We start from the raw sequence: 72,089 nt of genomic DNA, 5'->3' as shown, positions 1-72,089 counted from the left end.
TTCAGGGATTCAACTTCTTCCTGGTTTAGTCTTGGAAGAGTGTAAGAATCCAGGAATTTATCCATTTCTTCTAGATTTTCCAGTTTATTTGCATAGAGGTGTTTATAGTATTCTCTGATGGTAGTTTGTATTTCTGTGGGGTCGGTGGTGATATCCCCTTTATCATTTTTAATTGCGTCAATTTGATTCTTCTCTCTTTTCTTCTTTATTAGTCCTGCTAGTGGTCTGTCAATTTTGTTGATCTTTTCAAAAAACCAACTCCTGGATTCATTGATTTTTTGGAGATGTTTTTGTGTCTCTATCTCCTTCAGTTCTGCTCTGATCTTAGTTATTTCTAGCCTTCTGCTAGCTTTCGAATATGTTTGCTCTTGCTTCTCTAGTTCTTTTAATTGCGATGTTAGAGTGTCACTTTTAGATCTTTCCTGCTTTCTCTTGTGGGCATTTAGTGCTATAAATTTCCCTCTACACACTGCTTTAAATGTGTCCCAGAGATTCTGGTATGTTGTATCTTTGTTCTCATTGGTTTCAAAGAACATCTTTATTTCTGCCTTCATTTCGTGATGTACCCAGTAGTCATTCAGGAACAGGTTGTTCAGTTTCCATGTAGTTGAGCGGTTTTGATTGAGTTTCTTAGTCCTGAGTTCTAGTTTGATTGCACTGTGGTCTGAGAGACAGTTTGTTATAATTTCTGTTCTTGTACATTTGCTGAGGAGTGCTTTACTTCCAATTACGTGGTCGATTTTGGAGTAAGTACGATGTGGTGCTGAGAAGAATGTATATTCTGTTGATTTGGGGTGGAGAGTTCTATAGATGTCTATTAGGTCTGCTTGCTGCAGAGATGAGTTCAATTCCTGGATATCCTTGTTAACTTTCTGTCTCGTTGATCTGTCTAATGTTGACAGTGGGGTGTTGAAGTCTCCCATTATTATTGTATGGGAGTCTAAGTCTCTTTGTAAGTCTCTAAGGACTTGCTTTATGAATATGGGTGCTCCTGTATTGGGTGCATATATATTTAGGATAGTTAGTTCTTCCTGTTGAATTGATCACTTTACCATTATGTAATGGCCTTCTTTGTCTCTTTTGATCTTTGATGGTTTAAAGTCTGTTTTATCAGAGACTCGTATTGCAACCCCCGCTTTTTTTTGTTCTCCATTTGCTTGGTAAATCTTCCTCCATCCCTTTATTTTGAGCCTATGTATGTCTCTGCGTGTGAGATGGGTCTCCTGAATACAGCAGACTGATGGGTCTTGACTCTTTATCCAGTTTGCCAGTCTGTGTCTTTTAATTGGAGCATTTAGTCCATTTACATTTAAGGTTAAGATTGTTATGTGTGAACTTGAGCCTGCCATTTTGATATTAACTGGTTATTTTGCTCATTAGTTGATGTAGTTTCTTCCTAGCCTCGATGGTCTTTACATTTTGGCATGTTTTTGCAATGACTGGTACCGGTTGTTCCTTTCCATGTTGAGTGCTTCCTTCAGGGTCTCTTTTAAGGCAGGCCTCGTGGTGACAAAATCTCTAAGCATTTGCTTATCTGTAAAGGATTTTATTTCTCCTTCACTTATGAAACTTAGTTTGGCTGGATATGAAATTCTGGGTTTAAAATTCTTTTCTTTAAGAATGTTGAATATTGGACCCCACTCTCTTCTGGCTTGGAGAGTTTCTGCTGAGAGATCTGCTGTTAGTCTGATGGCCTTCCCTTTGTGGGGAACCCGACCTTTCTCTCTGGCTGCCCTTAAGATTTTTTCCTTCATTTCAACTTTGGTGAATCTGGCAATTATGTGTCTTGGAGTTGCTCTTCTCGAGGAGTATCTTTGTGGCGTTCTCTGTATTTCCTGGATTTGAATGTTGGCCTGCCCTACTAGGTTGGGGAAGTTCTCCTGGATAATATCCTGAAGAGGGTTTTCCAACTTGGTTCCATTTTCCCCGTCACTTTCAGGCACCCCAATCAGACGTAGATTTGGTCTTTTTACATAATCCCATACTTCTTGCAGGCTTTGTTCATTTCTTTTTCTTCTTTTTTCTTTTGGTTTCTCTTCTCGCTTCATTTCATTCATTTGATCCTCAATCGCAGATACTCTTTCTTCCAGTTGGTTGAGTCGGTTACTGAAGCTTTTGCATTTGTCATGTATTTCTCGTGTCATGGTTTTCATCTCTTTCATTTCGTTTATGACCGTCTCTGCATTAATTACTCTAGCCATCAATTCTTCCACTTTTTTTTCAAGATTTTTAGTTTCTTTGCGCTGTGTACGTAATTCCTCCTTTAGCTCTGAGAAATTTGATGGACTGAAGCCTTCTTCTCTCATCTCGTCAAAGTCATTCTCCGTCAAGCTTTGATCCGTTGCTGGAGATGAGCTGCGCTCCTTTTCCGGGGGAGATGCGCTCTTATTTTTTGAATTTCCAGCTTTTCTGCCCTGCTTTTTCCCCATCTTTGTGGTTTTATCTGCCTCTGGTCTTTGATGATGGTGATGTACTGATGGGGTTTTGGTGTAGGTATCCTTCCTGTTTGATAGTTTTCCTTCTAACAGTCAGGACCCTCAGCTGTAGGTCTGTTGGAGATTGCTTGAGGTCCACTCCAGACCCTGTTTGCCTGGGTATCAGCAGCAGAGGCTGCAGAAGATAGAATATTTCTGAACAGCGAGTGTACCTGTCTGATTCTTGCTTTGGAAGCTTCCTCTCAGGGGTGTACTCCACCCTGTGAGGTGTGGGGTGTCAGACTGCCCGTAGTGGGGGATGTCTCCCATTTAGGCTACTCAGGGTTTAGGGACCCACTTGAGCAGGGAGTCTGTCCCTTCTCAGATCTCAACCTCCATGTTGGCAGATCCACTGCTCTCTTCAAAGCTGTCAGACAGAGTCGTTTGCGCCTGCAGAGGTTTCGGCTGCATTTGTTATTGCCCTGTCCCCAGAGGTGGAGTCTACAGAGACAGGCAGGTTTCCTTGAGCTGCTGTGAGCTCCACCCAGTTCGAGCTTCCCAGCAGCTTTGTTTACCTACTTAAGCCTCAGCAATGGCAGGCGCCCCTCCCCCAGCCTCGCTGCTGCCTTGCCGGTAGATCACAGACTGCTGTGCTAGCAATGAGGGAGGCTCCGTGGGTGTGAGACCCTCCCGGCCAGGTGTGGGATGTGATCTCCTGGTGTGCCTGTTTGCTTAAAGCGCAGTATTGGGGTGGGAGTTACCCAATTTTCCAGGTGTTGTGTGTCTCAGTTCCCCTGGCTAGGAAAAGGGATTCCCTTCCCCCTTGCGCTTCCCAGGCGAGGCGATGCCTCGCCCTGCTTCAGCGCTCGCTGGTCGGGCTGCAGCAGCTGACCAGCACCGATCGTCCGGCACTCCCCAGTGAGATGAACCCAGTACCTCAGTTGAAAATGCAGAAATCACTGGTCTTCTGTGTCGCTCGCGCTGGGAGTTGGAGACTGGAGCTCTTCCTATTCGGCCATCTTGCTCCGCCCATTTTTTGACCTTTTATTTTTTCTTACTGGTGTATGATGGTATCCCATTGTAATTTTGATTTGCATTTCTCTAATGATCAGTGATGTTGAGATTGTTTTCATGTGATTGTTGACCAAATAATCCTACTGAATCCTACTGAATTTTTTAGCTTTTATGTTGACAGAACCACTTTATTGATTACCCAAGATTTCTACTTTCCCTATATCCAGTTAGTAACTAAGTCTTCTCGAAATCTCTTGCAAACTCCTCCTTCTCACCTCCTAACATTTACTGACTCACTTAGGTTCTCATTACATTTTTGGACTATCAGACCAGCCTCTTAACCGGTTGCTCTGCCTCGAAGTTTAACCCTGTCAAGTTCTTCCCTTGCAATGTTGCCAGAGCAATCTTTCTAAAGAGCATCTTGAAATATGTCCTTGTAGTGCTCAAAATCCTTCAATGGCTCCCCATTGCATCCAATAAAATATCCAAAGTGTTTATCCTTGCCACTCAGATCCATGCTACCATTCAACTAATGTATTCACTCTTTCCTGAGTGTGTCTTGTACTTTCTCACTTCCAGACCTATATTCAATGCTGTTCCCTCTACAAGACACACCCTCTCTACATTAATCCTTTTGCTTATTGGATTCCATCCATCTTTTAAGGTTCAATTTACATTCTTACTGCTTCCATGAAGCTTTCTCTGATTTTTCAAATAAATATAATTTCTCCCTATCCTGTGCTCCAACAGCACTGCTTCTAAACCTCTCTAATCATGCTTATTACATTCTTCTGCATATCAACTCATTCATGTCCATGATCTTGTGTCTCACTGGACAGTAATTTATTTAAGGACAGAGTTCCTGTTTTACTCACTTCTACTGCTGCTCTGACACACTCAGTAGAGTCTAATATAGGATCCTGCTGCTCTGCACATAATCAGAAAACAAAGAAGTTTAAAATGCATGGAGCTGACTCCAAATAAAGAACACAAACAGTTTTAGTACAAGTCAGTCTACTAGAGCTGTCACAGAACAAATGAATTCTTACTCTCACCACTAAGAAGAGAGAAAAATAAGGCATTTCAAATCTATACAAAAGGCAATGGCCTGTAACTTGAGGATCCTAAAGAGTTAGCTAATGCACTGGGAATTCAAGGGCAAGGAGTTTTATAAATCACAAGAGACCAGAAAAGTGAATAAATAAATGAGAAAAGTGAGTTTCACTTCCATCAAAATGAAGCAAGATGTCTCTTGATAGTTACTCTCTGATAGGTAAAATCCAGAAAAAAAGACAGTCTTTCAGGCCTAACACAAAATTAAATCATAAGCTATGAGAATTGTATATACTAACCAAAAACACATTGTACTAAACAGATTAATCACTTTACCTTGGAACAAATTAGAGTAATTAACAAATGAAGGCCTTCATAAAGTGTCCCTGGATTTAGGTAAAGCAATCAACAGGGCTTTCTGGTTTGACCTTGGGGACACAATTAGTTTCAGGACTGATTGGCTGTGAGGGCCATATGTGTGCTTAGATGAATAAGAAGGGAAACATTCTGATAATGGTTTCAAGCACCACAGGGTCAAATAATGGCCAGGATTTATGGCCCAACTTATGAAAAAAATACAAACTCTCACATGCACAAATCATTTCTCTAAATCCCAATTTGGCCATATTAGTAGAGGATAACAACAAGAAAAGTTATAAAAAGACCACCATTGCCTAAAGCCAGTACTGTGGAGTTGGCTGAGCATATATTCATTGGCCATGCACTATTTTCTATTGTCTCTCTCATTTTGTGCTATCTGTCTCTTCTCTATAGCTCCCCAAGTGCCTTATAGCTTCAAACTGCCCCATAATGACCTAGAATCTTTTCTTATTACCATCCTCCCCAGCAGTCAGGGCCTTGGATTTCTCTCTTCCCCACTCAACTCAAAATTGCCTTGTTTTTCATTCACCACCTTACTCAGCCTACAACTGACTCCATGGATGTGGCAGGACACAAAGAGAGGCTGAGAACTCACAACAGAATGAGTTAGCTACCTCTTCTAAGAATATTAGTATATTAGTGGATAGTTACTAAATCCAAAAGTGTGAACCTCCAATTTTCAGGCATATCAACAAGTGAGGTTAATAGTTTTTTCCTCTTAAAACAAGAGAACCTAAAGTAAACATATAAGTTCTAGTGTTGTCTCTCTTGCTCATTCACACTGTGGCTTTGAAATGATCATGGTCACTTGATTTCTATGCAATGTGGTTTTCCTCTCTAAAAAACTGAACAGTTTATCTAGATTTCTTCCAGTTGTAATAATCTGTACTCAGTAACTCTCAGTACATTCACCACTCTACTTATTCAACCTCTGCATTAGACTGGCCCTAGTTGTCACCAATCACATTGACAGATGGAGAAACCTATATTTTCTATTTCTTGCCACTGCTACCAAATATATTTGCACTCAACTCAATAGAACTAATTCCACCATAGTGGGCACTAAGTAAAATATTACTGATTAAAGTTATATAAGATTTTATGTGCACATAAGTACAAAAGAGTAGCTGTTGAGTAATGAGTTTTTATTCTATAATGGGAAGAATATTGGACTTAAAGTCAAGCAACTGGAGTTCAAATCCTAGGTCTACCACTGATTTGCTCTGTTATCAGTTCTAGGTAAGTTTCTTAACTTCTCAAACATCCATTTCTCTGGTTTGTAAAACAAAATGCCAAATATTCTTAATTTTTACATCTGGGATCTACAGCAAGGGTTAAGTAAGAAAATATATGTGAAGTCTGTGGCATAGGGTATGGAAAATAGTAGGGGCCCAGTTTACAATGCTCTCAGCTGGAAATGGTAATTGCTCAAGCTTTCATCTAAAAAATAAATCTTGATGCAAATTGAATGTGCATAATCAAAATTAACAGGCTCATCTGGAAAGATTGATCCGTGAATGAATATCCATAAGCATATATTCTCCTCGTAAAGTTATGAAAGAGAAAACAGAAAACTTTTAACTATTATGACATCCAAAGAAATGTCACTAGGATATTCATGTGTGTAGATTCTTTCTTCTGCTTAGAGACAAGGAGAATAAAAAGTAAAAAGAGCATTTTATTCTTCTTATATATTGTCTACTTCTCCCCTATATGTCCCAGAGGCAATTACTATTGTTCTTATTTTGTATTTATCAAAATAGAACTGTGGAATGCCTCCTGAAAGGAGTAATGGAAAGCCATGTTGGAAGCATTTGCAGCTAGCTAATAGTTGACTAGTCTCTAAAGTAAAAATTTCTGCTGCTTTTAACAAAGAACTTTTAGAGGTCCTCATTAAGACACAGAAGTTTTGAATCTCTAAACCAGAATTTTGCTTACAAAGATAGGTAGACTGAGGCAGAGGTTATACAATTCCTTTTATTTCTATGCACACTCAAGCATTTTAAAAATGAAACAAGAGAGATGCTTTTAATCATAAATAAATTATGCATAACTTGGGTTTCATGTCAAGTAAGAATTTCATGAAATAAGCAATTTAACTACACATGAGCGAAACACATTGTTATGTATTTCTTTGTCTGTATGGTAACTTTATCGTTTCACTATATTTAGCCTCCAATAGCAAGTTCCCATCAATTCAGCACAGTATTATTATGTGAGAGCCTGGGCTAATGGCTATGGGACCCAGAAATGAATGAAACTTTATCTCTGCCTTTCATGAAACACACCAATTCCTTGTTTGGGAAGTCAATGAGCATGACTCCACATATCCTAGCTTAAATGACTGAGTGATACCATTAGCTAGGAGAAAAAAGGAAGGAGAGAGAACAAATTTGGAGGGGAAAAGATGAGTTTGGTTTTTAATAGATTGTATTGACATACCTATAGGACACCTACCTGGAGAATTCTAGTACATAGATAGATGGCCTGGAGATCAGAAAAAAATTCACAATGGGAGATATCTATTATTGAGTCATATTCATAAAGGACACAGTTGAAGCCAAGGCAGTGAATGTGATCACACAAGAAGAACAGGTAGAATGAAATGAGAAAGGGAGCTGAAACATCACTTACTGAACTTTAGTATCTACTTTTGTTCCCTCCCCAAATTCCTCTAATATAACAGTATGGATTTTTAAAAGTCATAAACCCACAGATGCAAAGAGAGAAAGAAAAGAGACAACCATATAATTTTAGAAGCTGGAAAGCAGGTGGTTTCATGTTAACTAATTTAACAGCTAGAAGAATTGAAAGTGATTGCCTCTGGAAAGCAGGTAATGTTAGGGGAGAGATGCAGGTGTACTACTGATTTTTATAACTCTTTTGTGACAAGCCTAGTAGAAATCTGAATACATGTGGGTTGAGAAGTAAATTCAAGGATAAGAATTAGATACAACAAATATTAACTATGTTTACAAGAAGTTTGGTTATGAAATGAATGAAGCAGATATAGCTTGAAGCATAGGGAGAGGAATAAAGGATTTGGAGTTGGTGTCAAACAGTGGATACCGGAGCACATTTGTAGGCTGTGAGAAAAGGTGAGAAGAATTAAAATGATGTTCAATGATATAGGAGAGGAGAAGAAAAAGAATGAATGACTACAAGAATATTGGATGGGGAAGTAGGAGAGAATTGTCACCTGATGGCATTTTTAAAAGATAAACAGAAATGTAGGTTATCGGCTCAAAATGAGAAGGCCAGAAGTGTGGGCCTGAGAAGAAAAATGAAGGTTTGGAACAGCTGCTGTGAGAAAAAGTAGAAGAAGCCAACTATGGATGAGAAAAGGATTAAGGATAAGAGTTGAGGGCCGAGCTGAGGTTGGAAAGCATGCATTTGTCATGAAGCCAATGAACATGAATATGTAATTTTCCCCAGATGGATCTTCAGCAGCCTGGGAACAAGAACAGGCAAAGTGGACCACTGAACTGAGTCAGGCCTGGGCAGGAATTGCCAAAGCTGTGAGATGGAAGGTGAAGAAATCAAAGGAATGGAAAATGCTTGTGAGAGTGTCCTTGAAATGGGGCCCAGAATAGAGAGGAAGGGAGAAGACATGTTGTGGCTACTAGCCTAAGAGATTAAGACAGAAGGAAATGAAGGCCAGAATAAAAGCAATTTGATTGATCACAAGACCATTCCTTGGTGTTTCAGATACAAGTTCAGGTGACTATTGCCTCTATGACCAAATTTCTGAACTCCTTTAGCTGGATAGCTGTTGATTTTCCAGTAAGTGCACTGTTAATGAGGTTCAAATGATTGCTTTCTACCTTGAGTTATTTCACTGTGGTGATCCATTTTTCCCATTGTTTTTAATGTATTTCTCCCAACTAATCTTGAGGCACGATGAGGGGAAGCATGTATTTAATAATCTCCTTTCGCATGTGGCTCTAAGTCTGGCTCTGCCTCAGAGACCGATTACTGCAGGGAACACAAAGAACATTTGGAAGCTATCAGTTTTCTGAGGATCCCAATGTGTTGCCTGCCCTGCAAAGAAATCCTGGCTAATCCTGTTTTCAGTCCTCCTCTAGAGGGCAGCTGCTTCCTTTATCAGTTTGGAAGCACAGCGCCTTGCCCAGATGGCTGTTCACCATTTGCAGGTTCCCATTTTACAAGTAGGGAAGTGGGAGTTGGCGGGTGATGGGTATTCATTCACCAGAGAATACAGAGGACATAAGACCTATCAATTCCGAATCCATACAGGTCTCCTCTAGCCTTCTGGACAATGTTATCAGGGTTTTAAGAAAAACTTTTACGTAGGTCCACAAAGTTGTGGTGAATTCAGACATGTTTGCATCAATAGTAATTGCCCCTAGCTAATGAAAAGAGCAGAAGTAACTTCTTTAGCTTCCCTTTAGTTAGGGGAAAATGTCCTATACCTCCTGCCTTAAGTTATTCATTATTAAATGTTTTACTTAAGATAAATATTTTTGTGGGGAAAATATTACCAGTGATTTTAAGATTACCAGTTATGATAGATGGCAACAAAATGTTTAATTAATGTACCTTACTTTCTCATGGAAATAAAGTTTATGCTCACAGAAGGTGTAACATAATTAGAGTCAATTATATTTGTCTCCTGCTCCTTACTATTGGAAAACATACATTTGTTGGGGCTCCTTGAATAGATTATCTGTGCTACTGCACATTATTCATCAAATGGGAATTTCACAGATATTGATACTCTATCAATTGCCTTAACACAGCCTTTCTCTGTCTTTATGCCCTAAAGCATAAAAGTTGTGAATGTTTGTTTGGCTATTCCATTACCATTGAAGACCCAGTATTTTTCCTAAATATTACAACTTGACTATTATGCATCCAAAATCCAATGAGAGAGAGACTTGAAAACCAACATCAATTGTTCACAGAGCAAATGTTCAAGAGCTGTGTAAAGTACTGGTTAAACAAGCGAGCTAACATAGTTTTGAATACAACTCTTTCCCATCTTTGTTTGAAATATGAAGACCCAATTTTTGTACCAATATCTCAGTTTTGTTAGCAGAAAAAGCTTTTAGACTAACATTTGTAAGAATAATTCAGTTATCACAGAATATACAGGTCTGCTAGGTATTTTCAGAAATCTGTAACCAAAGGCACAGAAATATGACTGTTAACCTACATAAAAGTGGCACTTTTTCTAGTTTTATAGGTTTAAACCAAATCAAAATAATCTAGTTCTGCTTAAAATGAAAAATAAAATATAGCCTTTGGCTTACCTTGGGACTAAATTATATTTACTGAAAAAGCCCTTCAAATACTTAATTGAATGCTTCTTGGAATGAGAAATTGGGTCTGTATATGCATATGACTTCAGCTAGTTCTTTGCTAATTTTAACTTGTACTTATTTTCTAACCTCACTCTTACGTTGCAAAAATGATTGTGCAAACTATATTCAATGAAGCTCAATCGTGAGGACACTTGTTCTCCTTCAGGTTTGAGATGGAGAAAACAACATTTGCTCTTGCCATACCTCTGGAAAGTTATGCCTCTGTCTTTAAATGAACTCAGCTCACTAAAACTATCCACAGCAACTTTCATTTCACTGTTTTTTCTTTTATTTTATATTTTAATTTTTTGAATCTTATATCCTGTTACTTCCTTCAGGTAAATATTTGTAACCTTGGCATCTCTTTCCAGAGCCTTTGGTTTATGGGCTTTCATTCCACAAAGTACAGCACACCAGGAAGAAAATCTTCTTTCAAAAGTCTGACATATATATTTTTTACCCTAGAGAGACTCATTCTCTGAAATATTCATTAAAATAAAATCCTTTCTTACCATAAACCAGAATATGACAGGGGCTAAGGGTAGGTGGGAGAATCTCACCAGCTGAAATTTTTATAACAGTAAAGAAAGAAAGACAGCAGCCACTTTTAGATAGTTATGTGTATGTTACAATTTTTGTCAGGCCGAGTGTGCAGCTCAAAAGATTAAACGATTCTAGTATGTTACAAGGATTATAAGACTACTATATTTCAAAATATTTGTAGGTTAGATTTGCAGGAGAAAAAGAACAGCTTCATCTAATGGAACAAGGACATTTACTGCAGAAGAAGCCAAGAAATCTGTTTTTTTTAAGCATATTTGCAATAGGAAAACGTACCCAAAAGAGAACCCTTTTTGTAGAAAGGCTGGAAACATTTTCTGGGTCATTTAAAATGTTGTCCAGTCTACCGTGGCCAATTTATGATTAAAAGCAGAAATGAAAACTGAAATAAAACTGCAAAGTGTCCTTTTGGTAGGATTTTCTTTCTCAGAAATATATAATAGATCTGATTTATGTATTATCCAGGTCTGATGTGCTGTTAAGTCACTGAAATTCCCTTTAAAGAGGCAATTTATTATTAAGGACCCAGGCCCTAGATGTAAGGCCACAGTAAACTGGAATGCAAAATAACTGTTAGTCCAGTTGGTAGCAGGCCATTTTAATACCTCAGAAATGGAGAAAACAGTATATCTTAAGAAAATGCAACTCATTGCTTTGGCCCAGTAGGTAATCATGTACATGTGATTTCAAGAACTTTAGAAGAACCAGCCCAACCCAAAATATTTCCCTTGAAGCCTATTTTGTTGATTGAAATTTCTACCATGAGATTTCTACCATAACAGTATCTCTTTGGGTTAGAATGCTGTTAAAATAGGTATACTCTTGAGAGGTAACATGCACATAGCCGTGAATAGATTAATGTGGCTTCATTATCCATTCCTTGGTAGAGAGAAAAGTTCTGACAATGATGAGAGAAGACTAAGGATTTGCATGTAAAATACAACAATGAGTAAAAAAAGAGGCTGAATTTTTGTTGGGCCTCACTTGGAAGGGAAGCTTAAGTGCTAAGTACGTAGGGACTGGATAAACTCCAAATAGAAAGGTGGCACACCGTAAACCATGATGTGGTAGAAAGAATACTGACCTGGAAGTCCAAATACATACTATCAGTTCCTTTTCTAGAAATATCCCATGACCTTGAGCAAATCCTCTCCTTCTCTAGATTCAAATTTCTCCGTCTATCAAAAGTGGACAAGATAGATGGAATAAGTAATCTCTGAAGTCCAATGCAGCACTCTCTAATCCAAAAAGATATGGGCAGAGTACAGCTGAGTGTAAAGTGGCTATTTCACCCTTTTGTTCAGCCCCAGTCTTAACCTCTGGGCTCCAAATAAATACCTGTGAAGATGCTATGAAAACAGTAAGAAGCAAAGTAGATTTCCCCTTAAAGGAACCCATTACAAGGAATAACATTCCTTATCAAAAAATAACTCTTTTTTTCCCCATTGCTCCTCCTACTCTATCATTATTTTGATTGTTAAAACCAACTGGCTGCCTATTAAAAAATTATGTGCCAGTTTTCTCTATCTAACACAATATATTTTTAACTTTTTTAAACCTTATTTTCCACATTTAATTTACCAAAGGCGTGAAGCTTACCAAACCAAGTTTCTTTTTAATTTTCCTAGCTGGCTTTTCAAATATGTGTTGTAATACAAGAAATAAACAAAATAAAACATGAAAGTGATCATTATAAGGGTCAGACACCAAATGAAAAGATGGAAAACATTTAAAGGGTAGTACAATCCTTCCTCTTACCAGTATGAGATTGCTTTCTATGATTAGCCTTCACAAATATTGCACAGCCCATATTTAAATACCATAAATGATGCTGTCACATTCCACTGGAGACCATGCCTTAGTCTAAAGATATTTCACTGTCGAGAACTTTGTAACTGTTACTAAGCCTAAACTCTCATCTTTTACTCCCACGCTTTCTTATTAAACATTAGGTAACAGTGAAAAGGAAGTACCCACCAACACCAGCACCATTTTGTTCACCAATTTACACATATCCAAGCCACAGTTGAACCCACTTTCTTTGGCCTCTTCTTTCAGCTATTTAACCTAAAGTGTTTGCTTTCTTTCTTTTTTTTTTTTTTTTTTTTTTTTTTTTTTTTTTTTTTTTTTTTTTTTTTGAGATAGAGTCTCATTCTGTCACCCAGGCTAGAGTGCAGTGGTGCGATCTTGGCTCACTGCAGCCTCAACTTCCCTGGCTCAAGCAATCCTCCTGCCTCAGCCTCCCAAGTAGCTGAGACTACAGACGCACACCATCATGTCCCGCTGATTTTTATACCTTTTGTAGAGACAGAGTTTTGCCATGTTGTCCAGGCTGGTCTTGGACTCCTGGGCTCAAGCGATCCACCCGCCTCAGCCTCCCAAAATACTGGGATTACAGGTGTGTTCCACTGTGCCTGGCCAACCTAAGCTGTTTTAGACCAACTCGTTCTGTTCAAATTTGCTTGGATCTCTTCTCATTGGACAATAAAGCATTTCTGGGTTCATTCACTGCCATTAGCAAATGACTAGTTTCTTTTGGCAACCGTAGCTTGGTCTCAGCAAAGGCATTTCTTTGGGTCACACCACTATACTCTAGTTGCCCGAGTTGCATAGGAAAAGCACTCCCAATGCTTTCTTTATCAGAAAAGAGACAAACCTAATGTTGTGGTTAAGATACATCTTGAAAAATTCTTCCATGTTTGAAATGTTACTCTCCATGTAACACAAAGTTACCTTTGGCCTATTGGAAATCTTGACTCTAATTTCTTGTTTTGGTGTAGTCACACCTTCCTTACAAAATGGAAATTTGTTTTGGAAATATTATTTGTGTCAAGTACAAAACATTTTTAAATGGCTGCTTCTGGCAAATGTGGGCCTCATGAGAAAATCATGAAGGAATCTGGCTGTGTTTAATCTAGTGACTCTCATGTAATATTATGGAAATAATAAATTTGAAACAAGGGAAATAGAGGAGTTCTGGTGTTTCCCGGGGACTTTAGGAATTGTCATATATATATAAAAGTGTGTGTGTGTGTGTGTGTGTGTATATATATCAGCTATGTTGACATTACTGTGAGATGTATGAAGATAAATAAGCATGATTTCTGCCTTCATACTGCTTAAAAAAGATAAACTATATATCCTGAAAATCATAGTCTGAATATGGTAAATGTCATTAAAAATGTACAAACTAATTGTTAAAGGGATTTGGAGATTACAAATTATTTCCAGCAATAGGAATCTGCAATATCTTATTCAGTAACAAAAATTAAATATTTGTTGACTGAATGAATGAATGAGTGAGTGAGTAAATGATTGTGGGCAAAGAATAGGGCAGCTTCTTGAGTTGAACCTTGAAGAACATAAAGGATTCAAATAAACATAGATAGAAATGGTACTTTCCAAGAAAATAAAAAACACAAGCAAAGATGGGAAAGCCCAAGGAGTAAACTTGGAGTTGGGCCATCCAATTTGGGTTGAGGAGAAGCTTTCTAAAGAGAAGATAGGATCATACTGTGGATAGACTAAAATGAAAAGGTAAACGTGTGTGTTTTCATACCAGCCACTTCCTCTATGGCACATTTAACCCAGTCCTTGTTATTTTCTGGAACTCTTCTACCTGTCTGAATCTTTCTTAAAAATACACAGTATTTAGCTTCCACTCCAAAGCAGGGTTGTCATCAAAAGGAAATTCATGCCTTCATCTTCGACTCCTGATACCTGAAGCATACCCCCACCACCAAGGTGTACCCTGACCTTGATTATGGCCTTGTTATTCTGATAATCTGAAAATGAACAGTCCTGGCCTTAGCAGGCTTTACTTTCATAATTATTCTTAAAACTGGCTACTCTAGCACTCCTTTTCTTCACATATGATATCTTTCTCCACTCACTTCCTGCAAGGTCAAACCGTGAGTTTCTATCTTCATGGAAGTTAAATATAGTCTGGGAAAATAAGGATAGACCTTAGCCCTTCACATTCTGGTCATTTCATGGAAATTAATATTATCTATTCATGAATAAATCAATCAAGGGAAGTCATGCTGAATTACAATTAGAAGTAGCATTTGTTTCACATGCTGTGCACAAATGTACATTCACGGGGACAAATCGTTCTACACGTCCAGGAAATTTTTAAGCCTCTGTGCTTCAATGAAATGAATGTTTATTTCATTTCTGAGCTTCCTATAAGTGAGTTTTCTGGACTTTCAGTTTTCCACTGTGTTCCACAACTCTAAAAAACCTTTCCAATGTAACATAGTATACAGAGCATGTATAATTCTGAACTCTTTGGAAGTCTCATGCTTTGTGACCCTAACTTTTCTAGGTGTCAAAGATGATTGAATGATATAAAATTGCAGGCCCAAACGTTTCCCAACTTAGGTAAAGTTCCTTGTAAGCGGTAAGTGGCATGATTCTGTTTATTATACTTCATAATTCCAAATGTCCAACCCCTCAAAAACAAGATCCATGCCTTATTATATTCTACATCTCCAGTACATAATACATAGTAACTGCACAAAGATAAGTTACTACTGCTGAATGGTGCTGAGGAAAGGAGATAATCATTCTCAAAAATATACCAGTGAAATACATTTGATTATCTCCTTCCATTTAATCCATTCTTAATTCTCCACTGTACATGACTTTGTCCTTCATTTGGGGACATTGTGTAAATTTTAAAAAGGTATTTCTTCCTTAAGTAAAAATAAATAAATCAATATATTATTGCACCACCAGAACAACCATACGTGGCTGCCCTACATGGAGGAGGCAGGCATGGATGAATGCACAAATACATCCATACTCTTGCCAGCTCTCACACACCTTGGATGTGCTAGGATACACATTCTATAGGAAATGTTTGCATTTTGAGCCCCTGTCACTGATGCGCAGATAAGGTGATTGTATCAGGTTTGGAATATTTCTAGGAGTTTAGTTTAGAATGAGACTGTGAAAGTGGTGAGTAAGAGATAAAAGCATCCTCGGGATACATCTGAAGTGCAGTCTGGATAAGGAGCAATGGCATACATATGTGTTTGTCAGTGAATGTGTGCATGTGTGCTCTCCCAAGTGTGTAAAGTAGATGTATGTGCTACTATGAGTTTTCATTGGATGGTGCTCTTCTCTGCTTCCTTAGAACTTGCTTAAGACATGTGAAATCTCCATGCTTCTGTCCCCTTCTCATATGTTAGTATCTATCCATAATATGAAAAGTCTCCCTTTTAGGTAGACCATCCATTGGCACTTGACAACCTGAACACCTATATATAGCAGCCCTATCCTCATCACTGAGATTTTATCTGATCTTTGTGTAATCAACAATATTGAGGAAAATCTGGGCACCTGGTAGTCCTTTTTTGTTTCTGTTGTTACCTTTGGGTAGTGGCGGGTAGGAGTGGGTTTTAGCTCTGCTCAACTTGCCTCTCTAGAACAACTGCAGGCGATATTGCCAACCATGTAATATTTGGTGCTTGACACATTCCAAGGCCATTTTCTTTGGACATTACAAAATATCTGTTCACCAGAGGAAAGTTAAATTTCTTCGCATTATTCACAGATTACTAAGATTATCCCGGAACTTCAGCTGCAGACTAACTCATTTTCCTAAATGCTTTTGTGTAATAATGTTTCTTCTTCTATATAAATGCAATATATTCTAGGTAAGTCAAACATAAACAGAGCCACTAGTATATTTTATAAAGATAGTATTATTCTCTTATGAGAAGTAATTAACGCCTTTTCAGAAGCTAATGAATTAGTTTCTATTTTGCAATTTGGTTGAGTTAATCCATGAGGCTAATTGCATTTTTTCAATGAATCCCATTTCCAGATGATGGTTTCCACATAATGAAGCCTTCTCTTTGGAAGTTCACTTTGTAGACTCACTCAATCTGATGAATATATTATACATTTTCTGGACATCTACAAATATAAATGATTAATACGAGTTACTACAAAAGATGAGAAAATAAAGACACAGTTCATAACTATGAATGAGGTGAGGTGATTGAGGGCATATGAGACACACCTGGATTTTACTTTATGTCATGTGTGTAATGAAAAAACTTTTAGGGTTTTTATTCATTTTACAAATATCAAATTATATTCTAATGTAATTTTTTTCAAACGAAGATTCGCAAAGATTTTGATATTCCTCCCATAACTAAAGAAAAAAAATAAGAATAAAAGAATCTAGAGATGGTATTGAAAGTTGGCAAGCCTTCAATGGCCAAGAAAATATAACTAGGTAGCAAGAAATGGGTCTCTAGGAGGAGAAGAATGGCAAGAACAGGGCTGGAAAATATGAAAGCAAATGGCCTATAGTGGGGCATTTAGGAGGACATTCTTGGCCAGTGGTTGTGTTCTCAAAAGTGGAGTTGCCTTGGAAGGCTAAAACCAGACTAAAGATACTTTGGTCAGTAAAATTAGGTATTAGGTCTCCTGTGACCAAATCTCACATCCTTCCCCATCTTAATTCAACTCAGGGGGAAACCAATTTCGTTCAATAAATTTCTGTAGTGAATTTATCACTTCTCATATCACTCCCTTTTCACCTGTAATAGATTTTCCCCATCCCAGTCAAGCTTTTCCTTCACTTACTGATTTTTCTATTTTTCTTCTTTTTTATATAACATGAAGAAAAAAACCCTCTTGCTTCAAAATATAAAGAGAAGGGCTGGGTGGAACCCAGACCCTGGCAGGGGTAGTGGGTCCCTTAACATGCTTCGACACTATGGGAGTGAGAAGACCAAGAGGAGTGTGGCATATTTGGTGCACTGACTCAGGAGAGTGGCCCATGCAGTTAGATGTTCAACATATAATCACCCTTGGACACGTGGATCCACTATATCAGGATCAGAAAACTGTTAATATTGTACTTAGTGTTGGGATTTTGATGCCTACCTTCAAGACATACAAAGGAATGGATCTTGTGAATTATATCTTTAAAAAAGACAATTTAAAGAAATTATACATTTCAAATCCTGAAATTGAACGAATGAGGTACACAACTGAAGGAAATGGAACTGTCCAAAATTTCATGAGAAAACAGTTGTGGCACGTATTGGTGAATTGATAAATGTTACTTCATTAAGGGATAAAGCTTCTATGTCATGGTATTAATTGGTCAACAAGTTCTGATAGTGAAAGGATTACCCACTTACTGGTGTATGCCCCTCCTCAAGAATGAGATGAAAGTTGACTGAGAAGCAAAAATTAAAAACTTACTGAAGGTGGCATTTCCTTTCTGTTTAGAGAACTTCTTCTGACCATTATTTTAGAGTAACAAATTGTCTTAGTTTTTCTTCATCTGAGAATGTTTTGATTTTTTTTCCTCTGCTTTATTCCTGAAGGATATTTTAGCTGGTTATAGGATTGTGGGTTGACAGTTTTTTTTCTTTAACACCTGAAAATTGTTGTACCACTTCCTTTTGACTTCAATGATTTCTGATGGAAAAAAAAAAAAAAAAAATCCATCATTCAACCTGTTCTCGCCCTGTATGGTAAAGTATTGTTTTTCCTCTGGCTGTTTTCAAGATTTTTTCTTTGTCTTTAGTTTTCACAAGTTGAATCATGATGTGACTTGACACATATTTCTTTGGGTTCCCTTGTTCAAGATTTGCTCAACTTCCGAATATATAGGTGTACGTTTTTCTCCATGTTTGATAACTTTTCAGCCATTTTTTCTTTGAATATTCTTTCAGCCCTACTCTCTCCTCTCCTCTCCTCTCCCTTTGTTACTCCAATGATACTAATGTTGAATATCATTATTATTATTATTTCACAGGTCCCTGTGAGGTTCATTAGGGGTTTTTTTTTTTAAGTCTATTATCTCTTTGTTATTTGGCTTGTGTAATTTCCTCTCTTCTATCTCCAGTTCACTGATTCTTCCCTCTAACTCCTCCATTCTGCTCTTAAGCCCATGTACTGAGATTTTTATTTTGGTTACTATATTTTACATTTTGAAATTTTCCATTTGATTCTTTCTCTTTTTATCAAATGGAAAAAAAGTCCTATTTCTTTGCAGATACTTTCTATGTATTTGTTTCAGGTGTGCTTATAATTGCTTGTTGAAGCATTTTTATCAAAACTGCTTTAAAATATTTGTCAGCTTTACTACCATTGGGCAATATTGAAAGGACTGACTCTCCACTAGGCCTAAGCTGACATCACCCCAGCAGGGAGTCAGACCAGCACCTTGTGTTGCCAGGTGGGAATGGAAGTCCAGGCTCCCCAAGTGTTCTTCTCCACTGACACACCTGAGGGAGAAACTTCTAATCAGCCAATGGGGATAAAAACCTTGGCTCCTTACTTGGCTTTCTATAACACCAAAGATGTTGGAGTACCTCATTACAGGCTCACACACAAGTTAGTCTAGGTGCCCCACTCAGCCTTAGATGAGTGGAACCATAGCTTTTTCTGTATTGTTTGGCTAGAGTAGAGGTATCATTGTCTCAAAGTTTTCTGTCTTATTAAAATGTCCCCTTTGTTGTCCTTTGGCTAGAGAGAGCAGACTTTTGTTGGGGCTTTATTTTGTCTGTTCCCATTGGCATTCCAAGATCATCTGTTTCTTCAAGTCTGGGATATATGAAACCAAAATAAAATGCAGGAAAGTCACCACTATGTAGTTCCTCAAGTCCTGAGGTCCTATCTCATCTACAATCTTCTCTCTTCCTTTTAGTTTTCCTATGTTCTATATATAATGTCCAGAGCATTCAGTTGCAGAAGGCATAGAAAAAAGTATTTTTTTTAATCTTTAAATTTTATTTATTTATTTAAAATTTTTATATTATTATTATGCTTTAAGTTCTGGGAAATATGTGGAGAACATGCAGGTTTGTTACATAAGTATACACGTGCCATGGTGGTTTGCTGCACCCATCAACCTCTCATCTACATTAGGTATTTCTCCTAATGCTATCCCTCCCCTAGCCCCCCACCTCCAACATGCCCTGGTGTGTGATGTTCCCCTCCCTGTGTCCGCGTGTTCTCATTGTTCCACTCCTACTTATGAGTGAGAACATGTGGTGTTTCGTTTCCTGTTCCTGTTTTAGTTTGCTGAGAATAGCGGTTTCCAGCTTCATCCATATCCCTACAAAGGACATGAACTCATCCTTTTTTATGGCTGCATAGTATTCCATGGTGTGTATGTACCACATTTCTTTATCCAGTCTATCATTGATGGACATTCGGGTTAGTTCCAAGTCTTTGCTATTGTGAACAGTGCCACAGTAAATATATGTGTGCATGTGTCGTTATAGCAGAATCATTTATAATCCTTTGGGTATAAACCCAGTAATGGGATTGCTGGGTCAAATGGTATTTCTGGTTCTAGATCCTTGAGGAATCGCCACACTATCTTCCACAATGATTGAACTAATTGACACTCCCACCAACAGTGTAAAAGTGTTCCTACTTCCCCACATCCTCTCCAGCATCTGTTGTTTCCTGACTTTTTAATGATTGCCACTCTAACTGGTATGAGATGATATCTCATTGTGGTTTTGATTTGCATTTCTCTAAGGACCAGTGATGATGAGCTTTTTTTCATGTTTGTTGGCCGCATAAATGCCTTCTTTTGAGAAGTGTCTGTTCTTATCCTTTGCCCACTTTTTGATGGAGTTGTTTATTTTTTTCTTGTAAATTTAATTTCCTTGTAGATTTTGGATATTAGCCCTTTGTCAGATGGATAGATTGGAAAAATTTTCTCCCATTTTGTAGGTTGCCTCTTCACTCTGATGATAGTTCCTTTTGCTGTACAGAAGCTCTTTAGTTTAATTATATCCCATTTGTCAATTTTGGCTTTTGTTGCCATTGCTTTTGGTGTTTTAGTCATGAAGTCTTTGCCCATGCGTATGTCCTGAATGATATTGCCTAGGTTTTCTTTTAGGGTTTTTATGGTTTTAGGCCTTACACTTAAGCCTTTAATCCATCTTGAGTTAATTTTTGTATAATGTGTAAGGAAGGGGTCCAGTTTCAGTTTTCTACATATGGCTAGCCAGTTTTCCCAACACCATTTATTAAATAGGGAATCCTTTCCCCATTGCTTGTTTGTGTCAGGTTTGTCAAAGATCAGATGGTTGTAGATGTGTGGCATTATTTCTGAGGCCTCTGTTCTGTTTCAGTGGTCTATATATCTGTTTTTGGTACCTGTACCATGTTGTTTTGGTTACTGCAGCCTTGTAGTATAATTTGAAGTCAGGCAGCGTGATTCCTCTAGCTTTGTTCTTTTTGTTTAGGATTGTCTTGGCTATACCTGCTCTTTTTTGTTTCTATATAAAATTTAAAGTAGTTTTTTTCTAATTTTGTGAATAAAGTCAATGGTAGCTTGATGGGGATAGCATTGATTCTATAAATTAGTTTGGGCAGTATGGCCATTTCCACGATATTGATTCTTCATAGCCATGAGCATGGAATGATTTTCCATTTGTTTGTGTCCTCTCTTATTTCCTTGAGCAGTGGTTTGTAATTCTCTTTGAAGAGGTCCTTCACATTCCTTGTAAGTTGTATTCCTAAGTATTTTATTCTCTTTGTAGCAATTTTGAACGAGAGTTAACTCATGGTTTGGCTCTCTGTCTATTACTGGTGTATAGGAATGCTTGTGATTTTTGCACATTGATTTTGTATTCTGAGACTTTGCTGAAGTTGCTTAGCATCTTAAGGAGATTTTAGGCTGAGACAATTGGGTTTTCTAAATACACAATTATGTCATCTGCAAACAGAGACAATTTGACTTTCTCTTTTCTTATTTGAATACCCTTTATTTCTTTCTCTTGACTGATTGCCCTGGCCAGAACTTTCAATACTATGTGGAATAGGAGTGGTGAGAGAGGGCATCCTTGCCTTGTGCCAGGTTTCAAAGGGAGTGCCTCCAGCTTTTGCCCATTCAGTATGATATTGGCTATGGGTTTGTCATAAATAGCTCTTTTAATTTTCATATATATTCCATCAATACCTAGTTTATTGAGAATGTGTAGACTGAAGAGGTGGTGAATTTTTACATCCAGCCAAGCTAAGCTTTATAAGGAGAAATAAAATCCTTTACAGACAATCAAATGCTGAGAGATTTTGTCACCATCACACCCACCTTGCACAGCTCCTGAAGGAAGCACTTAATATAGAAAGGAAAAACCAGTACCAGTCACTGCAAAAACATACCAAATTGAAAAGATCATTGACAATATGAAGAAATTGTATCAACTGATGGGAAAAATAACCAGCTAGCCTCATAATGACAGAACCAAATTTGCACATAACAATATTATCCTTAAATGTAAATTGGCTAAATGGCACAATTAAAAGACACAGAGTGGGTAATTGGATAAAAAGTCAAGACCCATTGGTCTGCTGTATTCAGGAGACCCATCTCATGTGCAAAGACACACATAGGGTCAAAATAAAGGGATAGAGAAACATTTACCAAGCAAATGGAAAGAAAAACAAACAGAGATTGCAATGCTACTCTCCAACAGAACAGACTTTAAACCAACAAAGATCAAAAAAGACAAAGAAAGGTATTTTTCACTGTTTTTATTTTGTTTCACTGACATATTTTCGAAATGGAAAATAGTGTTTTTGTGGTGTGGTAATTTTACATATTTCTTAATAATTCTCCACGTGACTTTTTATGTCATGAGTTTCTAAAGTCTGAATTAAGTTTTGACCCATTAGATCACAAATATCATTTAGTTGCTTCAAAAATAATGTAAATAAGGTATTATAAACTACAGATAATCTTAAAATGTGTTTTCTTTTTTTTTGAAATTGACAAACTATATAATTTTTTATTATAAAATTTATAAAGTGAAATATGTACATATTACAAAAGTTGAATATAGACATATCACATTCACTGACCACAATGTAATCAAGTTAGAAACTAATAATGAAGAAAACTCAAACAATATATTATTATTGCTGATTTTTTTTTTATTATTATACTTTAAGTTCTAGGGTACATGTGCATAACGTGCAGGTTTGTTACATATGTATACTTGTGCCATGTTGCTCTGCTGCACCCATCAACTCGTCAGCACCCAACTACTCGTCATTTACATCAGGTATAACTCCCAATGCAATCCCTCCCCCCTCCCCCTCCCCATAATAGGCCCCGGTGTGTGATGTCCCCCTTCCCGAGTCCAAGTGATCTCATTGTTCAGTTCCCACCTATGAGTGAGAACATGCGGTGTTTGGTTTTCTGTTCTTGTGATAGTTTGCTAAGAATGATGGTTTCCAGCTGCATCCATGTCCCTACAAAGGACACAAGCTCATCCTTTTTTATGGCTGCATAGTATTCCATGGTGTATATGTGCCACATTTTCTTAATCCAATCTGTCACTGATGGACATTTGGGTTGATTCCAAGTCTTTGCTATGGTGAATAGTGCCGCAATGAACATACGTGTGCATGTGTCTTTATAGCAGCATGATTTATAATCCTTTGGGTATATACCCAGTAATGGGATGGCTGGGTCATGTGGTACATCTAGTTCTAGATCCTTGAGGAATCGCCATACTGTTTTCCATAATGGTTGAAGTAGTTCACAATCCCACCAACAGTGTAAAAGTGTTCCTATTTCTCCACATCCTCTCCAGCATCTGTTGTTTCCTGACTTTTTAATGATTGGCATTCTAACTGGTGTGAGATGGTATCTCATTGTGGTTTTGATTTGCATTTCTCTGATGGCCAATAATGATGAGCATTTTTTCATGTGTCTGTTGGCTGTTTGAATGTCTTCTTTTGAGAAATGTCTGTTCATATCCTTTGCCCACTTTTTGATGGGGTTGTTTGTTTGTTTCTTGTAAATTTGTTTGAGTTCTTTGTAGGTTCTGGATATGAGCCCTTTGTCAGATGAGTAGATTGCAAAAATTTTCTCCCATTCTGTAGGTTGCCTGTTCACTCTGATGGTAGTTTCTTTTGCTGTGCAGAAGCTTTTTAGTTTAATGAGATCCCATTTATCAATTTATCAATTTTGGCTTTTGCTGCCGTTGCTTTTGGTGTTTTAGACATGAAGTCTTTGCCCATGCCTATGTCCTGAATGGTACTACCTAGGTTTTCCTCTAGGGTTTTTATGGTATTAGGTCTAACATTTAAGTCTCTAATCCATCTTGAATTAATTTTCGTATAAGGAGTAAGGAAAGGATCCAGTTTCAGCTTTCTACTTATGGCTAGCCAATTTTCCCAGCACCATTTATTAAATAGGGAATCCTTTCCCCATTTCTTGTTTCTCTCAGGTTTGTCAAAGATCAGATGGCTGTAGATGTGTGGTATTATTTCTGAGGACTCTGTTCTGTTCCATTGGTCTATATCTCTGTTTTGGTACCAGTATCATGCTGTTTTGGTTACTGTAGCCTTGTAGTGTAGTTTGAAGTCAGGTAGTGTGATGCCTCCAGCTTTGATCTTTTGACTTAGGATTGTCTTGGCAATGCGGGGTCTTTTTTGGTTCCATATGAACTTTAAAGCAGTTCTTTCCAATTCTGTGAAGAAACTCATTGGTAGCTTGATGGGGATGGCATTGAATCTATAAATTACCTTGGGCAGTATGGCCATTTTCACGATATTGATTCTTCCTATCCATGAGCATGCTATGTTCTTCCACTTCTTTGTGTCCTCTTTAATTTCACTGAGCAGTGGTTTGTAGTTCGCCTTGAAGAGGTCCTTTACATCCCTTGTAAGTTGGATTCCTAAGTATTTTATTCTCTTTGAAGCAATTGTTAATGGAAGTTCATTCATAATTTGGCTCTCTGTTTGTCTGTTACTGGTGTATAAGAATGCTTGTGATTTTTGCACATTAATTCTGTATCCTGAGACTTTGCTGAAGTCGCTTATCAGCTTAAGGAGATTTTGGGCTGAGACAATGGGATTTTCTAAATATACAATCATGTCATCTGCAAACAGGGACAATTTGACTTCTTCTTTTCCTAACTGAATACGCTTGATTTCTTTCTCTTGCCTGATTGTCCTAGCCAGAACTTCCAACACTATGTTGAATAGCAGTGGTGAGAGAGGGCATCCCTGTCTTGTGCCAGTTTTCAAAGGGAATTTTTCCAGTATTTGCCCATTCAGTATGATATTGGCTGTGGGTTTGTCATAAATAGCTCTTATTATTTTGAGGTACGTTCCATCAATACCGAATTTATTGAGCGTTTTTAGCATGAAGGGCTGTTGAATTTTGTCAAAAGCCTTTTCTGCATCTATTGAGATAATCATGTGGTTCTTGTCTTTGGTTCTGTTTATATGCTGGATTATGTTTATTGATTTGCGAATGTTGAACCAGCCTTGCATCCCAGGGATGAAGCCCACTTGATCATGGTGGATAAGCTTTTTGATATGCTGCTGAATCCGGTTTGCCAGTATTTTATTGAGGATTTTTTCATCGATGTTCATCAGGGATATTGGTCTAAAATTCTCTTTTTTTGTTGTGTCTCTGCCAGGCTTTGGTATCAGGATCATGTTGGCCTCAAAAAATGAGTTAGGGAGGATTCCCTCTTTTTCTATTGATTGGAATAGTTTCAGAAGGAATGGTACCAGCTCCTCCTTATACCTCTGGTAGAATTCAGCTGAGAATCCATCTGGTCCTGGACTTTTTTTGGTTGGTAGGCTATTAATTATTGCCTCAATTTCAGAGCCTGCTATTGGTCTATTCAGGGATTCAACTTCTTCCTGGTTTAGTCTTGGAAGAGTGTAAGTATCCAGGAAATTATCCATTTCTTCTAGATTTTCTAGTTTATTTGCGTAGAGGTGTTTATAGTATTCTCTGATGATAGTTTGTATTTCTGTGGGGTCAGTGGTGATATCCCCTTTATCATTTTTTATTGCGTCAATTTGATTCTTCTCTTTTTTCTTCTTTATTAGTCTTGCTAACGGTATGTCAATTTTGTTGATATTTTCAAAAAACCAACTCCTGGATTCATTGATTTTTTGGAGGGTTTTTTGTGTCTCTATCTCCTTCAGTTCTGCTCTGATCTTAGTTATTTCTTGCCTTCTGCTAGCTTTCGAATGTGTTTGCTCTTGCTTCTCTAGTTCTTTTAATTGCGATGTTAGAGTGTCAATTTTAGATCTTTCCTGCTTTCTCTTGTGGGCATTTAGTGCTATAAATTTCCCTCTACACACTGCTTTAAATGTGTCCCAGAGGTTCTGGTATGTTGTATCTTTGTTCTCATTGGTTTCAAAGAACATCTTTATTTCTGCCTTCATTTCGTGATGTACCCAGTAGTCATTCAGGAGCAGGTTGTTCAGTTTCCATGTAGTTGAGCGGTTTGGATTGAGTTTCTTAGTCCTGAGTTCTAGTTTGATTGCACTGTGGACTGAGAGACACTTTGTTATAATTTCTGTTCTTGTACATTTGCTGAGGAGTGCTTTACTTCCAATTATGTGGTCAATTTTGGAATAAGTGCGATGTGGTGCTGAGAAGAATGTATATTCTGTTGATTTGGGGTGGAGAGTTCTATAGATATCTATTACGTCTGCTTGCTGCAGAGATGAGTTCAATTCCTGGATATCCTTGTTAACTTTCTGTCTCGTTGATCTGTCTAATGTTGACAGTGGAGTGTTGAAGTCTCCCATTATTATTGTATGGGAGTCTAAGTCTCTTTGTAAGTCTCTAAGGACTTGCTTTATGAATCTGGGTGCTCCTGTATTGGGTGCATATATATTTAGGAAAGTTAGTTTTTCCTGTTGAATTGATCCCTTTACCATTATGTAATGGCCTTCTTTGTCTCTTTTGATCTTTGATGGTTTAAAGTCTATTTTATCAGAGACTAGTATTGCAACCCCTGCTTTTTTTTGTTCTCCATTTGCTTGGTAAATCTTCCTCCATCCCTTTATTTTGAACCTATGTATGTCTCTGCATGTGAGATGGGTCTCCTGAATACAGCAGACTGATGGGTCTTGAAACTTTATCCAGTTTGCCAGTCTATGTCTTTTAATTGGAGCATTTAGTCCATTTACATTTAAGGTTAAGATTGTTATGTGTGAACTTGAGCCTGCCATTATGATATTAACTGGTTATTTTGATTGTTAGTTGATGCAGTTTCTTCCTAGCCTCGATGGTCTTTACATTTTGGCATGTTTTTGCAATGGCTGGTACCGGTTGTTCCTTTCCATCTTGAGTGCTTCCTTCAGGGTCTCTTGTAAGGCAGGCCTAGTGGTGACAAAATCTCTAAGCATTTGCTTATCTGTAAAGGATTTTATTTCTCCTTCACTTATGAAACTTTGTTTGGCTGGATATGAAATTCTGGGTTGAAAATTCTTTTCTTTAAGAATGTTGAATATTGGCCCCCACTCTCTTCTGGCTTGGAGAGTTTCTGCTGAGAGATCTGCTGTTAGTCTGATGGGCTTCCCTTTGTGGGTAACCCGACCTTTCTCTCTGGCTGCCCTTAAGATTTTTTCCTTCATTTCAACTTTGGTGAATCTGGCAATTATGCATCTTGGAGTTGCTCTTCTCGAGGAGTATCTTTGTGGCGTTCTCTGTATTTCCTGGATTTGAATGTTGGCCTGCCCTACTAGGTTGGGGAAGTTCTCCTGGATGATATCCTGAAGAGTGTTTTCCAACTTGGTTCCATTTTCCCCCTCACTTTCAGGCACCCCAATCAGACGTAGATTTGGTTTTTTCACATAATCCCATACTTCTTGCAGGCTTTGTTCATTTCTTTTTCTTCTTTTTTCTTCAGGTTTCTCTTCTCGCTTCATTTCATTCATTTGATCCTCAATCGCTGATACTCTTTCTTCCAGTTGATTGAGTCGGTTACTGAAGCTTGTGCATTTGTCACGTATTTCTCGTGTCATGGTTTTCATCTCTTTCATTTCGTTTATGTCCTTCTCTGCATTAATTACTCTAGCCATCAATTCTTCCACTTTTTTTTCAAGATTTTTAGTTTTTTTGCGCTGGGTACGTAATTCCCCCTTTAGCTCTGAGAGGTTTGATGGACTGAAGCCTTCTTCTCTCATCTCGTCGAAGTCATTCTCCGTCAAGCTTTGATCCGTTGCTGGCGATGAGCTGCGCTCCTTTGCCGGGGGAGATGCACTCTTATTTTTTGAATTTCCAGCTTTTCTGCCCTGCTTTTTCCCCATCTTTGTGGTTTTTTCTGCCTCTGGTCTTTGATGATGGTGATGTACTGATGGGGTTTTGGTGTAGGTGTCCTTCCTGTTTGATAGTTTTCCTTCTATCAGTCAGGACCCTCAGCTGTAGGTCTGTTGGAGATTGCTTGAGGTCCACTCCAGACCCTGTTTGCCTGGGTGTCAGCAGCAGAGGCTGCAGAAGATAGAATATTTCTGAACAGCGAGTGTACCTGTCTGATTCTTGCTTTGGAGGTTTCCTCTCAGGGGTGTACTCCACCCTGTGAGGTGTGGGGGGTCAGACTGCCCCTAGTGGGGGATGTCTCCCAGTTAGGCTACTCAGGGGTCAGGGACCCACTTGAGCAGGCAGTCTGTCCCTTCTCAGATCTCAACCTCCGTGTTGGGAGATCCACTGCTCTCTTCAAAGCTGTCAGACAGAGTCGTTTGCGTCTGCAGAGCTTTCTGCTGCTTTTGTAGTTATCTGTGCCCTGTCCCCAGAGGTGGAGTCTACAGAGAGAGGCAGGTTTCCTTGAGCTGCTGTGAGCTCCACCCAGTTCGAGCTTCCCAGCAGCTTTGTTTACCTACTTAAGCCTCAGCAATGGCGGGCGCCCCTCCCCCAGCCTGGCTGCTGCCTTGCTGTGGGATCGCAGACTGCTGTGCTAGCAATGAGGGAGGCTCCGTGGGCGTGGGACCCTCCCGGCCAGGTGTGGAATATTATCTCCAGGTGTGCCTGTTTGCTTAAAGCGCAGTATTGTGGTGGGAGTTACCCGATTTTCCAGGTGTTGTGTGTCTCAGTTCCCCTGGCTAGGAAAAGGGATTCCCTTTCCCCTTGCGCTTCCCATGTGAGGCGATGCCTCGCCCTGCTTCAGCTCTCGCTTGTCGGGCTGCAGCAGCTGACCAGTACCGATCATCCGGCACACCCTAGTGAGATGAACCCAGTACCTCAGTTGAAAATGCAGAAATCACCGGTCTTCTGTGTCACTCGCGCTGGGAGTTGGAGACTGGAGCTCTTCCTATTCGGCCATCTTGCTCCGCCCTCCCAAAAATGTGTTTTCAAGGGTTATATTTTACACTGACTAAACTAAGCCTACCTTTTTTTTTTTTTTTTTTTTTTTTTTTTTTTGGTATGTGAAGGAGTCTCACTCTTATCACCCAGGCTAGAGTGCAATGGTGCAATCTTGGCTCAGTGTACCCTCCACTTCAAGTGATTCTCCTGCCTCAGCCTCCCAACTAACTGAGACTACATGCACCCACCACCAAGCCTGGCTAAATTTTGTTTTTTTTTTTCTTTTTTAGTAGAGATGGGGTTTCATGTTGGCCAGAGTGGTCTCATACTCCTGACCTCAGGTGTTCTCAACCTCCCAAAGGGATGGTATTACAAGTGTGAGCCACTGTGCCCGGTCTAAGCCTACATTTTCATTACCTCTTTCTGATGCCTTGGTGTAAAATGCATAAGGCAAGCTTGTTAAAAATGTAAAGACTCTGAGTTTCTTTACTATTCTTCATTAATCTTCCTTGTATATTACACATATTTTCATTCAGCTATTGCTAATATTGAGGAAATGTTTTATATCCTTTCTCAATTACAAGCAACACTCTAACTTTCTTTGTCTTTTGTAGTGAACATATGGCTTTGCTTAGGACAAGCTGAATTTTCACATTAAGTATGTCTTGAATGTGTGTGAGACATGTCTGGTATCTGCCAAGGTAACTAATTTTGCTGTCCATATCATTTGTTTTTCCATGTACAGATTTTGCAGCTGCTGGTTTCCAGCTTTTAGTGATGGTTCTGTTTTTGCCAATGAAGACCTTATTTCTTATTTGTTCATTGACACAGAAAAGGGGTCAGAAGTTAGCTGTGTCTCCACATAGATTAAACATTCCTTCAGTTAAAAGTTTGGCAGCACTTCCAAATATCTGTGTTACAAATGACATGGACATGAATCCCTAACCCCTAGATGTACAGCTATAACCCTCAGCAGGTTAACTCTGCCATATAACCCTTTTGGATGTGTTCTGGAAATTCCAGTGTGAAGGAAAGTATACATACACACACACACACACACACACACAGTGATTTTACTAGGGATTTTTACTGTTGTCAGTAGCCTAGTTTTCTGCTGAGTAGCTAATTTCCACAAACCAATGAGTTTGTCTTCAATAAAATAAAAAGTAGCTTTTCCTCATGAAAACACCAGAGACCTCTGACCACAGTAAGACCCACATAATATTCATGAAAACTTTCCCAAGGAATGGGGCTCTGGTAGAGTAGTAAGTTTTTTGTAATCAACCTAAAAACCCACTATGTTGCATTACTACATTTTACTGACAGTCTACACTGTCTACAATACTGCTTTTTCAAAATATATTTCCCTAAAATTAATTGGAAGACTGCTATTGTTTCTGATAAAACAATGATGCAATACATTAATCTATTTCAACTGTCTAGGCCAAATAGTAATCCATAGCAGAAATGGGAGGATAATTATTCTCATGTTTTAAGCAGAAATACTATAAGATGCTGACCCAAGGACTCCCATTGAAAAATAACTGATAAGGCAAGAGGTCACCAATGATGTCCAACTATCCTGGAGATAGTAAATGATAGCAATGATAGATAAGCCAAATGAGCAGAGAAGCATATGAAGAGGAAGAAATTCGGTGGCATAAAGTTATTGGAATTCAAGACAAAGAAAGACATGAAAACAGGTAAGGAGTTTGAAGTTTCTGAAGAGCAAAGGAATAGAAGGCACAGGAATGTGCCTGGGGTTGGGTAGTAAGAGAAAAGGGCAGTACGTAGGAGTATTTACAGTTCCCTCTAAGGGGCTTCCTACCTACAATCTTACTGTTCTTCGTTCTTATTATCTTCCAGTGCCTACATAAACAAGTCAAAATGGAAGGTTGGAACTTAATAGAAATAATTATTATCCCTAATATAAAGCATACTGTTTGCCAGACACTTTTCTAAGCATTTTTAGTAATTTTTTACTGAATCCTTGTAACAACCTTATGAGATTGGTATTATTATTATCTATATGTTGCAGATGAATAAACCAATATAGAGAGGCTGAGTTATTTCTCACACAGTTAAGTAAATGATGTAATCAATATTCTAATTCAAGCAGTCTTAAAGCACCGTTTCTTCTCCATACTCATCTAGCCATGTAAGGAACTCTCCTGCACTTTCTAAAAGAATGTATTGAAAAAGGCCAAACAAAGCCTAACAAGTTGGGAGTAAATATCAGAAATATGGTCAAACAAAAATTAAAAGAGTGGAGCATACACCAGTTAGAAAACAGTCTTTTGTGTACACAGATTAAGCAAATTGTCAGTGCCTACATGGGGAAAAATACCTTCACAAATAGAAATTATATTATTAGCAACTCATTCTCTTGGCTTAAAACCTAGATCTTTGAGAAAATGTAAATCCATCCTAGAAGAGATAACCCAGCAAGACTTTCCCTTTAGTTACATCTCAATGCACAACGACTTATTTGATTCTTTACAACATGTCCATCTTGATAGTAGAACAAGACAATGTGGAGAGCATGAAATCACTGTGGACAAGAAAGAGAAGGCTGGATTGAGCTCCAACTGTGCTGCTTTTACGACTTGGACAAGGGCCCAACCCGGAAAAAGTGAAGAGATAGAAACTGGTGCATTACAGTTCAGCCGTGAACATCAATCTTTGTTAAAGCAGAAAGCTTTGGCAAAGAATAAAATAATATTAAGCTAATGAGGGATGTTGAGAGAGATTCAGACATATGCTAGGCCAATTGACTTTATAGCAGGAGGTACAAAGGCTCACCTATAGATGCCCCAAAACCCAAGAGGAGGGGAAATAAATCCCTAGCTATAAAAAGAGAGGGAAATAATGGCAAGATTTGTAACCAGATTACAAATGTTATATAGGGGAATGTTTTCTACATTATTCAATACTTTATCTTTCTTCTATTAAGATAAAATATAAGCCTATATGTGAAAAAATTTCAAGTTAAATACCCAGTCATTTAATGTTCCCCAAAATAAAAGCAAGCAGTTTTTCCAGAAGGACACCCTAGCCTCAATTTGTAACAACATCCTTAGTTTATCACACGGATAGTTTCCACAGCTGGAAGACATTAGGGTTGTCCAAGTCAACAGTTTTTCATAAGCCAGAAAGAAAAGAATTTTCAGTGTTTGTTAAGACATATGAAAACTGGAGTCTTAATTCTTGCTTAGAATTAAAGGGACTTAAGATGAGAGGAAATGATCAGGAAAAAAATGTTAAAGTGTTATAAAAGGCTAATCACTGTTGGACCATGTTGGAAACAGAACCAAACAGAAAACCACTATAGATTCATAGGTAACATGCAGCAAAAATATGTTGGAAAGGCTAATGAACTTTATATTAGACCTAAAGGTTTGGTTTTGTTTGCCGAGGATATTTGCCATTAGATCTTTCACTTCATTCTGCCTGCTCTTCTGCTCACATGCTTACATTCAACAGTGCCTGAGTAATTACTCTATCCAGGGAAAATCCTCTACTAGATTGTGCCAGTTAGCCAAGTTTTATGTCAGCACTCTTTATTTTCTTCTCGGGGTTCTTTTTGTTCCTTTTCATTCCACTCCATTTGCACTTCCTTCCGCCCTACCAGATCTAAGATTGGTTCCTGTGAAGCTGTACATGTTAAATGCATTTGTTCTTTCAAGAGTAACTCATCAGTATCTTTAAGGAGAGCTCCAGTAACACACACTTGGGAGAGTAAATAATCCAGACCTGGATCTTACCATTGAGAATTTCATAATCAATGGCAATCACATTTCCTTGCATTAGTCTCTAAAATGCTAAACATGAATATGTCTATTTCTGGGGGAAAACTTTAAATAAACCGTAAGTAGGAATGTTCAGTCCATGGACAATTCTGTTTACCAATATTATATTAAGACCTGAGATTAAGAGGTTGATGCAAAAGTAATTGCAGTTTTTGCTATTACTTTTAATGGCAAAAACCACAATTACTATTGTGCCAACCTGATATCATCTTAACTGTCCATGTTTCTTTATTCATTTTTGAAGAAGAAGTCAGAGCTGCTGCTTGTAAACTTTCTCAACAACCCTTCAAATGCAGAGACACTGAAACAGAACTCTTTAAAAATAAAAACCTTTAAATGGATATAATGGAACTGGGTATTGGTATGGCTATCTATACTAATGAATGAGTAAATAGTTGATGGAAACCTGGTATTATTGTATGATTTTAATGTTTCATTTCAGTCACTGTAAAAAAGGAAAACCTGGCTGGGTGCGGTGGCTCAAGCCTGTAATCCCAGCACTTTCGTAGGCCGAGGCGGGTGGATTACCTGAGATCAGGAATTCAGGACCAGCCTGGCTAACAAGGTGAAACCCCATTTCTACTAAAAATACAAAAAATTAGCCAGGTGTGGTGTCACGCGCCTGTAATCCCAGCTACTCGGGAGGCTGAGGCAGGAGAATAGCTCGAACCTGGGGGTGGAGGCTGCAGTGAGCCGAGATCCTGCCATTACACTCTAGCTTGGGCAACAAGAGCGAAACTCCATCTCAAAAAAAAAAAAAAAGGAAAACCTGACAAGTGAAATTTAGATGTTCTATTATTTGCAGACGGCATTACAAATGGAAAGGCAAAAAGGTAAAATTAAACATTTTAATTTTATGGTTTTTCAGTCACTGTTTAAAGGTTTGCTGAGGTATGATTGCTAAAAGAATGTGGAATGTTGAACAATTATATTCCGGGGACTTAAGAACCACTTGAGAGAAGTACAGCTCTGATCAGAGCAAGTTTAGGAATTTTAAACAATTTCCACCCTTCAATAGAAAATGGTAAAATAAAACTCAGCACTCAATTGTTCATGATATCATTCAGCAAAAATTCATTGAGCACCTACTATGTGCCAAGTGTGGAGTTAAATTGAGTTTCATCTCTGATTTCTTTGAGTAATGTTTTGTAATTCTCTTTGTAGAGATCTTTCGCCTCCTTGGTTAGCTGTATTCTTAGATATTTTACTCTTGTTGTGGCTACTGTGAGTGGGACTGCATTCTTCATCTGGGTCTCAGCTTGGATGTTGTTTGTGTAAAGAAATGTTATTAATTTTTGTACATTAATTTTGTATCCTGAGACTTTGCTGAAGTTGTTTATCAGTTCCAGGAACTTTTGAGGGGAGGCTATGGTGTTTTCTAAGTATAGAATAATATCATCTGAAAACAGGGATAGTCTGACTTCCTGTATTCTTATTTTGACACAAACAAATGGAAAAACATTTAATGCTCATAGATAGAAATAATCAATATTGTTAAAATGCCCATACTGTCCAAAGCAATTTACAGATTCAATTCTATTCCTATCAAAGGAGACATTGACATTCTTCACAGAACTATAAAAAACTACTTTAAAATTCATATGGAACCATAAAAGAGCCTGAATTGCCAAGGCGATCTAAACAGAAATAACAAAGGTGCAGGCAGCACATTACCTGACTTCAAACTGTACTATGAGCAAACAGTAACAAAAACAACATGGTACTGGTACAAAAACAGTTATATAGACCAACAAATAGAACAGAATAGAAAGCAAAGAAATAATGCCACACACATACAACAAAATTGACAAAAACAAGCAATGGGGAAAGGTCTCTCTATTCAATAAATGGTTCTGGGATAACTGTCTAGCCATATGCAGATGACTGAAACAGGATTTCTTCCTTACACTATATACAAAATCACCTCAAGGTGGATTAAAGACTTAAATGTCTTTAATGTCTAAAATATATAAAAACCCGAAAGACAACCTAGACAATACCAGTCTGAACATAGAAACTGGCAAAGATTTCATGATGAAGATGCCAAGAGCAATTGTAACAAAAACAAAAATTAACCAATGGGACCTGATTAAACTAAAGAGCTTCTGCATAGCAAAATAAACTATCAACAGAGTGAACAGATACCCTACAGAATAGCATAAAATATTTGCAAACTATGCATCCAGCAGAGATCTAATATTCAGCATCTATAAGGAACTTAAACAAATATATGAGAAACAAATAACTCCATGAAAAAGTTGGCAAAATATCTAAACAAATATTTTTCAAAATAAGTCATACATGTGGCCAAAAGGCATATGAAAAATGCTCAACATCACTAATTATTAGATAAATGCAGATCAAACCCACAATGAGATATCATCTCACACCATTCAGAATGGCTAGTATTAAAAGGTCAAAAAATAACAGATGCTGGCGATATGGTGAAAAAAAAGAAAGCTTATACACTGCTGGTGGGAGTGTAAGTTAGTTCAGCCATTGCAGAAAGCAGTTTGGTGATTTCTCAAAGACTTAAAATAGAATTACCATTTGACCCAGCTATCCCATTATTGGGTATAAGAATCATTCTACCATAAAGACACATGGATATGTTGTTCATTGTGACACTATTCACAATAGCAAAGTCATGGAATCAACCTAAATATCCAACAACAGCAGACTGGATAAAAAAATGTGGTACATATACACAACAGATTATTATACTGCCATAAGAAACAATGAGATCATTTCCTTTGCATCAACATGGATGGAGCTGGAGGCCATTATCCTTAGTGAACTACCACAGGAAAACCAAATACTGCATGTTCTCACTTATAAGTGGGAGCTAAACTTTGCATACATGTGGACACAAAGAAGGAAACAACGGATACTGGGGCCTACTTAAGCGTGGAGTTGGGGAAGAGAGAGAGGATTGAAGACTACCTATCGAGTACTATACTTATTACCTGGGTGACAAAATAATCTGTACACCAAACCCCCATGGCGCATTATTTACCTATATAACAAACTTGCACATCTAAGCCTAACATAAAGATTAAAAATATAAATTGAGTTTCAAGCAAGGAACGAGGCAGGTTCCACATGTGAGTTTTCTGCCACTATTTCACTGTACTTTTGTTGAGAGAGCAGCAAAGCTTCTCTCCTGTCTCAAGATTCAGCTTCTACCCCTCCTGTTGTATTTTCCTCCTTCTTACTTAAATTATAGCGATTCATAAATATTTCACTGTAAAGGGGCTGAATGATTAAGCATGTCAGCTTCATCAGTATCAAAGGCCTTGTAATAATATCCCAAATAGCTCAAATTTGATGAGCATTGTGTAAATGCTTTATGTGTATTTGTTTTGTTTAATCCTACAAAACCCTTATAAGGAAGGCACTGTTATTATCTTCCCATTTGGCAGATGAAGACGTCAAGTCACAAAATGGATAAATAGCAGTAAAAGTAGCTGAGCCAGGACTGAACCTAGACAATATGGCTCCAGAACCTGCATTTGTAATCACTAAGATATACCATGCTTCAAAATAGAAAATTATATCAGCATTAGAAAGTGTAATAAAAATCACCCGCTCTCTTCCCTCTCTTATCTCCAAATCGGGAGGATTCAGCTGAAATGCTACCTCCTATACTCAGTCCCAGCAAGAAGTCATTATTTCCATTTATAGACCTCTCTAAAGGCACTTTTCATTTTCAACCTGGAGTATAGGACTGTATGAAAACAAAGGCCAAGATGTCGTATATCTGCTCTATTTATTTTCTACCTCAGCCACAATTAGCACATTACCTTAAATATTATGGTTGTTCATTAAATTCCTGTTAAGTGAATTTATTGGATAAAATGGGATAACATATAAATTGATGAATGACAGTTATCTCTCTCTAGACCATATGATTTTTTCATCCCTCACAATGTCATGCACAAGTAGAAACTTAGTACTTCTTGAAACTGTTGAAAAATTTCTAAATTCCTATACTCAAATGAGTACTCTCTCAGAAGTGGAAAAGCATACTGACTACTCTATAAAATTTATCTGGAGGCCACCTCCATGCAGAGTCAACACTAAGCAGGGGTAAGAATCATGAAACAATGAAATCTGGAAGTATATTCTTCATGTTAATATTTTCCCTATCTCCCAAATCTGTTAAAACTTCAATAATGAGTCAGTGCCTACTAGAGACAGGACTGACCAGTTGCTCTTCCTTTCAAGAACCTTCAAGATCTGCGGTCTGGGCTTTGGTTGAAAGATGGCGGCCCTCACGACCCTGTTTAAGTACATTGATGAAAATCAGGATCGCTACATTAAGAAACTCGCAAAATGGGTAGCTATCCAGAGTGTGTCCGCGTGGCCCGAGAAGAGAGGTGAAATCAGGAGGATGATGGAGGTTGCTGCCGCAGATGTTAAGCAGTTGGGCGGCTCTGTGGAACTGGTGGATATCGGAAAACAAAAGCTCCCTGATGGCTCGGAGATCCCGCTCCCTCCTATTCTGCTCGGCAAACTGGGCTCCGACCCACAGAAGAAGACGGTGTGCATTTACGGGCACCTGGACGTGCAGCCTGCAGCCCTGGAGGACGGCTGGGACAGCGAGCCCTTCACCCTGGTGGAGCGAGACGGCAAGCTGTACGGGAGAGGTTCAACTGATGATAAGGGCCCGGTGGCCGGCTGGATAAACGCCCTGGAAGCGTATCAGAAAACAGACCAGGAGATTCCTGTCAACGTCCGATTCTGCCTTGAAGGCATGGAGGAGTCAGGCTCCGAGGGCCTAGACGAGCTGATTTTCGCCCAGAAAGACACATTCTTTAAGGATGTGGACTATGTCTGCATTTCTGACAATTACTGGTTGGGAAAGAAGAAACCCTGCATCACCTATGGCCTCAGGGGCATTTGCTACTTTTTCATCGAGGTGGAGTGCAGCAACAAAGACCTCCATTCCGGGGTGTACGGGGGCTCGGTGCACGAGGCCATGACTGATCTCATTTTGCTGATGGGCTCTTTGGTGGACAAGAGGGGGAACATCCTGATCCCCGGCATTAACGAGGCCGTGGCCGCCGTCACGGAAGAGGAGCACAAGCTGTACGACGACATCGACTTTGACATAGAGGAGTTTGCCAAGGACGTGGGGGCGCAGATCCTCCTGCACAACAACAAGAAAGACATCCTCATGCACCGATGGCGGTTCCCGTCTCTCTCCCTCCATGGCATCGAAGGCGCCTTCTCTGGGTCGGGGGCCAAGACCGTGATTCCCAGGAAGGTGGTTGGCAAGTTCTCCATCAGGCTCGTGCCGAACATGACTCCTGAAGTCGTCAGCGAGCAGGTCACAAGCTACCTAACTAAGAAGTTTGCTGAACTGCACAGCCCCAACGAGTTCAAGGTGTACATGGGCCACGGTGGGAAGCCCTGGGTCACCGACTGCAGTCACCCTCATTACGTAGCTGGGAGAAGAGCCATGAAGACAGTTTTTGGTGTTGAGGCAGACTTGACCAGGGAAGGCGGCAGTATTCCCGTGACCTTGACCTTTCAGGAGGCCACGGGCAAGAACATCATGCTACTGCCTATGGGGTCGGCGGATGACGGAGCCCACTCCCAGAATGAAAAGCTAAACAGGCATAACTACATAGAGGGAACCAAGATGCTGGCCGCGTACCTCTATGAGGTCTCCCAGCTGAAGGACTAGGCCCGGCCTCCTGTGTGTCGCCTCCAACGAGAAGGAATCCTGCCCTCACCTCACCCTTTTCCGACTTGCCCAGGGAAGTGGAGGTTCCCTCTTTCCTTTCCCTCTTGTCAGGTCATCTACAACTTCAGAGAACAGACACAAGTGTATCCAGCTGTCCATGGGTAGAGCTACCCGATGGGCTTATGAGTGACCTAGAGTGACAGCTGAGTCACCCTGGGTAAGTTCTCGGAGTGGTCAGGATGGCTTGACCTGCAGAAAATACCCAAGGTCCAAAAGCACAAGGTCTGCAGAAAGTTCTGGTTGTTGACTGGGTACCACAGTTCACACCTATAATCCCAGCACTTTAGGAGGCCAAGGCAGGAGGATCACTTGAGGCCAGGAGTCTGAGACCAGCCTAGGCAACAAAACAAGACTCTGTCTCTACAAAAAGTTTAAGAAATGAACCAGACATGATGGTGTATGCCTGTAGTCCCAGCCACTCAGAAGGCCGAGGCAGGAGGATCGCTCGAGACCAAGAGTTTGAGCTTGCAGTGAGCTATGATTGCACCACTGCACTCAAGTCTGGGCAATGTAGCGAGACCCCGTCTACAAGAAGTTTTTTAAAAAATGAGCCAGGTGTGGTGGTGCACGCCTGTAGTCCCAGCTACTCAGGACACTGATGTAGGAGGGTTGCTTGAGACTGAGAGTTGGAGGCTGCAATGAGCCGTGACTGCCCCACTGCACTCCAGCCTGGGCGACAGAACAAGACCCCATCTCAAAAAAAAAAAAATTCTGGTTGTCATTGAATTGGGATAAACAGAGAGTTTGATGCTTTCTGCCTTCTGTCTCAGGTGATGCATTGCACATTTGGGATATATGGAAAGGAAATGAGGAGAGAAGTCAGGGCCTCCTCTGATCTCTCGCTATCTGCGGGTCCTGTCCTTTTCTCAAGACCTTCACCATTACTGGCGTTTCCCTGTCTTCTCTTTAGTATGATCCCTCAAAACCTCACCTAACTGGAAGGATGATTTTGTCTCAGTTTGTACTCCTAAATAAAAAGTAAACATGACACCTCTAAAAAAAAAAAAAAAAAAAAAAAAAAAAAAACTTCAATAATAACAATAACAATAATGTCAGCAAATATAATTTTAACAGTTACCATGTATTTAATATATTCTCTTTTCCAAACACAATTCATCATCTTATTTAATTCTTATTACAACTCTGTGAGGTATTTTTATTTCTAATTTACAAATAAGGACAATCAGGCTCAGGGGTTTAAATGACTGACTTAATGTCACACAGCTCGTAACTGACAGACCTGGGATTCAAACCAAGATCTCTTTGATTCTAAAGCCTGGGCTCTTTCTACTTCATCTAATATATTTCTAAACAGACTCATGAGGCTTTTTATTCTCTTTTCTAACATACTACCCAAATACAGATTTTGTAGGCACAGCACCAAATTTTATCTTTTTTTTTTTTTTTTTTTTTTTTTTTTTTTTTTTTTTTTTTCCAGATAGCATGGTTGTACGTAAGATCTCAGACACAGGATCAGGCAGATCTGAGTTTGAATACAAGCTCCATCACTAATAAGTTATATATCTTTGGACAAGTGTATTAGTCCGTTTTCACACTGTTATAAAAAATACCTGAAACTAAGTAACTTACACAGAAAAGAGTTTTAATTGGCTCATGGTTCCTCAGGCTGTATAGGAGGCATGGGTGGGGAGGCCTCAGAAAACTTTCAGTCATGGTGAAAGGGGAAGCTAGCATGTCTTGCACAGTCACAGCAGGAGAAAGAGAGAGAAGGGGAAGGTGCTACACACTTTTAAATAACCAGATCTCATGAGAACTCTCTTGAGAACAACAAGGGGGAAATCCACGCATACCCATGATTCAATCACCTCCCACCAGGCCTCTCCTGTAACATTGTGGATTACAATTTGACATGAGATTTGGACTGGAACACAAATCCAAACCATATCAACAAGTTACTTATCCTCTCTGAGTCTCAATTTTCTCATCTGTTAAAGGGGATTAAAACTAGTACCCACTGGGCTATTGTGAGGAAAAATGAGACAATGCATATAAAGACCTCAGAAATAATAATTACTCTGCAAAGGTTACTAATCTTTGCTTTTTCAAAAATACCCTTGCTTGTTTGTCATAATTATACCACATATTGATAATCTGTCAACTTTTTTGATATGGAGGAGATAAAAGAACACTGGTAACTGTTGACTCTTTCAAGCCAAGGATAAAAGTAAACATAATCAACTCTGGTGAATGGGAAAATGGAGACATCACTGCAGCACTCTTCACAATACCAAAACACAGGAGTCGAGCACAGTGGCTCATGCCTGTAATCCCAGCACTTTGAGAGGCTGGGTTGGGAGGATTGCTTGAGCCCAGAAATTTGAGATCAGCCTGGGCAACTAAGTGTGGCCCTGTCTCTCTATTTAAAAAAATAAACAGCAAAAAAGCATGAAATTGACCTAAATGCCCATCAGTGGTAGACTGGGTAAATAAAATGTGGTGCACATACATGGAATACTATGCAGCCATAAAAAAGAATAAAACCATGTGATTTGCAGCAACATGGATGAAGCTGGAAGACATTATCCTAAAGAAACTAACAGAGGGACAGAAAATGAAAGACCACATGTTGTCACTTATAAGTGGGAGTGAAACATTGAGTATATACAGACACAAAGAAGGGATCAACAGACACTGGGGCTTACTTGAGGGTGGAGGGTGAGGATGAAAATACTACCTATCAGTATTATGTTTATTCCCTGGGTGACAAAATTATCTGTGCACCAAACTCCCATAACATGTAATTTATCCATAAAACAAACCTGCACATGTACCCCGATCCTAAAATAAAAGTTAAAAAAAATCATTATGTCAAGAAGATATCTTTATGTGTATGTTCATCACAGCACTATTCACAATAGCCCAGACGTAGAATCAACCTAAATGTCCATCAATAAATGAATGGATAAAGAAAATAGTTGATGCACACAATGGAATACTATTCAGCCATTAAGAAGCATAAAATAATGTTTTATGCAGCAACATGAATGGAACTGGAGGCCATTATCTTACATGAAACTCTGGATTCTTAGAGCGTTAGCATAAGTATCAAATAAGTTGGGTTCTAGTCCTGGCTCTCCAACTTACTAGCTGAGTTATTTTGTTAAATTCTTTAACCTTCCTGTGTCACAGACTTCTTCAACTAAAATACTTTTTTACAATTTAAAATATTATGGTGTAAATAATATGTTACACTTAAATAGAATTTCTAATTTATAAAATGTATTTCCGTTTTCTCTCATTTGTTCCTTATAACATCCCTGGGGGATGCTGGGGAGGTGTTTCTACTGTGTTTGAAAAAATTAGAGGCAGTACCTAAGCTGGAGCGGGGTAGAGGCGGGCCGGCACCCACTTCTGACCTCCGGTGCTGCCGGCCTCAAGATCAGGCATGGCCCAGAACTTGAAGGACTTGCCGGGACGGCTGCCCGCGGGGCCCCGGGGCATGGGCACGGCATTGAAGCTGTTGCTGGGGGCCGGCGCTGTGGCATACGGTGTCCGCGAATCCGTGTTCACTGTGGAAGGCGGGCATAGAGCCATCTTCTTCAATCGGATCTGTAGAGTGCAGCAGGACACTATCCTGGCCGAGGGCCTTCACTTCAGGATCCCCTGGTTGCAGTACCCCATTATCTACGACATTCGGGCCAGACCTCGAAAAATCTCCTCCCCTGCAGGCTCCAAAGACCTACAAATGGTGAATATCTCCCTGAGAGTGCTGTCTCAACCCCAATGCTCAAGAGCTTCCTAGCATGTACCAGTGCCTAGGGCTGGACTACGAGGAACGAGTGCTGCCGTCCATTGTCAACGAGGTGCTCAAGAGTGTGGTGGCCAAGTTCAATGCCTCACAGCTGATCACCCAGCAGGCCCAGGTATCCCTGTTGATCCGCCGGGAGCTGACAGAGAGGGCCAAGGACTTCAGCCTCATCCTGGATGATGTAGCCATCACAGAGCTGAGCTTTAGCCGAGAGCACACAGCTGCTGTAGAAGCCAAACAAGTGGCCCAGCAGGAGGTCCAGCGGGCCCAATTCTTGGTAGAAAAAGCGAAGCAGGAACAGCGGCAGAAGACTGTGCAGGCCGAGGGTGAGGCCGAGGCTGCCAAGATGCTTGGAGAAGCACTGAGCAAGAACCCTGGCTACATCAAACTTCACAAGATCCAAGCAGCCCAGAATATCTCCAAGACGATCGCCACATCATAGAACCGTATTTATCTCATGGCTGACAACCTCATGCTGAACCTACAGGATGAAAGTTTCACCAGAGGAAGTGACAGCCTCATCAAGGGTAAGAAATGAGCCTAGTCACCAAGAACTCCATCCCCAGAGGAAGTGGATCTGCTTCTCCAGTTTTTGAGTAGCTAGCCAGGGGTCCAGCACAGCCCTACCCCGCCCCAGTATCATGCGATGGTCCCCCACATCAGTCCCCTGAACCCTTCTTTGATTAAGAAAGACTGAAGACCAGCCCCTTTTCTGGGGAATTACTTTCCTCCTCCCTGTGTTAACTGGGGTTGTTGGGACGTTGTGTGACTTCTCAGTGATTTCCTACAGTGTTGTTCCCTCCCTCAAGGCTGGAAGGAGATAATCACCAACCCAGGAATTCCCAATAAATTTTTACTACTTAACCTGAAAAAAAAAAAAAAAAAAAAATTAGAAAACTATGGCCCAGAAAAATTAGAGGATTTGCTTAAGGTTGAACGTCCTTTCCACCACACCATGTTGAATTTTAAACTGAGGCTTTATGGTCAGTTTAATAATCTACTTTTTAAAATCCAGACATCCACGCTAACATCCGTGGAAGGAAACCAAATTTAACATGGGATGTTTTCATTTACCATTAGTAAAAATAATTATGAAACTTCATGGACAAATTTGAGCATGCCTTTATGAGTACAAACTTCTGAACCTAGTTGAAACGGCCCACCCAAACCATATAGTCTCAGCCTGTTGTCTCATTGCACAAATAAAGACTTGAATAAAAGGAGGTTAAAAACCTAAATGAAAGCAAAAAATATGAGGTTAATCCTGTTACTTAAGACGTAGCCAAAAATCAATAGTAGGTCTAGCATTAGTGAGTTGTAGTCTAAATCCCACATATTTGGCAAAATCCATCATTTTATTTCCAACCTATGTCAAGGCACTTGGCTACAGGGAGTTCTTTCAGTTTTATAATTGCAGCAACTTTTAATCATAACAAGTTAAAGTATAAAGAGGCTCATTATTCTGCTTATAAGATAATCCTACTTTATTTTACTATATTGAGAACTCAGAGTAAAATATGGTGATAACTATGAGCAAAGGCAAAGAAAAGCACTATCCAAAGTTATCTGTTGTCCATTGAACAGCTAACTCAATTCATTTTCTTCCAAAATCAGCAGCACAACATTTTTACTCTCCTATAACTATTGAAAATCATAGTTTCTATCAAAACTGACCCAATAGAAGGACATGGTGTTTCTCCTATTGTTTAATTTCAGAAGAAGTATTTAGTATGCTGTCAACATTTCCCTTTGAGAGTCAATGCAAATTTGTTCTCCTTTTGCTTCCTCTGAATATTGAAAAGTGAGCTCCAATGCTATAAAATTTTTCCTGAGTTCATGTTGTTGTGACAGGGGTCTGCATTTTCTCAGGAAAGGAAATACATTCCCTAAGGAAAAACAAAAATGAATTTCTCCTTAAAGAAGAAACAAACAAGATCTGGGCATGTCATCAATTGATGACAATGACATCTCTCTGGAAATACCTTGTTAACATTCTGTTAAAATCATAGGCACCTCTCAAGAGTCTTAACAGTTTCTGAATCTTTAGATAGTGTGTATTTTGTGACAACTCTTCCGTCAAAATCAAAAAACAACTGAAATTTATTCTCCAATGCTCTTTCTTCTTCTCTCATTAATATATTTCTCTAACATCTCACATTTAGTTTGCACCTTTTTTGGAAGTGTCAAGAATGGAAAAGAGTTTTTAGAAAAGAAGAGAGATGAAATTCACAGACATACTCAAATCACTCCAGTTCTGGGAATGCCTCAGATAATGAATCTCACACCTTGATATGTGTCAAACATAATACAAAAATGGCTTCAAATAAGGTGTATTTTTGGCTTATTGGCATTGTAGGTTTCATAAATATTGTTGCTTTCATAAGTATAGAAGAAAGTTCAAAGATCTAAATTCTGAGCTAATTTATATTGGTAAGCCTTTGAAGTTCCATAGCAACAGCTATAGATATAGATATGATAAAAGTTGATATTCATTTCACTGACAAACCTAACCCCTCATTCATAAGAAATGAGATCATTTTAAGACGTAACTCAATCCCAAACAAATCTGGCATTCACTTGCAAAGTCCATCATTGACTTTTTGCAATCCCCATTCAAATGTTTTCATTTACGCTGTTTTGTTGTTGGTGGTGGTGGTGTATTGTGTTTGCTTGTATTTTTTGTTTTTTTTTTTCTATGTGATCCTCTTCAGAGTTTTTTTGTTTGTTTGCTTGTTTGTTTGTTTGTTTGTTTTTATGAGATGGAGTTTCACTCTGCCACCCAGGCTGGAGTGCTGTGACTGTATCTCCACTCACTGCAAGCTCCGCCTCCCGTGTTCATGCCATTCTCCTGCCTCAGCCTCCCAAGTAGCTGGAACTTCAGGCACCTGCCACCACACCCAGCTAATTTTTTGTATTAGGGACAGGGTTTCACTGTGTTAGCCAAGATGGTCTCAATCTCCTGACCTCGTGATCCGCCCTCCTCGGCCTCCCAAAGGGCTGGGATTACAGGCGTGAGCCACCGTGCCCGGCCTAGAGTTTTCTTAAAGTGCATAAAGCAGAAAGAAAGATATTTGAGCATAAGAGATTTTTATTATTTTTTATTTTTAAAACTTGTTTGTTTTGGATTCAGGGAGTACATGTGCATGTTTGTTACATGGGTGTTTTGTATGATGCTGAGGTTTGGGCTTCAATTGAACCTGTCACCCAAATGCTACATATAGTAACTAATAAGTAGTTTTTCAACCCTTGTTACCCTCCCTCACTCCCCCCTTTTAGAGTCCTGAGTGTCTCTTGTTCCAATGTTTATGTCTGTATATACCCAATGTTTAGCTCCCACTCATCAATGAGAACATGGGGTATTTGGTTTTATGTTTCTGCTATAATTTGCTTAGGGTAATTTCCTCCAGCTTCCATGTTGCTGCAAAAGACATTATTTCATTCTTTTTATGGTTGCATAGTACTCCATGGTGTATATGTACTGCATTTTCTTTATCCAATCCACCATTGACAGACACCTATGCTGACTCCAATTCTTTGCCATTGTGAATGGCACTGCAATAAACATGAAAATGCAAGTGTCTTTTTGGTAAAATGATTTATTTTCCTTTGGGTATATGCCCAGTAATTGGATAGTTGGGTCAAGTAGTAATTTGACGTTTTGTTCACAAAGGAGATTTTATTACAGATCAAATAAAAAGTTATCTTCATAAAGGATGAAGTGAATATTAATTTATCTTAAGAACTTGAAAATTCAAACTTTTTTAAGTGCTAAATGATCATAAGTTCTCTATTCGACTCTAACCATTTCTTAAATATAAGGCCCTTGAGGCTGAAGTACTCTTGAAGTTGCTAGAATCTAGTAAATTATGCTTACTGTAAATTGTTTATTCATATTTTTGTGAAATATTCAATATAACTTTGCTATAACCACCATAGTCTTCTACTATGTCCTAATTTTAAGTAATGAAATATTTTTGCGGTACTAACAGAGAGATGTGTTTTCATATACAAGTAATTCTCCTCCATAACTACATAGGGATTTTCCTCCGAATTCATTCTTATGAGAGATAACTTACTTTATTTGCCTGAAAAGCTTTGTAATATTTTTATTGCTAAAGAAAGAGCAGCTCTGAATATTGTTTGGTTTTCAAGAATGAAAATGGTCTGGCACGGTGGCTCATGACTGTAATCTCAACACTTTGGGAGGCCAAGGTTGGGGAATTGCTTGAGGCCAAGAGTTCAAGACCAGCCCTGGCAATACAGTGAGGCCCTATCTCTACAAAAGAAAAAATTCAGCCAGTCATGGTGGTGTTACAGTCCCAGCTACTCAGGAGGCCGAGGTAGGAGGATTATTTGAGCCTAGGAATTTGATGATGCAGTGAGTTATGATTGTACCACTACACTCCAGCCTGGCTGACAGAGCAAGACCCTGTCTCATAAATAAATAAATAAATAAATAAATAAATAAATAAATAAATATGAATGAATAAAATAAACCTTAAAAATCATCAAGTCAAACCTTCTCATTGCACTTATGATGGAAGTGAGGCCTAAAGAAGAGAAAATATTTGCACATATGGGAGGCTAAAGCGCTATGAATGTTCAAGAATGTTTTCAAGAATGAACAAATGGATCAATTAATTGATTGACGGATGGATGGATGGATGGATGGATGGATGAGTGATGAATGGGTGCATAAACTGGTGGACCAATAAATAAAATTGGTGGAAGAGTCAGGACCGGTGCCTTATTGTCCTAGCATTCACTTCACTTCACTTATACTATATAATAATACATCTTGAAGCAAATATATATATACATACATATATATATATGTGTGTGTGTTTAAAAATAATAGTATTAGCAAAGTGATCTAGAAGAGAAACTATAAGTTTTCAACCTAGACAGACCTGGGTTTGAATTTCACCTCTGCCACCTGATAGCTTTGTGACCTTGGGAACGTTTGTTAACTCGCTGAGTTCCATTTTTTTAATCTGAAAAATGGGGATAATGAAGCAATAATGAAATTGAATAAGATATCCGTGTAAAACATCTAGCAAGTGCATCCTACACAATAGATGTTCAATAAGTGTTTGTCTCTCTCTTTTTCTGTGACTCTTGCGTTTTAATTTATAGCTTATGGAAATGCCAGTGTTATTTCATCTAAATACCATGGAACTTCTTTACCATAGGTGACTCTAATCCAATGTTTCTCAAAGTGTGGTCCCTCAGAACAACAGCATCAGGAACACCTGAGAACTTTTAGATATGCAAATTCTTAGGTCCCATACTACACATACAGAGTCAGAATCTCTGGATCTGGAGCCCGTACATTTCTTTTTTATTAAATCCTTCAGGTTATTCTGATACACATTGAAAACTACTAATCTATATAACTGATATCTCTAGATCCACTGCTCGGTTTTCTAGAGCTATTTAAATGCATAAAGACAGCATAGGTTAGTTTTTACACTGCTATAAGAATACTACACAAGACTGGGTAATTTATAACGGAAAACGGGACTCACAGTTCCACATGGCAGGGGAAGCCTCAGGAAACTTACAATCATGGCAGAAGAGGAAGCAGGCACTTCTCACATGGCAGCAGGCAAGAGAAAGAGACAGAGAGAGAGGGGGAGAGAGAGAGAGGAAACCACAACTTATAAAACCATCAGATCTCATGAGAGCTCACTCACTATTATAAGAACAACATAGGGGAAAGTGCCCTCGTGATCCATCACCTCCCACCAGGTCTCTCCTTCGACACATGAAGATTATGGGGATTACAATTTGAGATGAGATTTGGGTGGGGACACAGAGCCAAACCATATCAAAGACCTTTGATTGTGTTTTTTCCTAAGGTCTCCTCTAAGTTATGACATCACATGTACATGTCATATTATGTCAACCCATGATCCAGGAAGTGACATTAAGTGACCCTTGAGTTCCAGTGACAGCTTTCTAATTAAGCATAAACTTCACCTTGTCTGTGCATTGTGAGAATGTCCTTGGTTTATAATGATAACTCTAAACTGTCTCAACAGTTTTTTGAGGAAGCCACTATATGTCATTTTTTTTTTTTTTTTTTTTTTTTTTTTTGAGACGGAGTCTCGCTCTGTCGCCTGGGCTGGAGTGCAGTGGCCGGATCCCAGCTCATTGCAAGCTCCGCCTCCCGGGTTTACGCCATTCTCCTGCCTCAGCCTCCCGAATAGCTGGGACTACAGGCGCCCGCCACCTCGCCCGGCTAGTTTTTTGTATTTTTTTTAGTAGAGACGGGGTTTCACCATGTTAGCCAGGATGGTCTCGATCTCCTGACCTCGTGATCCGCCCGCCTCGGCCTCCCAGAGTGCTGGGATTACAGGCTTGAGCCACCGCGCCCGGCCTATATGTCATTTTTAAAAACCAAAACCTTCATGCTTCTTTAAATCTTACTTTAAATTATGAATTATTCTTTATAATAGTAATTCAAGACCAGTGAATACTCATGCTGGTGATTCAGTAAAGAGTGTATTTTTGTTTGGGTTTATAAAGAGAAGAATTAAGCATGGGCAAACAAACTCTAGGCCCTTTGACATGATTAAAGAAAGTTTCGTAAGTTGACCCATACAACTTTACCCAAGAAACTCTGATCTGTGGACACAATGCCTAAGAAGAAACAAACATTTTTTTTGGAGATGAAAGTGCTTTTGCAACTTAAACCTTTAGAGTGATAACAATACCATTATCTCCTTTGCCATTTCTTGACCCAGGAGATGGAGAACCAAAAGGTTCAATGATCACTGCAAGAAAGATAGAAGAGATAGCTACTGAAAGGTTTTGAAGGATCAGGGTAAAGTCCTTAGGCCAATTAAAAGTTAATCACCTGGACTATAGGCTTTAGAGATTCAACTATACTGAAGTTTCAAACAATTTCAACTGTACTCTGAATATTATTATTTCAGCTGGGATAGCAAGCCAAAAGTAGCTTCCACAGACCAAGTCATTTGGGCGGTGAAGCTAAAACAACTTAAGTTCCATGTCAACAGTGAGAAGAAAATTCATTTTGCTTTTTTAATGCTGCTTACATTATGCTTCTATCATATTCCAATCTAATATATTCAAGAGCAAAAGGTAAAATTCTGCAAACTTTTCAAGGATTTTTTTTACCATGCATATAGTAGATGCCTGAGTTTTGAAGGAAGAAAATTGGTAAATTGGCATAGCAGAAGATGGGTAGGGAGAAAAGTGATGAGGAGACACAAACTCCTTCATCTGGTCTCATCACCACCTCCCTCACCCCTCTGTCCCACAAACACATTTGACACTGGGTAGCACTGATACAATTCCTGGTACCTATATTGTAATGAAATTTTAAATTTCTGAATATGTATAAATAAAGACTATAGTCAGTTGAGTCAAGACTGCAGAATACCGTCAAAAGGCAGACTGTGTAGTTAGAAATGTATAATATAGATAATTCATAGACAATTTTAGTACTTAAAAATTTTTTTAAAAAATTGAGCATATCAAGCCCATGATGCCAACAAACATAATGTTGAAAATGGATATCATACATATTTAAGCTTTAAAAGAGAGTGAATTTAAAGAAAAATGGTAAGCAATCAATAATAATAGTGAGGAAGTTACGGCGTATATTAGAAAAGTAGTGAGAAAATAACTAAGATTTAAGCTTAAGGAAAACTCTTACAATCCAGGCCTTAAGCAAGCAGAATACACATACACAATCCCATGACTGAAACAGAAAGAAATTGAATCCCCGAACAGACCAATAATAAGTTCTGAAATTGAGGCAGCAACAAATAACCTACCAACCAAAAAAAAAAAGCCCAGGACCAGAAGGATTCCCAGCTAATTCTACCAGATGTGCAAAGAAGACCTGGTACCATCTCTACAGAAACTATTCCAAAAATTGAAAAGGAGGGACATCTCCTTAATTCACTCTATGAGGCCAGACTCATCCTGATACAAAAACCTGACAGAGACACAACAATAAAAGAAAACTTTCAGCCAATATGCTGGGCGAACATTCATGCAAAATCATCAACGATACACTGGCAAACCAAATCCAGCAGCACATCAAAAAGCTAATCCATCACGATTAAGTAGGACTGATCCCCAGAATGCAAGGTTGTTTCAACAGAAACAAATCAATAAATGTGATTCATGAATTAAACAGAGCTAAACCAAAAAAAAAAAAAAAAAAAAAAAAAAGATTATCTCAACAGATGCAGAAAAGACTTGAAAAAATATTCAACATTCCTTCAGCTTAAAAGTTCTCAATAAATATTGAAGGAATGTACCTCAAAATAATAACAACTGTATATGACAAGCCAACAGGCAACATCATACTGGATAGCTGAATAGCTGAATAGCTGGAAGCATTTCTCTTGAATATAGGCACAAGACAAAAATGCCCTCTCTTACCACTCCTATTCAACATAGTATTGGAAGTTCTGGCCAGGAAAATCAGACAAAACAAATAAAGGACATTCAAATAGCAAGACAGAAAGTCAAACTATCCTTGTTTGCAAATGACATGATCTTATACCTAGAAAACCCGATAGTCTCAGCCCAAAAGCTTCTTAAACTGATAAACAACTTCCGAAAATCTCAGGATACAAAATCACTGTTCAAAAGTCACTAACATTTCTATGTATCAAAAACAGTCAAGCCAAAAGCCAAACCAGGAACCAACTCCTATTCGCAATTGCCACAAAAAGAATAAAATACCTAGAAATAAATACACCTAACCAGGGAGGTGAAAGGTCTCTCAAGGAGAACTACAAACCACTGCTCAAAGGAATCAGAAATGACACAAACAAATTGAAACACATTCAATGCTCACAGATAGAAAGAATCAATATTGTTAAAATGGTCATACTACCCAAAGCAATTTATGGATTCAGTGCTATTCCCATTAAACTACCATTGACATTCTTCACAAAACAAGAAAAAAAAAAAAAACTATTTCAAAATTGATATGGAACCACCAAAGAGTCCGAATAGCCAAGGCAACCCTAAGCAAAAAGAATAAAGGTGGAGGCATCATGCTACCCAACTTCAACCTATACTACAGGGCTACAGTAATCAAAACAGCATGGTACTGGTACAAGAATAGACATATAAACCAATGGGACACAATAGATAACCCAGAAATAAGAGTGCACACCTACAACTATCTGATCTTTAACAAACTGAGAAAAACAATGGGGAAAGGAATTCATTTTCAATAAATGGTGCTGAAATAACTCGCTAGCCATATCCAGAAGATTGAAACTGGACCCCTTCCTTACATCATACACAAAAATTAACTCAAGATGTATTCAAGACTTAAATGTAAAACCAAAAACTATAAAGATCCTGGAAGACAACCTAGACATTACTCTTCAGGATATATGAACAGAAAAAGATTTCATAACAGAGACACCAAAAGCAATTGCAACAAAAGAAAAAATTGACAAATGGAATCTAATTAAACTAAAGAGCTTCTGCACAGCAAAAGACGCTATCGACAGAGTAAACAGACAGCCTACAGAATGGGAGAAAATATTTGCAAATTACGCATCCAACAAAAATTGAATGTCCAGCATCTATAAGGAATTTAAACCAATTTACAAGAAAAAAACACCCCATAATAAAGTAGGCAATTGACATGAACAGACACATTGGAAAAGAAGACATACATGTGGCCAATAATCACATGAAAAAAATCTCAACATCCCTGATCATCAGTGAAAAACAAATTGAAACCACAGTGAGATATCATCTAAGACCAGTGAGAATGGCTACTATTAAAAAGTAAGAAAATAGATGCTGGCAAGATTGTAGAGAAAGGGGAATGCTTATACACTGTTGGTGGGAGTGTAAACTAATTCAGTCATTGTGGAAGACAGTGTGGTGATTTCTTAAAGACCTAAGGACAGAAATACCATTTGACCAGCAATTCCATTACTGGGTATGTAACCAGAGGAATATAAATCATTCTATTATAAAGACACATGCACATGTATGTTCATTACAGCACTATATGCAACAGCAATGATGGAATCAACCTAAATGTCCATCAATGATAGACTGTATAAAGAAAATGTGGTACACATACACTATGAAATACTATGCAGCCATAAAAAGGAATGAGATCATGTCTTTTGCAGGGACATGGATGGAGCCAGAGACCATTATCCGTATCAAACTAACACAGGAACAGAAAACCAAATATCACATGTTCTCACTTATGAGTAGGAGCTAAATGATGAGAACACATGGACACATAAAAGAGAACAACACACACTGGGGCCTTTCTGAGGGTGAAGGTTTGGAAGAGGGAGAGGTTCAGGAAAAATGACAAATGGGTTCAAGAATTAATACCCGGATAATGAAATAATTTGTACAAGCCCCCTTAGCACAAATGTACCTATGTAACAAACCTGCACTTATTCCCTTAACTTAAAATAAAAGTTAAAAAAAGAATAGAGTAACATATATATTTCTAATCTAAACTCATTAAAATTTTATAGTAAATAATTAAATATTGGTTATGTTTAGACTGTAATTAATGAATCAGTTTTTGAGCTGTCAGGGTCCCTACTAATCAAATTGACAAATGATATTAATTTGAAGCAAACACTGTACTTTAATTGAGAGAGAGAGAGAATTTGAATTCGTATCAGTTTCTAAACATACTCCCTTTTAGTAAGTTCAAATGTTTTATTTAATTTGATGAGGGTCTCTTTTTATTGTCCTAGGTTTTAAGTTACGACTAGATGTCTAGTTAATCTGTGCCTCAGACTAAAATATATTTTTTCTCTGCCTTTCTCAGAAAGTCAGAAATATCCAAAGTGACCTTAGACAATGCGGTTGTATTCACTCACACAAATAATTAAGGTTATCTCTAACAATAAAAGCTTGCGGAGCAAAGACTCTAAGCATAAGTCTTCCTCCAGATTTCCTACAGACTACCTTTCCTTGTATATGTGTTCCACTGGAGAGAAAAAAAAAGGTGAAAGAGAAAAGTGTTTTTAATCAGTTTTTTTTAATTTATTTTTTATTATTATTATACTTTAAGTTCTAGGGTACATGTGCATAACGTGCAGGTTTGTTACATATGTATACTTGTGCCATGTTGCTGTGCTGCACCCATCAACTCGTCAGCACCCATCAACTCGTCATTTGCATCAGGTATAATTCCCAATGCAATCCCTCCCCCCTCCACCCTCCCCATGATAGGCCCCAGTGTGTGATGTTCCCCTTCCTGAGACCAAGTGATCTCATTGTTCAGTTCCCATCTATAAGTGAGAATATGCGGTGTTTGGTTTTCTGTTCTTGTGATAGTTTGCTAAGAATGATGGTTTCCAGCTGCATCCATGTCCCTACAAAGGACACAAACTCATCCTTTTTTAAGGCTGCATAGTATTCCATGGTGTATATGTGCCACATTTTCTTAATCCAGTCTGTCACTGATGGACATTTGGGTTGATTCCAAGTCTTTGCTATTGTGAATAGTGCCGCAATAAACATACATGTGCATGTGTCATTATAGCAGCATGATTTATAATCCTTTGGGTATATACCCAGTAATGGGATGGCTGGGTCATATGGTACATCTAGTTCTAGATCCTTGAGGAATCGCCATACTGTTTTCCATAATGGTTGAACTAGTTTACAATCCCACCAACAGTGCAAAAGTGTTCCTATTTCTCCACATCCTCTCCAGCACCTGTTGTTTCCTGATTTTTGAATGATCGCCATTCTAACTGGTGTGAGATGGTATCTCATTGTGGTTTTGATTTGCATTTCTCTGATGGCCAGTGATGATGAGCATTTTTTCATGTGTCTGTTGGCAGTATGAATGTCTTCTTTTGAGAAATGTCTGTTCATATCCTTTGCCCACTTTTTGATGGGGTTGTTTGTTTTTTTTCTTGTACATTTCTTTGAGTTCTTTGTAGGTTCTGGATATTAGCCCTTTGTCAGATGAGTAGATTGCAAAAATTTTCTCCCATTCTGTAGGTTGCCTGTTCACTTTGATGGTAGTTTCTTTTGCTGTGCAGAAGCTCTTTAGTTTAATGAGATCCCATTTGTCAATTTTGGCTTTTGCTGCCGTTGCTTTTGGTGTTTTAGACATGAAGTCTTTGCCCATTCCTACGTCCTGAATGGTACTACCTAGGTTTTCCTCTAGGATTTTTATGGTATTAGGTCTAACATTTAAGTCTCTAATCCATCTTGAATTAATTTTCGTATAAGGAGTAAGGAAAGGATCCAGTTTCAGCTTTCTACTTATGGCTAGCCAATTTTCCCAGCACCATTTATTAAATAGGGAATCCTTTCCCCATTTCTTGTTTCTCTCAGGTTTGTCGAAGATCAGATGGCTGTAGATGTGTGTTATTATTTCTGAGGACTCTGTTCTGTTCCATTGGTCTATATCTCTGTTTTGGTACCAGTACCATGCTGTTTTGGTTACTGTAGCCTTGTAGTATAGTTTGAAGTCAGGTAGCGTGAGGCCTCCAGCTTTGTTCTTTTGACTTAGGATTGTCTTGGAGATGTGGGCTCTTTTTTGGTTCCATATGAACTTTAAAGCAGTTTTTTCCAATTCTGTGAAGAAACTCATTGGTAGCTTGATGGGGATGGCATTGAATCTATAAATAACCTTGGGCAGTATGGCCATTTTCACGATATTGATTCTTCCTATCCATGAGCATGCTATGTTCTTCCATTTGTTTGTGTCCTCTTTGATTTCACTGAGCAGTGTTTTGTAGTTCTCCTTGAAGAGGTCCTTTCCATCCCTTGTAAGTTGGATTCCTAGGTATTTTATTCTCTTTGAAGCAATTGTGAATGGAAGTTCATTCCTGATTTGGCTCTCTGTTTGTCTGTTACTGGTGTATAAGAATGCTTGTGATTTTGGCACATTCATTTTGTATCCTGAGACTTTGCTGAAGTTGCTTATCAGCTTAAGGAGATTTTGGGCTGAGACAATGGGGTTTTCTAAATATACAATCATGTCATCTGCAAACAGGGACAATTTGACTTCTTCTTTTCCTAACTGAATACCCTTGATTTCTTTCTCTTGCCTGATTGCCCTAGCCAGAACTTCCAACACTGTGTTGAATAGGAGTGGTGAGAGAGGGCATCCCTGTCTTGTGCCAGTTTTCAAAGGAAATTTTTCCAGTTTTTGCCCATTCAGTATGATATTGGCTGTGGGTTTGTCATAAATAGTTCTTATTTTGAGGTATGTTCCATCAATACCGAATTTATTGAGCGTTTTTAGCATGAAGGGCTGTTGAATTTTGTCAAAAGCCTTTTCTGCATCAATTGAGATAATCATGTGGTTCTTGTCTTTGGTTCTGTTTATATGCTGGATTATGTTTATTGATTTGCGAATGTTGAACCAGCCTTGCATCCCAGGGATGAAGCCCACTTGATCATGGTGGATAAGCTTTTTGATGTGCTGCTGAATCCGGTTTGCCAGTATTTTATTGAGGATTTTTGCATCGATGTTCATCAGGGATATTGGTCTAAAATTCTCTTTTTCTGTTGTGTCTCTGCCACGCTTTGGTATCAGGATGACGTTGGCTTTATAAAATGAGTTAGGGAGGATTCCCTCTTTTTCTATTGATTGGAATAGTTTCAGAGGGAATGGTACCAGCTCCTCCTTGTACCTCTGGGAGAATTCAGCTCTGAATCCATCTGGTCCTGGACTTTTTTTGGTTAGTAGGCTATTAATTATTGCCTCAATTTCAGAGCCTGCTATTGGTCTATTCAGGGATTCAACTTCTTCCTGGTTTAGTCTTGGAAGAGTGTAAGTGTCCAGGAAATTATCCATTTCTTCTAGATTTTCCAGTTTATTTGCATAGAGGTGTTTATAGTTTTCTCTGATGGTAGTTTGTATTTCTGTGTGGTCGGTGGTGATATCCCCTTTATCAGTTTTAATTGCGTCGATTTGATTCTTCTCTCTTTTCTTCTTTATTAGTCTTGCTAGTGGTCTGTCAATCTTGTTGATCTTTTCAAAAAACCAACTCCTGGATTCATTGATTTTTCGGAGGGTTTTTTGTGTCTCTATCTCCTTCAGTTCTGCTCTGATCTTAGTTATTTCTTGCCTTCTGCTAGCTTTCGAATGTGTTTGCTCTTGCTTCTCTAGTTCTTTTAATTGTGATGTTAGAGTGTCAATTTTAGATCTTTCCTGCTTTCTCTTGTGGGCATTTAGTGCTATAAATTTCCCTCTACACACTACTTTAAATGTGTCCCAGAGATTCTGGTATGTTGTATCTTTGTTCTCATTGGTTTCAAAGAACATCTTTATTTCTGCCTTCATTTCGTGATGTACCCAGTAGTCATTCAGGAGCAGGTTGTTCAGTTTCCATGTAGTTGAGCGGTTTGGATTGAGTTTCTTAGTCCTGAGTTCTAGTTTGATTGCACTGTGGTCTGAGAGACAGTTTGTTATAATTTCTGTTCTTGTACATTTGCTGAGGAGTGCTTTACTTCCAATTACGTGGTCGATTTTGGAGTAAGTACGATGTGGTGCTGAGAAGAATGTATATTCTGTTGATTTGGGGTGGAGAGTTCTATAGATGTCTATTAGTTCTGCTTGCTGCAGAGATGAGTTCAATTCCTTGATATCCTTGTTAACTTTCTGTCTCGTTGATCTGTCTAATGTTGACAGTGGAGTGTTGAAGTCTCCCATTATTATTGTATGGGAGTCTAAGTCTCTTTGTAAGTCTCTAAGGACTTGCTTTATGAATCTGGGTGCTCCTGTATTGGGTGCATATATATTTAGGATAGTTAGCTCTTCCTGTTGAATTGATCCCTTTACCATTATGTAATGGCCTTCTTTGTCTCTTTTGATCTTTGATGGTTTAAAGTCTGTTTTATCAGAGACTAGTATTGCAACCCCCCCTTTTTTTTGTTCTCCATTTGCTTGGTAAATCTTCCTCCATCCCTTTATTTTGAGCCTATGTATATCTCTGCGTGTGAGATGGGGCTCCTGAATACAACAGACTGATGGGTCTTGACTCTTTATCCAGTTTGCCAGTCTGTGTCTTTTAATTGGAGCATTTAGTCCATTTACATTTAAGGTTAAGATTGTTATGTGTGAACTTGATCCTCCCATTATGATATTAACTGGTTATTTTGCTCGTTAGTTGATGCAGTTTCTTCCTAGCCTCGATGGTCTTTACATTTTGGCATGTTTTTGCAATGGCTGGTACCGGTTGTTCCTTTCCATGTTTAGTGCTTCCTTCAGAGTCTCTTGTAAGGCAGGCCTAGTGGTGACAAAATCTCTAAGCATTTGCTTATCTGTAAAGGATTTTATTTCCCCTTCACTTATGAAACTTAGTTTGGCTGGATATGAAATTCTGGGTTGAAAATTCTTTTCTTTAAGAATGTTGAATATTGGCCCCCACTCTCTTCTGGCTTGGAGAGTTTCTGCCCAGAGATCTGCTGTTAGTCTGATGGGCTTCCCTTTGTGGGTAACCCGACCTTTCTCTCTGGCTGCCCTTAAGATTTTTTCCTTCATTTCAACTTTGGTGAATCTGGCAATTTTGTGTCTTGGAGTTGCTCTTCTCGAGGAGTATCTTTGTGGCGTTCTCTGTATTTCCTGGATTTGAATGTTGGCCTGCCCTACTAGGTTGGGAAAGTTCTCCTGGATGATATCCTGTAGAGTGTTTTCCAACTTGGTTCCATTTTCCCCGTCACTTTCAGGCACCCCAATCAGACGTAGATTTGGTCTTTTTACATAATCCCATACTTCTTGCAGGCTTTGTTCATTTCTTTTTCTTCTTTTTTCTTTTGGTTTCTCTTCTCGCTTCATTTCATTCATTTGATCCTCAATCGCTGATTCTCTTTCTTCCAGTTGATCGAGTCGGTTACTGAAGCTTGTGCATTTGTCACGTATTTCTCGTGTCATGGTTTTCATCTCTTTCATTTCGTTTATGACCTTCTCTGCATTAATTACTCTAGCCATCAATTCTTCCACTTTTTTTTTCAAGATTTTTAATTTCTTTGCGCTGTGTACGTAATTCCTCCTTTAGCTCTGAGAAATTTGATGGACTGAAGCCTTCTTCTCTCATCTCGTCAAAGTCATTCTCTGTCCAGCTTTGATCCGTTGCTGGCGATGAGCTGCGCTCCTTTGCCGGGGGAGATGCGCTCTTATTTTTTGAATTTCCAGCTTTTCTGCCCTGCTTTTTTTTTCCCCATCTTTTTGGTTTTATCTGCCTCTGGTCTTTGATGATGGTGATGTACTGATGGGGTTTTGGTGTAGGTGTCCTTCCTGTTTGATAGTTTTCCTTCTACCAGTCAGGACCCTCAGCTGTAGGTCTGTTGGAGATTGCTTGAGGTCCACTCCAGACCCTGTTTGCCTGGGTATCAGCAGCAGAGGCAGCAGAAGATAGAATATTTCTGAACAGCGAGTGTACCTGTCTGATTCTTGCTTTGGAAGCTTCCTCTCAGGGGTGTACTCCACCCTGTGAGGTGTGGGGTGTCAGACTGCCCCTAGTGGGGGATGTCTCCCATTTAGGCTACTCAGGGGTCAGGGACCCACTTGACCAGGGAGTCTGTCCCTTCTCAGATCTCAACCTCCGTGTTGGGAGATCCACTGCTCTCTTCAAAGCTGTCAGACAGAGTCGTTTGCGTCTGCAGAGGTTTCGGCTACGTTTGTTATTGCCCTGTCCCCAGAGGTGGAGTCTACAGAGACAGGCAGGTTTCCTTGAGCTGCTGTGAGCTCCACCCAGTTCGAGCTTCCCAGCAGCTTTGTTTACCTACTTAAGCCTCAGCAATGGCGGGCGCCCCTCCCCCAGCCTCGCTGCTGCCTTGCCGGTAGATCACAGACTGCTGTGCTAGCAATGAGGGAGGCTCCGTGGGTGTGGGACCCTCCCGGCCAGGTGTGGGATATGATCTCCTGGTGTGCCTGTTTGCTTAAAGCGCAGTATTGGGGTGGGAGTTACCCGATTTTCCAGGTGTTGTGCGTCTGAGTTCCCCTGGCTAGGAAAAGGGACTCCCTTCCCCCTTGGGCTTCCCAGGTGAGGCAATGCCTCGCCCTGCTTCAGCTCTCGCTGGTCGGGCTGCAGCAGCTGACCAGCACCGATCATCCGGCACTCCCCAGTGAGATGAACCCAGTACCTCAGTTGAAAATGCAGAAATCACCGGTCTTCTGTGTCGCTCGCGCTGGGAGTTGGAGACTGGAGCTGTTCCTATTCGGCCATCTTGCTCCGCCCCCGTTTCTTGACTCCTAAACCAGTAAATTTCTCATTCTTCCTTCCAGAAAAGCATGGCTTTAGGAACTATAATGTAAACAAGGAAAGCAATATATGCTAGTTCATGCTCTTCAATCACCATTATAAATTATTGTTTCACAGACATTTTGTGGAACGTAGAACAAAACCGTTGAGGCCTACCTGAGCATGTAATTGAATGCTACTGTCATGTCAACCATTTCTTGTCAAGAAAACCAAGCAGCTTTTGTTTTCTTTGGTGCAGAGATAAGAAAAGGAATCTTTGATAGTCTCTTCATGTCATACCAACAACTATCTTACGTGGCAGGTCTCTACATTCATTTTTCACATCTACCTTGGAAACAATGTTCCACGTTCGTGAAGGTCCACTATGAAGACAGGGGTAGCAAAATTGCAACCTGCAAAATTGGATATAATGCAATCAGATATATCTGTACTTGTGACAAGTCTGTATTTGTGATGGCCACCCACCTACCCTGATGCTCAGACAAGATAGAAGTGCTTGAGATGTGAAAATGTAAACAAATGAGAGGACTTTCTCAGGGAGATAAGTTATACCAACTGTAAAATGAATTAGAAACAGCCACCCTGCTCTGGCCTAATCAGCAAAAAGTAAAGTAGAGCCTAAGACCCCTGGTCATCCCCACTCCCCTGGATGGTGGGTCAAAATGAAACATCACCTAATGCAGAAAACAAAACCAAATCTAGTCAAGTCTAGAGAAGCATTGCCAAAAATTGCAATGGAGGGGAGCAGGGGATGGGTAGGAAAACAAATAGATAGATGAATGTTCCAAAAGGCAAACAACAAAGACAAACAAACAAATACAAATAGCAATTTAAAAAAGATAATAGCAAATTTCCCAATTCTAATTGAGATAGAGGAACAGGGGCCACATAGAGAGTTTTATCCTGCCTGCCAAACCCTTTGTAAGCATGTAAATTACCCTGAGAACAAGACACTTACAAGTGATGATTTCTGAAGAGGGAAAAGACTGGCCAAGACAAGACAAGGGCTCTTGTCTACAAGGTGTGCAAGTTGTTTTCAACTCCTAGTTCCTGAGCACTTAGCTAGGGCAACAGCCGCTCACTATTGACTCCATATTGGTATAGGGCAGAAAGCTGGCCTGGGCCCAGGCATTTGACAGAGTCTTTGGTGATTACTCTCAACAGGACTGGTCTTCAATTGTGCAATAAGCAAAATATGATCATCTTTCCTCTCCCCTTCCTTGTTTCCTGTTCAAAGGCCTTTTACCCCTCCTAGTGATTCCTACCTGTTAACCCAGTACTTTCCCACTGAAGTGTCAGTGACTTCATAGAATGTCCCACCCAGGCACCTGTCTTCAAGGACTTGATATAAGAGGCTATATCAATTTCCTAGGGATGCCATAACAAATTACCACAAAATATGTAGCTTCAAAAACAGAAATGTATTCTCTCAACGTTCTGGAAACTGAAAGTGTACAATCAAGGTGTCAGCAGGACCATGTTTCCCCTGAAAACTCTAGGAAAGGAATTTTTTCCCTCTTCTAGCTTCTCATGGCTCTGGAATTTCTTGGCTTGTCAATGCATCACTCTAATCTCTGCCTTCATCTTCACATGGGCATCTTCTCTGTGTGTGTCTCTTTGTCTTCACATGGTCTTCCTATAAGGATACCAGTCTTTGAACGTAGGGCCCATCTTAATCCAGTATGGCCTTACCTTAACTAATTATATCTTCAAAGACCTTATTCCAAGTAAAGTCACATTCTGAGGCTCCAGATGGACATGAATTTCAAGAAGGCACTATTCAACCCCAGACAGAGACAATGTTTAATGCAAAAGAATATATTTCCTTAGTGAAAGAGAGATATTAAATATAAAATGGCAAATTTCAGACAGTGGAACTGAGGCAAAGGTAACAGTTTGGGAGACAGGATAGACATCTGAAGACCCACAAATTCCTTCTAAAGTAGACAAATATACTACCAGAGTTGATTTTATTTTTGAAAAAAATTAGAATCAAACAAGTTTTAGTTATTCTGTAAATGTTAGAATTTTGGAAATATTGAAATTGCATTATTCATTTTCACTCCGCCCTTAATGAACATTGTCTGATTACAGGGTTTTTCAAGGTACAAAATGCAGTGAAAAAGCTATTCTATATTGTAACCTTAGAAATTGTCGTGTTTTGTGCGGTCAGGCTTCAAGATATTTTGCAAACAGATCTCAAGCAGAACTCCACTTGTAAAAAACCAACTCTTTTTTGGGGGAAAAAATAAGCAAAATGAGGGACACTGAATGCATCAGAGAAATAGGTCCTGGATATATTAATAGACTTGGGTTCAAACTCTCCTTTGTGAATTGTGCATTGCATTTTGAGCAAGACACTTAAAAAGCAAACTCTGCTAAGTTATATAAGACATGCTGTTTCAGGACTCTGATTCTAGACATCTTTAATCAACAAGTAGGGATAACACTTTGCCCACAATGACTGTTTTTAGAAGGCAATGGACTGTCATGGAAATACCTGGTCTTTGAAGTCAAGTGGGGCTGTCTCTAAATCTGTATCCATCTTTTGCTAGTTTTATCACTGAGGCTAAGTTCCTTGATTGTCCTAAGACTCAGTTCACTTCCATGTATAATAGAAATAATGATACCTATCTCATGTGTTGTTCTGAGGAGCAAATAAGACATTTGCTTACACTTCTCCAAAGGTATTCAAGAGAGTCGTGACAAGTGTCATTGAGTCAGCTAGACCAGCCAACTTGTTAAAATACATACAATCTCAAGGCCCTACCTCCAGAGATTCTGAATCAGTATGTCTTACCTTCGTCCTGGGAATTTGCTTTAAAGAAAACATCTCAGATTATTCTAATGCCACCCTTTGAGGACTAGCATTTGGAAACCCCTGGACACCATTGCTTTTTAAGTATCTTGCTCAAAATGCAATGTGCAGTTCACATACGGTACAATGCGCAAATCTTCAGTGACTTTTAAGATATGTATATACCTATGTGACTGCCACTCAGAACAATATATAGATTATTTCTGTCACCCACACTGAGAAAAGTTTCTTCTGCTCATTCCCAGTCAGTATTCCCTCATCCCCAGAAGTAACTACTGTTCAGATTTGCAGCACTATTGATTGGATCTTCCTGTTCTTTTTTTTTTTTCCAATGTCAGCTTTTATTTTATTTTATGCATGTGCTGTTTTGTTCCATCAAAGTAATACGTGATGTTGAAGTTTGGAGTATGGATCCCATCACCCAAATAGCGATCATATACCCAACAGGTAGTTTTTCAACCCACACCTCACACCCTTCTTGCCCTTTACCCTCTATTGGTCTACAGTGTGTATTGTTCCCATTTCTATGATCATGTGTGCTCAATGTTTAACTCCTACTTATAAGTGAGAACATGAGATATTTGGTTTTCTGCTACTGCCTTAGTTTACTTAAGATTATGGACTCCAGCTAGCTCCATCCATATTGCCATAAAGGACAGAATTCCATTCGATTTATGGCTGCATAGTATTCCATGGTGTATATGTACAACATTTTCCTTATCCAATCTACCATTGATGGGCACCGGGTTGGTTACATGTCTCTGCTATTGTGAATAGCACAGCAATGAACATACAAGTCCATGTGTCTTTTTAGTATAACGATCTATTTTCCTTTGGGTACACCCAGTAATGAGACTGCTAGGTCAAATGGTAGCTCTGTTTTAAGTATTTAAGAAATTGTCAAACTGTTTTCCACAGTGGCTGGACTAATTTACATTCCCATCAATTGTATATAAGTATTTCCTTTTCTCCACAGTCTCGCTAGCATCTGTTGTTTTTTGACTTTTTAATAATAGCCATTCTGCCAGGTATGAGATGGTATCTCACTGTGGTTTTTATTTACATTTCTCTTATGGTCAGTGATGCTGAGCATTTTTTCATATGTGTGTAGGTCACTTGTATGTCTTCTTTTGAGAAGCTTGTGTCCTTTGCCTGTTTTTAATGGGGTTATTTGTTTTGTGCTGCTTGATTTGCTTAAGTTCCCTGTAGATTCCAGATATGCCTTTGTCAGATGCATAGTTTGTGAATATTTTCTCCAATTCTCTCGGTTCTCTGTTTATTCTGTTGATAATTTACTTGCTTTGAAGAAGCTCTTTAGTTTAATTAGGTTCTGCTTGTCTGTCTTTGTTTTTGTTGCAATTGCTTTTCGTTATTTAGCCAAAAATTATTTTCCAAGGCCAACATCAAGAAGAGTTTTTACTAAATTGTCTTCTGGGATTTTTATAGTTGGAGGCCATACATTTAAATATTTGATCTATTTTGAGTTAATTTTTGTATATGCTGAAATATAAGGTTCTGACTTCAGTCTTCTGCATATTGTTAGCCAGTTATCTCAGCACCGTTTGTTAAATACAGAGTCCTTTCCCCATTGCTTGTTTTGTCAGGCTTTGACTGTTCTTGAACTTCATATAAATGGTAACATTTACTCTTTTGTTTCTGGCTGTTTTCATTTGACATTATCTCTTAAAGGGTCATCTGTGCGATTATGTGTATCAGTAGCAACTACAGTAAGTTTTTACTACACATAGAAACATTAAATGTTCAAGCTAAAAGAGACTGTAAAGATTATATATCAGGGATATTAGAGCTCCGGCTCAAATGTATACAAGGAACCAGGTAGAGAAAGCAAAAGAGTAAAGCAGATAGTTTCAGTGCAACTAGGGAGTGGTAGAACCATAGAAAACTAGAGTTTTTCCCCAGCTAAAGGAAGAAACCGGTATATACTAAGTTCCTGTTGGCTCTTGCCATGTGGGAACGTGGGCATAGTATGGCCAGATTTCCCAAATTGTAAATATGGATTGTTTTGTGGAATCCCCTGATTTTTATTCAACTTTAAGATAAGTACAGACAAATCAAAACATATCTGTAGGCCACATCGAGCCCATGGGTGATCAGTTTGCAATCTCTGACTAATTTAATCTTCCTACTTTTAGATAGGAAATTTGAGAGCAGAGTTGAAAGCAGTTTAGCTTAATAGCTTAGAGCAGAGAATATGAATATGAAGACAGATTTCCTGAGATGAAGTCCCATCACTGCAATTTACCAGCTGTATGACCTCTTGACACATTATTTAGCCTTTCTGAACTTTGTTTTTTTTTCATCCATGAAATGGAAGGGGAAATGCTTACTTTACAGTGTTGTTGAGGAAACTGAATGAATTAATATATGTAAGAGCTTAGAATAGTACCTAGTGCAAAGTAAGTGCTATGGAAGTGTTAGCTTTGTTGTTGATGATGATGATGTTGTTATTCCCATGGATAATGCATGGGGACAGTAATATTATCTGTCATTTCTGAGGACATAATTTCTTCAGGAAAGATTGCCAATATATGCTACTAGGACATTTCTAAATTGTCAGGTTTGATGTAAAAAGAACATTTAAATGGATCATTAATGCAAATTCAACATTAATCAAAATGCGTTCAAGTGATTGTTAGCTCAAAAATGAAAGGCAAAGCTGTCAATAGAAGAAACATGTTCAAATCTGTGTCCCTAATATGTGAAACATATACTTCCTTTTGTGGAAAGTTGGACTTTAGCTCAAACCAAAAAGAATTATTATTAAACCTTAAGACACTGTGTACAAACAGTTTGTCAGAGATACAGGTATTTTACTTGGTAACGTAAGAGCTGCAGGAAATAGAAAAAGCATAATTCTAATACAAATTTTACTGTACAGTGCTTTGGAATTTTTAAAGTCTCTTTCACAAATATGGAAACCCTAGTTTGTTAGAAATAGAACGCACTTAGGAGATCTCCCAACATCCCTCATTTTCTAGGTGAGGAAACACACACAGCGAGATTGCTACATGCCCAGAATCACACTAGGCTTTGGCAGAACAAGAATTTGGCTCCTGTAACTAGTCAGAAAATATTAATATGGGAAACAATTAGATACAACTGTGAACTACAATCAATGTGGCTGCATTTGCAACATTAGCACAGAACAGATAGAGGGGGAGTGGTGGACTAAAAAACTCTCATAAGGTTGCTTGGAAGATGCAGCTTCTGTGGCAGGCCTAGAAAAAAGGATCAAATTTCTAAAGGTCGAAAGCCAGTCAGAGGGCATAGCCATGTAAAAAAGGTAGGGTGAATGTGCCATGTGGGTGGTACAATGTAGAGACTAACAAGACTAGCAGTGTATAGGTAAAAGTGAAGGGAAGCATTGCCAGAAAGGGAAGATAGGGCTGCATTCTAGAGAGTTTTGAATACCAAATAAATAAACCTGCACATGAGGCCACAGCCAGATAGTGAGGCTCCTATTTTCCATAAAAGAAATGTGTACTTTTATTTTTAAAATAATTCAACTGCTGCAGAAAAATGTAAATAAAAACTAAAAGTCTCTTCAATCTCCACTACCCAGAGTCACCATGATTAACAGTTTCTGGTGAAACTTGCCAGAAATGTATCTAAGTAGTTCTTTTAAAATCACAATCTTTATTTTTTATGCTATTATCTACTGCTGTTGCCCTGATGTAGCACAGTGACTCCATTGCATGATACCTGGGTTATACAAATGCTGAAAGCAAAAAGTGCCCATAAGTACTGCCTAGCCTGCTTAAAGAGAACTGGAAAAAAGAAATCACCAAGTTCTCTCTAAAAATTTAGAAAACCAAAATGCCTTTTCAGTTTTTGACAAATAATGCATCAGTGTAATCCTTCCCATTTGCACATGCTGATAGAGTCAACTCTGCTGGCATCCATAAAGAACATACAAATGTCCCAGGAATCTGATGTGACTCCTCACTAATGATATTTTCTGCTTCAGTCTTTCAGCCAAGAAATAATCAGAGACTAAGAAGGGGCCTCTCTTTCTGTCAGGGGTACACACAAAGAATGCAGTTTTAGATAATCCAGCTCTGCTAAAACATCAAATAGCATAGTGACAAGAACAAAATAACTACAGAAATGGAGTGGAAGGAAATGGGGAAGTGGAATTTGGTTATGTAAATATTCTCCTACAGGAAGTGATTGAGATAAAATAGCTAAACCAAGAGGTCCATGCTGGGGTTAGCATGAGACAGCTATGCCTGTTTAATACCTGACTCAAAGGTGAAGGAAAATGTAATCATTCTGAACATGAGGAAAATCACAATCAGGATTACAGTGTTAAGAAAACATACATTGAAAAGCTCTTGGAAACATTAAAACAGAAGATCACATGATAGATCATATTAAAAGTCTACTAGGTATTCCTGGGTGTGAGGGAGTATTAATGGAAGCCAGGATCTTAGTAAATTAATAAAATATTTAGAGCAGTTAGAAATTGCCAGAATCACATATTTCTTGACCATTTACATATAAAATATTTGCTTTTTATTGTCATCTTTCTGCTAAAACTCAACTTTCTCTTTGAGTAGCTCTGTATTACATTTTATGTCTATAAACTTACACATTTCCTTCACATACCCTAGATTTTATCCAAACTGAACTGTTGCTTCTGCCATTTACAAGCTGACGTTCCTAACCTCTGTGCTTTTGTTCTCATGATTTGTTTCATTGGCGATTGTATTAGTCTGTTCTCATGTTGCTAATAAAGACATACCAGAGACTGGATAATTTATAAAGAAAAGAGGTTTAGTTGACTCACAGTTCCACATGGCTGGGGAGGCCTCACAATCACGGCGGAAAGCAAGAAGGAGCAAAGTCACATCTTACGTGGTGGCAGACAAGAGAGAACTTGTGTAGGGGAACTCCCCATTATAAAACCATCAGATCTCGTAAGACTTATTCACTATCATGAGAACAGCACTGGAAAGACCCATCTCCATGATTCAATTATCTCTGACCAGGTCCATCCCACAACATGTGGGAATTATGGGAGCTAAAATTCAAAGTAAGTTTTGGGTGTGGACACAGCCAAACTATATCATTCCACCCCAGCCCCTCTCAAATCTCATGTCCTCACATTTCAAAACCAATCATGCCTTCCCAACAGTCGCCCAAAGTCTTTACTCATTTCAGTAATAACACAAAAGTCCATAGTCCAAAGTCTCATCTGAGACAAGGCAAGTTCCTTCCACCTGTGAGCCCATAAAATCAAAGGCAAGTTAGCTACTTTCTAGATACAGTGGGGGTATAGGCATCGGGTAGATATACCTGTTCCAAATGGGGGAAATTGGCCAAAACAAAGGGACTAGAGGCCCCATACAAGTCTGAAATCCAATAGGGCAGTCATTAAACCATAAAGTTCCAAAATGATCTCCTTCGACTCCATGTTTCACATCCAGGGCACACTGATGCAAGAGGTGGGATCCCACAGCCGTGGGTAGCTCCACCCCTGTAACTTTGCATGGCACAGCTCCCGTCCCGGTTGCTTTCATGGCTTGGTGTTGAGTGTCTGTGACTTTTCCAGGTGCACCATGAAAACTGTTGGTGGATCTACCATTGTGTGGTCTAAGGGATGGTGGACCTCTTCTCCCAACTCCACTAGGCAGTCCCCCAGTGGAGACTGTGTGGGGGTTCCCATCCCTCATTTCCTTTCCACATTGCCTTAGCAGAGGTTCTTCATGAGGGCTCTGCCTCTACAGTAAACTTTTGCCTGGACATTCACGTGTTTCCATACATCCTCTGAAATCTAAGCAGAGGTTCCAAAACCTATATTCTTGACTTCTCTGTATCCACACGCTCAATGTCATGTGGAAGCTGTCAAGATTGGGGCTTTCATCCCCCAAAGCCACAGCCTGAGCTGTACATTGGCCCCTTTTAGCCAGGACTGGAGAAGCTGGGAAGCAGGTCACCAGATCCCTAGGCTCCATACAACAGAGGAGCCCCGACCCAGCCCACAAAACCATGTTTTCCTCCTAGGCCTTGAGGTCTGTTATAGGAGGGCCTGTAGCAAAGGCCTCTAACATGTCCTGGAGATATTTTCCCTATTGTCTTGGTGATTAACATTCAGCTCCTTGTTACTTATGCAAATTTATGCAGCAGGCTTGAATTTCTTCCCAGAAAAATTGGTTTTTCTTTTCTATTGCATCACCAGGCTGCAAATTTTCCAAACTTTTATGCTCTACTTCCTCTTGAATGCTTTGCCGCTTAGAAATTTCTTCTACCAGGCACCCTAAATTATCTCTCTCAAGTTCAAAGTTTCACAGATCTCTAGGGCAGGGGCAAAATTCCACTGGTTTGTTTGCTAAAACATAACAAGCATCACCTTTAGTTCCCAACAAGTTCCTCATCTCCATCTAAGACCACCACAGCCTGGACTTTAGTGTCCATATCACTATCAGCATTTTGGTCAAAGCCATTCAACAGGTCTCTAGGAAGTTCCAAACTTTCCCAAATCTTCCTATCTTCTGAGCCCTCCAAGTCTCTAGGAAGTTCCAAACATTCCCACTTTTCCTATCTTCTTCTGAGCCTTCCAAACTATTCCAACCTCTGCCTGCTACGCAGTTCCAAAGTCGCTTCCACCTTTTCAGGTATCTTTACAGCAGCAGATATGCTTTTTTTTCTTCATCCATTCTAAATTCACCCTCATACTGGGACGATCAAATCTTACCCTTCTTTCCAATTCAAATTCAAAAGCTCAACTCAAAATCCACCTCTTCTATTAAGCTTTCCAAAATTTCACCCGTCACTCCTCTCTACCACACCCTACCACATCCACAAGTTTCCACCTTTGGAGGACTTTATCTTTATCTCTCACATGCCATTTAGCACTAAGAGATTTTTGCATATTAAAAGTACATATTTTTCGTGTTCCTCTGGCCTGTAAACTCCTTGAGAAAAAGCTCCAAGTGGATTCATCTTTGTATTCCTCACTCAGCATATGCATCACAAACACATACATCACATGCCCACACACACACATACACCCATACGTGCATATAGACAACCACAGCACAACGACTGTAACCACCCAAATGCTCAATAAATATTTGAGGAAAGAAGGTGAGAAGGAATAAACGTAGACTGACATTATGGAAAGCAAAATACAGACAGTCCCTGATTCATGATGGTTCAACATACAATTTTTTGACTGTACAATGGTACAAAAGCAATATGCATTCGGTAGAAATCATACTTCCTATACTCACAATCATTCTGCTTTTCACTGTCAGTGCAATATTCAATGAATTACATGAGATATTCAACACTTTGTTATAAAACAGGCTTTGTGTTAGATGATTTTGCCCAACTGTAATCTAATGTAAGTGTTATGAGCACATTTGAGGTAGGCTAGGCAAAATTGTGCTGTGCAGTAGATTAGGTATGTTAAATGCAATTTCAACTTATGATATTTTCAACTTAAAATGGCTTTACCAGGACATAAACCTATTGTAAGTCATAAGATGAGGAGCATCTATATATTGGAGCAATCATATTATGTTGAGTTTATATGTAAAAAATTGAGAAGAGTTTTGCTCTAGTGCACTAGATAAGCTGACATATGAAAATCAATGACGATTATTTCCACTGTCAATATGATTTTTATCATAAACTACAACTCAAAAAAAGCCTATTATTAAATACTAACATTATTTCTAACCCTCACAGTAACTCAGTAATTACCCATTGTTATCTCCTTTATTCCAAGTGAGGAAAATGAGTTTCAGAGAATTTAAGCAACTTGGACAAGACCATACAGCTAGCAAATAGCAGAGGTGGGAACTGAAACTAGTCCTGCCTTACTTCAAAGCCTGAGCCCTTTCCATTAGCACATTTTTAAAGCACTTTAACAACTAATATCTTATTTGTACCACACAGAAAAAAATGGTCAATTTTGGTGTTCTTTCTCTTCAACACCCCATTCACTCCTGCATCTTCCACTTCTACACTCTTACCATCCTCTTCAGTCCCACTGAGGCTCTATCATCACTCCTTCAGTAGTCTGCAAACCTTTAAAGACCATGTCATCCACTATGGACCTGTAGAGGTAAGCTTAAGCACTTAAAAGATAATGCCTCATAATTTTATCTAATTCTTAAAATGCTAAACTATAAAATTAATTTTTTTCTTTCACTGACCAAAATGTACATATGCTGAGATTTTAAGCTTCTTTCTAGATTTTCTGATATTATCTTTCCTTCTCCTTGCCTTCTCCTCTACCCTCTCTTTCTCCCCATATCCCTCCCTCTCTTTTTCTCTCTCCCTTTCTCCTTTTGTCCGTCTTTAGCCCCTCATCTCCCCACTTCTCCCTCCATCCTGTCTTTCCCCATCTCTCCCGCTTTGCTGGTACCATCAGCTTAAACTTAGTCTGATTTCTGGGTGAGCCAGCATTGGTAGGCTCTGGAGAGGAGAGGTCCAGGAAGTAGAGGAGAAGGACAGATCTCTACAATAAGTGCATCTCCAGAAGTGGGGTTATAGAAAAGTCCCCCATTCCTTTGTTAGGCTGTGAAGGTAGTTTCCTCAGCCCTGGTGAGGAAACTAAGGCACCCTGGTTTTACAGGATTTAGTGAAATCAGAGCATTAAAATCATTAAACATATCTGCTGCTAACATTAGGGACCATATTGGGTCAACTTTATAAGGAAATCAAATATAAGGCCACTGACAAGGTGTAATCTGAAGGACACCAAAATGATGTATCTGACCAAGGGCATCTCTCCTAACAGAATAGTCTTGAATGGATTGTAGTCTTTCAAAATATCCTATGAAAATGCAAACACCCCCAAGAAAGATTTTTTAAAGCCTTACAAGTTAGTATTTCAGTAGGGCTTTACTTTCCCAATGTGACAGCTGATCAAGAGGAAAAGCCTCCTAAGTATGGAATAAGAAATAAAATGAGAAGGTTGTAAATTCCAAAAAGGGAGATGAGTGACAAATTTTGACTCTTGTGTGGGATAGACTCTGTCTCCAAACCATTACTAGGTCCTCTGGGTCCTGGCCTTATGAGTAAAGAGAATTTTTGATCAGCCTTCTAACTTCCAGAGGAATTGGGAACTCCTGCTGCCCCAGTGCTATATCATTGGGTGTTGTTGACAATGAAAAGTTTCAATCTGTACTAATCACATTATGGGTTAAATTTAAGAAAGTGTTGCAGAAAGTGTTGTGAGTTATAATGTAACCATAGGAATAATATCTTAAATAAAACACACACCAGGATGGGACTGCCCCCAAGGGGTGACTGGCCCTTGCTTCAGAGACCTATAGGGTAAACTGTCCCATTGACTCTTTTTCAGGGTGGGAAAAGGGAGGGACAGAAGCTGGAGTTGCTTAAAGATGCAGCCCAGCCAGCTTAGGGAAGGAAGACCCTGGCAGAGACCTAAAACGTTTAGTTTGTGTATTTGCAGACAAAAGAAAATTATGAGCCAGTGGAATGTACAAAGTAGAACTGTATTTCATTCAACCTTTTCTTTCCTTTTCTCCCTAAGCTGACAATCAACATACGTAGCTTATTAACATAACTGAGACTGAATATTTCCTTTTAGTGTGTAGTCTTTTTATATCTGTTAAATGAGCATATTTGTCTCTTTTCTCCCTGAAATACTCATTTGCACAGTTAACAAAACCTCATTTACTTAAAATATTTTCATGACCATTCTAAAGGATCCATACATTCCATAATGTTGTGAATGTATGAAGAAGAATTAAAATGTAGGGGAAACATGATGAAAATTTGGATGTGATTACTTTCTTATTCTTACTTTCCTATTCTCACTTGACTAATTCAGGATACTAAAACCGTTTTAGGCATTTTGACAAAAGTCTGTGTAGCTCCCTTTTCCACCCAGAAAATAATAATTC

General features: G+C 38.9%; 1 protein-coding gene and 1 pseudogene across 1 annotated transcript; both read left to right on the top strand.

Moving 5' to 3' along the window:
- Positions 1-36,805: 36,805 nt before the first annotated feature.
- LOC126946239 (cytosolic non-specific dipeptidase) lies at positions 36,806-38,578 on the top strand. The gene has a single exon (XM_050776368.1). It carries the CDS (start codon positions 36,885-36,887, stop codon positions 38,310-38,312), a length of 1,428 nt encoding a protein of 475 aa, XP_050632325.1. The 5' UTR covers positions 36,806-36,884; the 3' UTR covers positions 38,313-38,578.
- A 3,200-nt stretch (positions 38,579-41,778) lies between these two features.
- Positions 41,779-42,795, top strand: LOC126946270 (prohibitin-2-like; annotated as a pseudogene).
- The last annotated feature ends 29,294 nt before the right edge of the window (positions 42,796-72,089 follow it).

Source organism: Macaca thibetana, chromosome X, assembly GCF_024542745.1.
Source record: "Macaca thibetana thibetana isolate TM-01 chromosome X, ASM2454274v1, whole genome shotgun sequence".
Classification (NCBI taxonomy): Eukaryota; Metazoa; Chordata; class Mammalia; order Primates; family Cercopithecidae; genus Macaca; species Macaca thibetana.
The sequence above is the reverse complement of the archived record's forward strand: the minus strand, read 5'-3'. Positions and strand labels throughout refer to the sequence as shown.

Excerpts from the sequence above, each read along its gene's own strand:
- LOC126946239 (XM_050776368.1), top strand. The coding sequence starts at position 36,885 with ATGGCGGCCCTCACGACCCTGTTTAAGTACATTGATGAAAATCAGGAT.